Genomic DNA, 66,868 nt, shown 5'->3' on the forward strand with positions numbered 1-66,868 from the left:
CTATTTGGCTGTTTGTGATTGACTGTCCTTAGGTTTCAGTTTTCTAACCTTGAGCCATTTACAGGCTTAGATTTTGGATTGCTTACCTAAGCAACAATGCATCAAAGTTTAATTAATTTAATATAAAAAATATCATTTGAATAATAATTTGGGTCCATTTTCAAGCTTATGTTTTAACATTACATCGATATAACACTAACCTTGCAGGCTAGACACAAAACAGGGTGAGGATCTGATGAAAGTTACCTGCCACATATCTGATTTCATTTTGAGCAGAAGCCCAGCTTGGACTCATTCTCACTACTTCCAGTTAAAATTGGGTCATGGGTTGATTATAGTTCTCAGAGTAAGCAGCATAATGAGGCTACCTGATTCTCTGTCGGGCCTGAGACATGGTCAAGAAGGACAAGAGGAACAGATGGAAGAGAATATCGAAGAGGAGAAAGCAGAAAACAGAGAAGTGGAGGAGAGGGAGAAAAGAGAGATAAGTGGGAATCTGAAGACAAAGAGAGAGAGCTTTTCATTAACCATGGACTCACATGCCGAGCTCACCAACCCTCTGGCACCCATTAGGCAGCCTTCCAATTAACCTCCTGGTGGAGGACAGTGCCTGAGAATCATGGCAGAGTTTAGTTTGCAGCACTAACTGCAGAATCTATTGGTTCTCTGTTATCCTGGTGTCCTGATCACCTGAACATAAGTGATACATTAAGGAAGTCATCAAAATGTATGATGTTTGCTTGTATTCATTGACATGAAACATTTTACCATGATAATAATTGAGTGAAAAAATTACTAAATTGTGTATATAACATAATTTCTTTGGGGTTAAAAAAATTACAATTTGTCTGAGTATGTGTTTTTGAAAAAAAAGTCCGAAAAAATTTCTCCCAATATTAACAACAATGTTCTCAAGTAGTCAGATTCTATGTGATTTTTACTTTTCCTTATACTGTCCAGAATCATCTATTCTTTTAACAAAATAAATCTAACCCCCAAAGGCAATATTTATTATTAAATATATATCCTTTGCCACCAAATAAGACCATCTTCTATTAAATAAATATTGAACTTCTTTTCCAGGTGTAGATATTTTACTAACGTCTAATAAAATTACATATAAGAGAGAAAGAGGAAACACCATCCTGATTGCTACATTTCTCATCTCTGATTTTCCCCTTCTGGCCTCAGCTATCATTCCAAATCCCCACCCACACCCTCCACTTCTTCATAAACCCCCCTCACATCAGAAAAATCTGCTTTGCACCCACTCCACCTGGTCCATCGTCTCTCTCACCTCACTTCACCGGAGCTCTCTGGCTTTACTCTGCTCCCTGACTCTCTGGAGCTCACAGTAGCATCTCATCACTTCCCACCCCCACTCTGCCTTGATGACAATCTCCGACTTGAGACAGCCCTCACCTTCCTTCTCTTCTCACTGCCAGGCTGCCAAGTTCTACAAGGAAGGCACCAATCAGGCAGGCTATGCATCATCCTCTTGCTTCCTAATGTCAACCGGTCTATGAAATAATAGTTCATTTTCTCCATGTCTAATTTTCTGTGCTCAAGTGTTCTCTAACTCAAGAATGGTGGACCTACTTCTCCTCTTTGATTCGAAGCATTTTATTGGTTTCCTGTCACCTTCCCCCTTGACAGTCTCCTCTAGCCACTCCCTTCTCATCCCTGCTCACTCCAACCCCGAAAAGCTACGTAAAAAGTTCTCCAACTCTTATACCTCAAAATTATTTTCTCTCTTCATAATATTCTTCTGGCCTTCTGTTCAGAGGAAGAAATTGTCTTCCTCATGACCAGGTTTCTTCCCTGCACGTTGGATTCACCCTTCCTATTCTCTCTTAGTTACCATTGTAACTCTTGATTGCTGCCTCCTTCTGTCCTCCCTTTCTCTCATCTCCATCTACCATTCTTTTCCCACAAACCCCTTTTCCTCTCCCTGTGCCCTGAATATGCCCCCCCCCCTGAAAAATAAGTCTTGATTCAATTAACTCTTCGAATTGCAGCATACTTCTCACCTGTCTTTTGTCTCTTAACCTGCAAATGTAATCTATGATTGTTAATTCCACTTTCTCAATAACTCATTTTTTGACTCCGGCCATTTAACTTACACCACTTGCAAAAGGTCGCAATGACTGCCTTCTTAAAATCCCAAGGCATCTTAGTTCCCAATCTCCTTATGCTTGCCATTGAATTGTCCCTCTTTGTCTGACTACTTATCACTGCAACCCACTTATTTTGCCTCTTTTCTGGATGATGCTTCTACTTTTCCACTCTTCTTTCTGAGCTCCACTTGCTTACAAACCCTCCACCACAACCACTGCCACTTCTTACCTTTTCATGTTGACAGAATCTGCTCTGCACCTACAAACCTGGTTCGTCGATCTCTCTATTCTCTGCTTTTAGATGTCTTCCTTCTGCCTTCTTCACAAATATAAGCATTTCCTATAATATTCTGTTCTCTGCCTACTTCATTGATCTCCTTAAACTTTTGGATATAATATCCTCACTTCCTGAAACTTTAACTAGCACTCCTGGTTAGATAAATTTCACCTCTTCAGCTTTTATGTCCATCCCAATTTTAGAGGCACATTAAAAATAAATAAAACAAACTTCAGTCATTATCTCCCTGCAGTGACACTCTCTTGTTGAATTTTCTATTATTAAAAGTACTTCCATTGTCCCAGAAAGTTAACTTAAGTCACCAAAGTCATCTGACACGTCCTCCTCTTATACCCACAGTCTATCCGCCCTGTCAGTTCTTTGGAAATGCCTCCATTCTCTCTCCTTTCGGTGTCAGGCCAGGACCTATGTGCATGTTCTATATCTTACCTCAGCAATTGCTAATTCTTAGGTGTCTTGGCTCCAAGTGCTTTGCCCTTGTAATCTTTCTTTCATATCAATGACGTGTTTTAAAAACTATGTTTTTGTCAATTCTGGTATGTTATCCAACAAAGCCCGAACTCCTTAGTTTGGTATTTAAAGCACTTCATAATCGGCCTCCAAATTGACATTCCTCACCTTGTCTCCCAAGTCTCCTCACTGTTTCCTCTACCTTCCAGCTAATAATCTTATTTATCATTCCTGGAACATCCGTTGAAACTTAGTGCCTATACACCTGTGTTCATGTTTTACTCTAGTGGAAACATTTTTCCCCATCAATTTCTCTTATCCAAGTAGCCTCGTCCTGTAGAGCCCTTTTACATCCCTACTCTCCTATGAGGTTTTCATGAAATTTACTTGGTAACTTGAGTTGTCTGCTTTCCTTCCAGTAAGCCCATGGGTACCTCTGCCGAAGCACGTATCCCAACCTTCCTTGCTGTCATCATGTGATTGTCTCCCTTAAAAGTTTAAAAGCCTTTGAGGGCAAAAAAGTCTATATTATTGATTTTGTATTATCATGTTTATTTTATATTATTAACATAATGTAAATTTAAGAAATGAATTAATCAGAGAAGAATGTCAATAGTTTTATGAACTTCCTATAAGCTATGCAAATTTATGCTAATATTGTGCCTTCTATAACAAACAGGTGGTGCTGGAAGTGAACAGTGAATTCATTGTTGAGGTAACGTATAATTATTTGAACTATTTTACCAATTTAAAATTGAAAGAAAAACTGAATTTTGTAATGCATCATATATCAAAAATCAGAATATTTGAAAACAGCAAGAATAAAACCTATAATTTTACATTTTCATGGTTTCAAGCATGGTTTGTGATGGTTCAGTGTCATAGTAACTCCTACTTATCAAACTATACAAGTAGTTTATTTATATTTCCCAACCTAAAGCAAGCAAAAGAAATAAAGTAACACATTAGAATGGGAAGAGGATTTTTACACAGTTACGTTGGCAAGAAAGACAGTTGTATGGTCAATCAAGGAGAGAAAAATGCAAAAACCAAAAATATCTCTAATCACAATTAAATAAGACAATAGAGAATCCAGGACCATTCACAGTGGGACTCGGGAAATAAAGTTACTATCTTCTCTGGCAGGGCTTTATTTTGTTATAATAGTTAAATTTTCATTATGACAATATCAAATAATTGAAGAACATATAATCACTTTTGTAATCTCTGTTGACAAACTGAAGAATAAAGTGGCACATTTTGGAAAGTTACATCAAAATGGAGAACAATAAAAATGCTTTGGTTCTTGAAAGTATAAGTTCTATTCATATGGAACATCTTCTCCCCACAGAGTGGTAATTAAATGAAGCCTCCGCTTAGACAAACATACAATTATCTATGTCTCAACAAGTACATTAGGAGTTCAAAAAATATATATGAACATAACTTTATACGTGTATACAAATGTTTATGCATGTAGTAACAATTCTAAACTCTTTAATGGTATAACATTCTTAAACACCCTCCAACAATAGCAAACAAGACTGTAAACAGAAAAACATATAGCAAACACAGATACAAATAGAGAGCAGCACTGAGAACCCATACATATGTCCATGGGATTATGGAAGTTACCAACAACTTTGGTTAAAATATTCTTCTAATCTTGAATAATCTGTTTAGATGCATAGCCAGAGTGATGTCCTTATCAACAGGAAAGAAAAACCCTTCCCCTCTTTTAGGCTAGAACACTCACCAGCACAACTTTCCTTCTGCCTGGGATGCACTCATCTGGAACACCAGCAATCTTTTAAACTCTGGAGACCAGAATACCTGGTCAGAGCTCAGTGAAGGATGGGGTGGGCAAGGTCTCTACCTAGTGAAACATTTAGCCCTGTCCAAAATATCCACAGACACATCTGGGCCACACCAAAACATCCTTAAAATTTGGTCCTATCCAAAACATCAGTGAGCATATTTGGTCCATGCCAAATGATCTTTGATATTTTGTCTGTTCAAAACATCCAAGCTTAGAAAACATTCCGGGGTTCAAATAGCCCATAACATTTAGTTATACTTTTGGTTTACAGGATTAATACATAAAAAATATTATCATGTTTATTAGTCCAATAACTACGCTGTGGCTATATTGCCAATAATAATCCTTCTTGCCGTGGTAGCCTAGCTAGTAATGGCACATGGGGTTAGGTAGATGGGTCAGCTTAGTATCTCCATGAACATGTTTAGACAGAGCCAAATATCAAGGACCTTTTGGCATAAATCAAATGTTTCCGTGGATGTTTTGAACAGGATCAAATGTCTGCTAACTGGTGAGGACAAAGTGAAAGAAGAAAAGCTACATATACCATATAATCTAATATAACACATCATGAGCTCCACACTTTGCTAATAAAATTTGTTTCACTAGAATTATAGTGTTAGCAATAAGATGATTCCAAAAGAAGTAGCCCGTGGGGATGACCAAGCTATATCTACCTAGCATTGTATATTAGTAGAAATGTTTTGTGTTCCTCCAATTCAATACCATTGCCTTTTCTGAGTGTTAAATAAATGTCCTTACTAGGTAAAATTGTTCTAACGCTGTCTGAAATGCAGACTGTTTTTGCCTAAGGTAAAAGAATTAGACATTGACAAGGGCACTACAAAATGGCAAACTGTCAGAAGACAAAAGCGGGAGTGGATCAAGTTTGCCGCCGCGTGTCGAGAAGGAGAGGACAACTCCAAGAGGAATCCGATTGCCAGAGTAAGTGATGGCCTAACAGACGTGTCCTGTGCTGATAACCAAAAGCTTTTGAATGACAGGAAGGCCCTCAAACATTTTAAGGATTTGTTGTCTTCACTATCCCACAGTGATTTAGGAAGATAGGTGACTTGTAACCATGTTCGTGTTGCCGGGGCACCATTCTGATTATCACAGAGCAGAGGGTACTTGAGTGATCCCGGAAGAGAAACTTGGATCTCCAGCTCTCCTGGGCTTTGTCTGTCTGTCTGTCTTCTGCTTATCATCACCTGCACATTTTAGGAAATTTATGCATATACTAATATTCTTCTGACTAGCCCTAAAGTTCTCACTAGATTCCTAGATCCAGAAACTAAGAGAGCCTTAAAAGGTATTTCAAATAATGGTTCTCAAGAAAGAAGGAGTGTTAAGGGAAAAATTCATCATAAATTGATCCATGCAGGATGGGATCCACATGAACAGCTTCATTAGCTCTTTTTGGGTATCCTGGCCTTAGGCCATTATTGAAATCAAGAGTAGTGATTTGCCACAATTCCTTCTTTAAAGATTTACATTAAAAATGTAGTAAGCATCAGCAATAATATTACAGATATAATCTCAGCTCAAGAAAAGAGATTTCTTCTCTCTCAGATGTATTCAAACTTTTGGAAAGCTTTTAAATTGTTATTGCTTCCATTCAACTCACAGTTACAGCTATATATTATCCTACTGATATTGTATATTCTTTCCTTTATATTTGTATTTGAGGGATTTCCTGGATTTTTATCTATATAAATAAGATCTTTGGACTGGAGTGGAGCTCATCCAAGTTGTGTTTGTAGCTATCTCTATTTAATCATGGGTATTTGGGTAACAAATCATAGTATTTTATTGAGTGTTCTCATCTTTAATATATAGGTTAGATTTCAATTTTAAACTACTTTTGTTTAAATTCATGAGCCAAAGGTATAAAGCTATGAATACATAATCTAGATAGCAGAATATCTACCTTATAATCTATTTGGCAGATGAGTGATATGGTAGGATTTGATTTATAAAATTATTGCCAATATCTCTAAACATTGTATTTCCCTTCTGATTTTCTTAATTTAAATTATCTACCATTTTTATTAAATTTCAAATTCAAGTCTAAGCAGGATACATATCAATATGACACAATCTTCTTACAAAATAGAAAGATTCTGATTTCTTCTGTCAAACTCTTTCTCTATGTATAAAAAAAAATCAGGGACATGAACAATGTAATATTAATAATAACAAATCTAGTGTCAAGCGTGGATATGCCCTATGTCAGTCATTGAATAGGGTGTATATATGTATATGTGTTACCTCATACAATCCCCACAACAAACCTAGGATATAAGTGGTATTATCCTATTATAAGCTGGTGCTTGGCAAAGTTAAGTGAATTTCCCAAGGTCACACAGTTTTATGTCACGGTGCCGGGTTTCAATACAAGATCCATCTGGTTACAAAGCCATTCTCTTCTCATTCCACAACACTACCCTGTGAAGCTCTAAATCCTAGCCATTTTCCTCATAGATTCGATCAGACTGCGAAGTGAACCAAAAGATTACATACCGCATCTCTGGGGTAGGGATTGATCGACCGCCTTATGGAGTGTTCACTATTAATCCTCTGACAGGGGAAATTAACATCACCTCGGTGGTGGACAGAGAGATAACTCCACTCTTCTTGGTAAGTCCCAGCAGTGTATTTTGATTTGTGCATATTGTTTTTCTTCCCTTTTAAAAAAAATATCATCTCAGGACTAATGCCTACCTCCGATAAAATACAGTAGAATGAAACCAAATAAAGGTCTTGAGAAGATGGAAAGAGTTTTAAAAATGTTATGGTTCAGAATGCTCTGGTGTGTTGCATATGCCTGTGATCGAATATCTTGACAATGTTTAAATTACTAGACTGTAAGAATAGTCTGAACTTACTGGGGAAATTGTTTCTTTGCACATTTCCTTATATAGTTTCAAGCATGTTACTCAAGTTCCTTTGGTGGAGAAAGACAGTCTTTTTCCAACTTTCCACAGATCTATTGCCGGGCTCTGAATTCACGGGGTGAAGATTTAGAAAGGCCTCTTGAGCTTAGAGTCAAAGTTATGGACATAAATGATAACCCTCCAGTCTTTACACAAAATGTGTACACAGGCAACATTGAAGAAAACAGCGACGCGAGTGAGTAGAATGATTCTCCTTCTCTGCATCATACCATGTTTATGTCTCTCCATCAAAAGCTTTAGGAGATTGAAATACAAGTAATTGAAAGATCAGAAAATGTCAAACTTGTATTTTGAAGAAATCCCACAAGTTCTAACTTAAAATTGAACTAGAAAAAAAAAAATGTCTAAAATGTGAAATATCCTCTTGCTTGTGAAAGATTCTTATATAAGTGATTTAGCACCTTCCTCTGAGATTGTTACTGGGCTCATGATTAACTTACTCCAAAGGAATAAAAAGGTAAAACCGTGCATGTGAAGAAGGGCCCTGTTCTGTTCTATTCCTCAAATTCTAGGCTGAACCACACCAGATAGAGAATGAAGAAGGATACATCTGCAATGGTTCTGTTGGGGCCCCGTGTAGGCTGCCCCAAGATATTCCCAAAGATACCCTACAATGGAATTATTTTGAATTAAATTTACTTAAGAAACTGTCAGTGCAAGAAGAATATGCTGACCCCCTTCCCCCTCAATTCCTCCCCTTGAAATCAGGAAATAAATGCCCCACGAGGAAGGTGCCATCCCTTTCCTGGAGACACCCATACAGCTAGAGTTAAGGAACACAGACACAGAGCCTGTATAAACAAACCTTGTTGCCTCTTTATTAATTTTCTGCTCAAGCCCAAACTTCATTTAGATTTCTCAGTAGTGAATACCCAAACCTTGCTTAGAGTCCATTCCCTACTGAGCACTAATTTTTTTTTTTGTCCTATCAGTTCTTCAAAACTTTATTTCTATTTTCTCAGAGCATCATTTATGATTCTCCCATGTGCACATATTTAATTGAATTTTTCTTCCTGCTTATCTGGTCTTGAGTTCATTTTATTGTTAGTCCAACCTGAAAGAACTTACGGGGAATTCTCCCTCTCCCTGACAGTACCCCTCACATCATTCACAGAGGACAATCATGATCTTCACAGTCTTCACAGCAAGTTACATCATGTTCTCTCATTTGCTGCTGTTGTTTCATTTTTCCCATCCTGCTTAATTCCATCTCCAGCTCTAACCCTCTCCTCTTTTCCCCTTTCTATCACTTCTCAGGAACCTCCTTTCTGCACGTATGCTTTTCCTTCATTTCTACTTTCCTCCCTCCTCTCCCTCCTTCTTCCCTCAGTCCTCTAATATTCCTTTTCCTTTCACATCTGTAGCTGTACTTATGTCTCTAAATACATTTTTGGGAAAGAGAATAGAAAAAAGCAATTTCAGAAGAAAAGTAGATAATGCTAGAGGCAACAATAGGAAGATAAAGAATGAAAGATGGAGAGGTCGGGAGGAGAAAAGAGATAAGAAATGATGGAGGAGAAAAAGAAAGAGATAACAAAAGGTGAGGGGGATCAAGGGAAGGTGTCAGGAGAACTTCTTCAGTGGCAAAAAAAAAAAAAAAAGTGATGACGAAACAGGATGGAGGAACATTGGGAGGCAAAGGGAGGATTTTGCCTAAGAGGGGGAAAACAGAAAGAGGTCTCCGAAATTCATGCTTGTTCCCTCACCTTCTGGACAAGCTTAGTGAAGGAAGAGAAGGTAAAACCCACACCCGCCTCCACTTGACTGCTGATTAGCAGCCTTGTTATGTTTCCCCACATGAGGAGAGTTAAGCACAGGGCCAACGCATACTTCCATAAACTGAGTCCATGAAACCTGGCTCTGTGGACTCAAGGGTCCCTGGTTCCGTGCCCGAGTATCTTGAACTTTGAAGCCTGGTTGGGAAGCACAAAAACATCAGGGAACTGCCGTCTCTGGAAAGTTTGTCCTGTAGGCTGATGTCCTTTGGGACTGGCTTAGAATGTCTGTGCTTTGTCACTATGAATTATTAAGAACTTCTTATAGTCCTGTGGACAAATCTTTTTCCAATAATTATATATTTTTGACTGTTCAGTCAAGTACTATTATATTCCAAGGCAATAAATAGTAATTCTCTGCTCTCTGGGTGAGCAACAAAAAAGCATGTAAGTGCTCAATAAATAATCACAAGGTTGAATTTAAGTAAGCTATCATGTTTCTTACTTAAGCATTTCAAAATAATTTCACAAGCCCTGGACGGTTTGGCTCAGCAGTTGGAGCGTCAGCCTGCAGACCAAAGAGCTTCGGGTTTGATTCCGGTTAAGGGCACATAAAAAAAAATTTTTTAAATAATAATTTCACAAGACCGTGGCAAGAACAAATCAATAAAATCCATTTCTTCAGCATTATGACAGTTTATTGAATTTCTTATTCATACATTAAAGATCAGTATATTTTGCTACTAATTTACCATTCAATCATTTAAGGAGTGCAAATACTTTATAAACTATAAAGGGTTTCATAGAAGCAAACCAGTGTTATTTTTGTAATCAATGGTGTAGCTAAAGTTATGGTAATACAAGGTGGGGCAGAGGTAGCTTTATAGCTGTGAGTACATGAAACACAGTTTATTCTTATATTAGTATTATTAATTATTATATTGTTTTCCATATGAACAACTGTAAACCTATTTTTGTCTCACACTGTATATTCTCGAGGATAACTAGAAGAGAGAATACAGGAGAAGGCCAACCATTCTTTCTTCCTTTGCTTGATGATTTACTGAATTGATTTTAATAGAGACCCAAACATTCTCCATCTTCCTCTTCATTTGTAGACACATTGGTAGTAAAGTTAAGTGCCACAGATGCAGATGAAGACAATCATCTGAATTCTAAAATCGCCTACAAGATTATCTCCCAGGAGCCAGCAGGTGCACCGATGTTCATCCTGAACAGGTACACTGGAGAGGTCCGCACGATGTCCAGTTTCCTTGACAGAGAGGTAAAGTCTTCTATGAATGAGTAATAAGAAATAGAGAATACAATTTTGAAAATACAATGATGAAATAATCCACGTATGCCCTTCTTCCAATGTAAAGGAGAGAAGGAAACATAATCCAACTATTATTTTAAATGAAAATGATATAGAAGAAAAATGATATTAAAATATTATATAAAATTATAAAAGAATGTGTTGGATTTTATTCAAAACAAGACCTAAGTCTTAAAATTCTTTCTCATCTTGATTAAGGAACACAGTATGTACAACCTGCTGGTGCGGGGCTCAGACCGAGATGGAGCCACAGATGGCTTGTCCTCAGAGTGTGCTTGTAGAATCAGGGTTTTAGATGTCAACGATAATTTCCCCACCATGGAGAGAACCTCCGTAAGTTGTTTCTCTTATATAATCCTTTTCACATAAATGTTAATAATCTTCATTATTTGCTTTCCCACTAGTTTATGAATGTAGTTCTCTTATATGTATGGATGTACCCAGCTTTGCTGTATAAACTTTGAAATTCCTTATGTGTAATAATGTATCTTAATATCGCATATTTGCCTTTGAGTCGCTATTTCATGCAAATCATACTGTCCACTTGCAGAAGTGTGGAAGTTTATTAATATAATATTGGGAATCCAGTAACACTTTGATGTATCTTTATATGCCTGATGATTTACTGAAGTAATTCTAACAGAGTCCCCAAGAGTCTCAACTTCCACTTTTCATCGTTAGGCATGAAGAAGCATAAAATCGAAATCAACAGAGCCAAATCTGGCTTGCCACTTGTTTGGGTCATAAATATATATTATTGGACCACAGCCATGCTTATTCCTTTACATGTTGTCTGTGGCTGCTTTGATGCTACAGCAGCAAAATGAGCAGCTGCAACACTAACTCTCAGGTCCACAAAGTCTAATATATTTGCTATCTGGCCCTCTACAGAAAAGGGGAAAGTTATGGAAAATTAAAAATAAGCAAGAAAAATGAAACAGAGTTCCAGTTTAACCTTGATTTTACATAAAGCACATGAAAATCAGTTCTCTTATCATTTTATTCTTAGATTTCTGCTCAGATATATGTCATTCAATGATGATGCAAAAATCAATGACAGTTGTTGTTAGTATTTTAAATGGTAATTAATTATTATAAACTATCTTTCCTCTTGAAAATTCATTGATTATAAAATTGGTCTATGTCATTCAGTACTCAGCAAGCATTGAAGAGAATTGTTTAAATTCCGAACTGATGCGATTAAAAGCAATTGATCTTGATGAAGAAGGCACCGATAATTGGTTGGTGAAATATTTAATTCTCTCCGGAAATGAAGGGAATTGGTTTGATATTCAAACAGACCCACGAACCAATGAAGGCATTTTGAAAGTTGTCAAGGTACAGTATGGGATCTGCAACGTTTTCTTTTAGAGATTTTTTTAAATACTCTTAGAGTCAGAATCTGCTTATAAAAAGCAACCCATAACCTTGAATACTGTTTATGTGAATAAGCACCCTAAGTAAGCTTACTGTGTCAGGCAGAGACCTCCAGCCAAGCGACACAATATTTATTACCAAGGAAAATGAGAAGGCTGTTTGGTTCTCACAATGCCCAATGTCTAGTTGAGAAGTCAAGGCAAGGACCCCCAAATTAGATAATAATATGGGAGTTAAAAACATAATAAATAGTAGTACAGGTGTCATATTAAACAAAATCCATTGCAAATGGGTGAAATATGAGATAATTACTGAGATAAGAGGAGCGGTACTTTTTAGCTAGATTTATCTGAAAAATTTTTATGCAGGATGTTATAACTGAGATTGTTCATGTGGGAACTGAAATGAGCACACATACAGAAGTGAGGAAATGCAAGTTCAGGGCCCAGTGAGCATCACTGTGGAGCCGTAGCGGAGTGCTCACCGCGAAGCACTGAGGTTCCAGAATGGAGGTGCTGAGTTGGAGCTGGTCTGCTGAGACACTTGAACACCAAACTACAGGCCTTGGCTTCTTCCTATAGATTAATTGTTCTCAAACCACTGTCCGTTTTTACTCACTGGACTGAAATATAATCTAAAAATACAAATTAGATGTATGAATGACCAATGAACATAGACAACAAAGATGGGGATGGGGCGGGGGAGAAGGGGAGGAGGGTGTCAATGGGGGAAAAATGAGAAACATCTGTAACAAAAACAAATTAATAAATAAAAATTTTTTAAAATATATATAATAGTATTTTTAATGTTTTAAGGTAGCAATATTTGACAATAATTCAAAAATATAGTGAAGCACAAATTAGAATAAAACATCATCGAATCTTTCCATACTCTAGTGATGATGGCTAATTTTTTATTTTTATTTTTTTTATTATTATTATTTTTTTAATCCTCATCCGAGGACATTTTTCCATTTTTTGTACAGACAGAGTGGGAGGGAGAGAGAGGAAGAGAGAGAGAGGGAAACATCGATGTGAAAGGGACACATCGAGTGGCTGCCACCCGCACGACCAACCAGGGCCGGGGACAAACTGCAACCAAGGTACATGCCCTTAGCGGGAACCAAACCCGGGTCTCTCCAGACCGCAGGCGGACGCTCTAACCGCTGAGCCAAACCGGCCAGGGCTAATTTTTTATATATATCTTTCTAATCACCTTTCTACAGACACATACTCTATTTTTCAAAAAATAAAGAGAGATAACACTTATTTTTATTCTACTTTTCCTTTGTAACACAGTACTGTAAATACAGGTTCTGTGTCATTAAATGTGCATCTACAGCACTATCTTACAAGCACCTTTCTCCCCCGGTAGCTTTTGACACCAGACTCAATAAAATTGACTCTTAAAAAAATAAGAATAAATAAATAAATAAAAATACAAATTAGAAACAAAACTACAAACTAAGATTCAAATAAACATTGATGTAATAGGGAAAATTAAATTTTCATAAATGACATTACTAACAACATAAACAGAAAGTGTAGCTATGAAAATGCAGACACACACACATTCAGTTTGACCCATAGTGTGAACGTGATTATTCAATTCTGCCACTACTTTTCTTTGTTCTAGTTTTCAGACAGTCTATTAGGAAGCCCTTTAAACTTATTTTAATGCAAACATATTATTTACATATTGAGTTTCTCTGTTCTTTTTTAAATTTTCTGGAGCAATTAAAGTCTTTTACTTTACCACACACACACACACACACACACACACACACACACAAACAACCACTAGCACACTAGCACTGAAATCATGTAGTGTATTAATTTATAAGGTGGCCATCAAAATTATGGGGGAAATCTATACTTTTTAATCGCTTATCATTCAAATGAACACAGAAAGAGTATTAATAATTCAGTCAATGACCACCTCTGACTTATATAGTGTATCTTTAGTGAGAGCCAAAGTATTTTAAAGATGTATTTACTTTCTTGCAAAAAGAAATTGGAAATTCAATTTCATGAAAAGTTGGTCAAGGTAGTGTTAAATGTTGTGTAGACAAAATATCTATCATTTTTTCCTGGATGATGACTTCCTAAGTCTCTTAGAGAACAGAAAAATAAAAATAACATGGAGAGGCTAATCAAAATGAAATTAAAAACCTTTACATGTGTTTTAGCACATAGCCAGAAGAACTATGTGTTTAGAGAAAGAACATATGTGTAATTTTCCAAGCACTGGCATTTGGGATGGTGTCATGAACGTCCTTTCATACCCTCTTCGTTTTCACTCAAGCCCCCCTCAGTCACAGGCACTGACTGAACTTTCTACAGGCCCTTCTGAGTCTGAGGGCATTACAAATGATTTAGTTCAACCCCAGTCTGTTGAGAACTACTGTGTGTTAGGGATATGAAGGTGAATGAGTCATAGTCCCTGTTCTCAAGGAAACTGTAGTTTAAAAGGACAAAATCTTTAAGACAACAACAAAAAATCTTTCTGTCAATAACAACTTCCTTTTGCTATTTACTGATAAGTATGTATGGAAATACTAATGAACAATATAAATGTGTGTGTGTATGTGTGTGTGTGTGTATTCACTTCGACACTGAAAAGAATTTTTACTCAATATAACAAAAAATATTAATATTGGTTCTCTATTTTTATAATAATTTTAATTACTGTTTATTAAGTAATCACTAAACACCAACTATTGGGCTTCACTGTGTGCATAGAGGCGTGCACATTACCTCATTTAATCATCACAACTCTGGGAAGAAAATACTGGAATTCCTTTTTTGAAAAAAGCAAAATCAAAGAATAAAACTATCTTGGCAAATGATAGAGACAACCAGATCTCTGATTCCAAGTCATACTTCATTGCTACTCCCACACCTCACCATGTCACCTGGGGCCAGTAACACAAGTTTAGGGAAAAATCAGTGCCTTAAGGCTCTCCCCGCCAGGTCTGTTCACCTCCAAAAGCTCCTTCCCAACTGTGTGTGCCCTTGCTGGTGTCTTCCAGACACATGTGTACCGGAAAAGTTTTAATTCTTGAAAAGCAGAACACACAAGCCCGGCAGATACCTGACCATTTCTTCAGTCCCCTACCACAGAAAACTGCTTCTTCTGGTCATAGACTTCCAATCTCCTTCCTCGTTCACACTGAGTTCTCAAGTGACCCAGAGTTCCCCGAGAATTAGCAGTGTCATATTTAATTAGACTCCCCCGCTCCTCAAAAAAACCCTGGATATGAGAATCTTATAGCTTAGCTTCTGTATTAAAATTTATAGCATTTTTATACAAGAAGTTCAAAACTCCAAATTTGAGTACAATTTAAATTCACAGGCCTATTTCTTCCCGCCTCCAACTCGTTCCCTTTAAGGTTTATTAGTCTGTTCTCTGTTTCCATGTCTCTGGATCTGTTTAAGAACTTATAAGCATATATACATAACCAATAAATAATTAACAGGCTTAAATGACCTATACATCTCATTATGCTAAAAGATAAAGGGAATAATATCTGAAATACCTCATGCCATAATAAATACATTTTTATCAATTCAAAATTGGAATCGCATAGCTCCTGGACTTTATTCTGGTGTGTGTATTCTTGTCATGGCTTCTTATTCTGTCAAAAGACAGTTCTTTTGCTGTTTCAGAGTTTTTTACTTTCTATCCTTTCAGATGCTGGATTATGAACAAGTACCTAATATTTATCTTAGCATTGGAGTCAAAAACCAAGCTGAATTTCACCACTCAGTTGCTTCTCGATTCCAAATGCATTCAACCCCTGTGAGAATTCAAGTTATTAATGTGAGAGAAGGACCCACATTTGATCCACACTCTATGACTTTCAGTGTGCGAGAAGGAGTAAGAGGAGATTCCTTAAAGAATTATATTCTTGGCACATATACGGCTGTAGATATGGACACAGGAAATCCTGCAACAAATGTCAGGTACTGCAAATCCTTTGCTCATGTTAGAGTGGTAAAGCATGATTCTATCCAGTGCTAATTCATGGAGCATGTGTTAGTGCATGAGGGTTGAAATGTTTTTGGAGTTTTGCTTTTCCTTTTCATCTGTTGTTGTTATAGAACACTACTGTGGCGCTGACATTTTCTTTGAACGTTAATAGTGTTTTCTAGGCTACAAGGGCCCCAACTGGGTGTAAGAGTAATTGTGTCCAGGGAGCAATTGTAAGATCAGAGAACCTCCTTCAGTTACTTTGTGAGTCTCTTTGATCTTTTGTGGCCAGTTGCACCACCCTGGACCTGGGCTGACTAAGCCATATTGTAAACAATAAGACATCATAAAAGATGAGTCATGGCTTGTTTTCTTCAAACCTGTGTTATCTGTAACTTGGGGGCTAATATCAACCTTCTCCTTAACATTTGAAAAAAGGATAACAGAAGAAGCTAAAGATAATGTAGAGAATCTGAATTGGAAAAATAGAAAGGTAGGAGTTAGGGGCACTACATGACATAGACCTATATGATATTCTGGAAAACAATGATAGTGAAATAGATAAGCATTCTTTATATTCTTTCCTTGTCTCTCTTCTTTTCTTACCCCCAATATTCTTTGAACAAAGAGTCTGTTAACTTATAAATTACTTGGATAGGAATAACTTTAATTACTTAATCAGCTATCAAATTAAAAGACCACAAAAATTATGAAGTCTGTCAGCATGGAAGAGAGGAAAAGAATATGTCAGATAAGTGCCTTGGGAACTTAAAATTGTGCCTGGTTCAGCCAAGTACTCTGAACCATTATAGGTCACAAAACCCTTATACAAAATGAAATAAATGACACCACAACCCCAAAAGAGCCAGCAATGAGGTGCTCTGAAACTAATACTGTACACCTTAAAACTGAGTGACAACTAAGTACATCCATGTGAGATGAATAAAGGATATTCCCTTGATATTGCTATGATTTAATAAACAGACATGAAATAGACTTATACATTTATTAACAGTTAATATAAAGAGCTAGAGTAAAAATTATAAAATTTTAAAACTCTGTTGTGAACCTGTGCATTATCATGTTCAATTCTAGAATTTTATTGAGATACATATATATGTTTTATAATCCAAGCAATTATTACTGTAAGGCATGCAAATACCACAAATAAGTTTAACACATTGTATGTGACTAAAATTATTAGCTTTCACATGAGCAAGTAATTAACCTATTTATTTAAAAACAGGTATATCATAGGACATGATGCCGGCAACTGGTTAAAAGTTGACTCAAGGACTGGTGAGATACAATTTTCTAGGGAATTTGATACAAAGTCAAAATATATTACCAATGGGTTATACACAGCAGAGATCCTGGCTATAGACGGTAAGAACATTTATTTTCAATATTTTAATAAAAATGACTAGTATTGCATTAAATATAAATATTATTCTAATGTTGATAGCAGATTGACTGAAATCAAATATATCATCAAGTGGTGTCTGCAAGACTTACTGAGAGTTCTGAATACCTGAGACCCAGAACAGAATTCAGTGCACTTACAACCATTATTTATATTTGTCACAATTAATGTCACTTAGTTCTAAAAAAGAATTGTCTGTGACAGAGTGTAAAGCATGAAAGTTAAAATATATAAATAAAATTTATTTTCTGCTGATAGCCTTATCTCTTGAGGTGGTTAATCCAATATGCTCACTATGTTAGAAATGTTTACTTAAAGTGCTGCGGATGTGCCCACAGTTCATTTGGGGATGACCTCCAGGAAAGGAAGTGTCCCAAAGAGCAGAGTTATTTTAGAGACACTAAAATTGAGCTACATTGAGAGGCCTGTGTGAGTGTTGCTTGATTAGACATGTTGTTCAAAGTAAGATGTTAAGAACCAAGAAGCACAAGGTGATTCCAAATATAAGATTAAAATTAAAAGTTGTAAGCGCAGATGCACTGAATTAACTTATAACTGAACTGCTTTTCATGTGGAAAAATCTATTAGGCCTTTCTCTTGGTGAGTAGCAACAGAAATTTGTTAATGATTCTCTGGAGCCTAGGAAACAAGCTACTACAGAACAAAACAGCAGAAAAGGTCAATAACCAGGAAAGAAGGAGGGAAATAGATGTCCCAGATACATACCTAATAGAGGATAGATGCTGTAGGTTTGCATTAAGTTTATATCAGAGCTCTACAATAGCAAAGAGAAAGATAAATAGGCAGCACCAGAGTATAAAAGAAACCATGGTAATGCCCAAGCAATTACAACTCACATGTTCTAGTCTTCATCCTGTCAACGTCACTTAACATCTGGGTCAGTTATATAAATAATGTAGTCTTATTTATTATCAGTAGTCTAGAGGGCCTTTTCTAAAATGGGCTCAACATGTTGATCAGAGCCTATGTTTGTACATTAATCATATGTGAAAAAGTTCAAAAACTAGGATAAGAATTAGTCATTTTAAATAAATAAAGGGAAATAAAAATACTATCAAAATGTCTTGGCAAAAAACCAAATACATGGGCCATAGTTTATTCACCTAAGCAGAGTACATGCACTGGCACAAAGCTGCCCAAGTGGTTCAGATAAGGTTGTTCAAAGATGATGGGCCACCAGCTCTTTATATAGCAAATGACACGAGGAGTAAATGCTGTCAGCAATAACTTGAGATGTGGGTTGTCACATCAGGAGGCCCTATGAAAACTCTGGAGGATCAGAGAATGACCCAGAAAACAATCTGTGGGATAATCTGATGTCTCTCTAATGAGAGCCTAAATTTATTAAGTCCAATGCTGAATTGGGAATAAAGAACATACTGTACAAACCATGTAGGGTATGGGTAGACTTCCAATTATTATCATCTGATTAACTAAATGGGTCTACCATTTAGGCATGTAAAAATCATCTTTAAAATAAGTTTATTAACTTCTCCAAAAATGACCCAGTAAAATACCCATGAGATGATAATGTTCTAGTTTACAAGTGATAAGACTAAGTCCCTTCACAAGTTAAAAACAAAATAATTCTTTATTCATTGTGACAGAACAAAAAGTAGAAAAGTGAACTAAAACCCAGCCTACTATTTCTTGGTCCTTTGTACTTTTTAATAAACTATACTAACCCAAAATTTTGTTCCAAAGAAGTTAGGGGGTAAAAGTCTAATATTTTTATATTTGTTTTCGGGAAGTGCCTTCTCAGAGAGAAATAACATCTGATGGATGGAATTAAACAGTCAATCCGAAAGAAAATTACATATACAAACAATTATTTAATTTCAGTTGTGGTTATTTCAAAACACAGGAATCAGTAAGCATCCTGAAGTAGTGGAAGGCTCTGTGATGGTCTGGGAGCTCTCATTTATGGGGACAGGGTAGGAGTGGAAGTCAGTAAACCTTCTCTGTGGGAAGACGCTTAATTTTGCATCGTAGGATGTGTAGGAGTTAGCAGCAAAAAATGGAGGTGCAAACATTTTAGGAAGAATAAATACGATGAGAAAGAGTCCTGAGTTAGGAAGAAACTCATTCAAAGGACTAAAAAGAAGCCAGTGTGGCTGGAAGGTTGTGAGCAAAGGCAACGGTGGCTTCTGGTTGGTGATGTAGGTGGGAACCTATCATGCACCATCTCAGGAGTCATTCAGACTGCTCCTATGTGCTGTGGCATCATCATGGGACAAGAGAAAGAAATTTCTCCCTGACATCATTCACCCAAACACCCATAATGCTTTACCATTTCAGATGGCTCTGGGAAAACGGCTACGGGAACCATATGTATCGAGGTTCCTGATGTCAATGATTACTGTCCAGTCATTTTTGCTGAAAGTAACACCATCTGCATTGCCTCTCCATCAATCCTGATATCTGCAAGAGACGTTAACCATCATTATTATGGGTCTCCCTTTACCTTCTGTGTTGTTGATCAGCCACCAGGGACAGCTGACTTATGGGATATCAGATCCATAAATGGTAAGTGCAATGCAAACTTGCTCATACTTTAAAGACCAAAAGCAAAAACAGTGACCAAATAGTCAAGTCATGTAATATTTTATATTTGTTTCCATGGTTCTTGCCATATTCATGTTAAATGGAAAAATATTTTCATATACACACTTAGGCTATTTGGAAAAATTTTGAACTGAAATAAAAGTAAAACATTTTATCAATACTGAATTTACAAAGAGTAGTATATATATCAGTTTATCCATCATTTTATATATTTGATCAGTTTGAAACAAACAGAACCCTTGACGATCTCAAGAGATGTCACAATTCTTCAGCCTAAATTATTTCAGGCAAGGAACTTAAATGTCTCTGAAACTCAGGTATGCCATAAATTTACATTTACACATATTTACACATTTTCTACTCATTTAGAAGTACATAAGAACAATGAAATTGTTTTCATAAAGAGCTATGGGCTCAGATTTATTTGTAAAGATAAAAATTTAAATCCGAACTGTGCAATATTAGAACGGTTAGGCAAACTGTGGTGCATATTATTAAGTTGTAGTACTATAAAGCATTAAAATTAGAATCATGCCTGGCTAGTGTGGCTCAGTAGTTGAGCATTGACCCAGACACCAAGAGGTCACCAGTTCAATTCCCAGTCAGGGCACATGCCTAAATTGTGAGTCAAATCCCCAGTGGGGGGGTGTGCTGGAGGCGGCCAATCAATGGTCTCTCTCATCAATATTTTTATCTCTCTCTCCTTCTCTAAAATCAATAAAGAAAAAAAATTTTAATTAGAATTATGTGAAGCATTTAGATACAAAAGAATGTATCAACCAAAGTATGTAAAGTATGAAGATCCCAGAGTGTATGTGTGTTTGTGCTGTTTCTATATAAAAATGAAGGCATTGATAAAAACTGAGTAAATTTCAAGCAACATAATATTTAATATACTTAAGTTTTTTTCCTGAAATGTTAAATGTATATTAGAAAGTGAAATGCTGTAGAGGACCTCATTTGGGCCAAGATAGCTCCCTAACCTCACATCCATTCGGGAAAATGGGAATGACTTTGGGGGTGTGAAGGTGGAATGGGGGTCATATTGCAGAGCCCAATATGAGAGAAAATACTTCCCACCTTTCTGAGGCCACCAAGCTTCTCTATTCACAGGAAGAAGAAACCATAAAATAATACTGGAAAATAAGGACTTAGTCAAAAAAAGAAATGTTTTCACTATAAAACCGTTTAGCTCTTTTCCACAAAACCACTTTAATCCTTTAGAAAGCTAAGCACATTAAAACAATTCTATTAAAATCAAGCAACTCTGAATTCACCTTTCCCTATAAAGTCCAATAGCCCATTCATAAATACATCATTCAGGGCCTAAATATTATGAGCAAAAGTATTTTTAAAAAATATTCAACATAGAGGTTGATAAAGATACTCAAATGAAATTATAGATTTTATATAATGACACTAGAATAATATTCCTAGATCCCTGTTTCAATGTTGGTGTTAAAGAACAGAATAAACTTTTACCTAACAACCTGTGCCACTGCTTTATTCAGTACTTACTTTGTGCCCAGGCTGAGTTTTGGTTGAACTAGGTGGTTTATCATATAACTAACTGAAAGTAATAAACAGTAATTATCATTATTGAGTGTTATGGATTAATCAATTACTATTCATGATTTAGGTGTAAATTTAATCATCTTTAAACTTTCTTGGGTTGATAATTTCAACCAATACTTCAACAACAGTTTCTATAAAAAACTCAATAGGCAATAATAGCACAAAGAATTAGAAAAATAATAGTTATTGGAATAATTTTAAATGAAAGGGCAATGATTTTGAGTAAGAGATAAATAACAAATTTAGGGAGGATATTTGTAGATTATAATCCTAAATAGAAGACTTCCAATATTTCTTTTTAGTTCAATACTCTTCATTTATTGGACAAATGTTTATTGAGTTCATATTATAGGCCAAGTATTATTGCTCAAGAAATAAGCAGCAGGGACCCTGTCTTCTTTGTAGAAATAACAATCCAGCAGGAAGAAATCTTGAACAATTAATTATAAATGTGTTTGTTTTTTTTGTTTTTAGAGAGAGCTCTATGACTAAGGGACCAGGCCCTAAGTTAGTCTTGAGTATAAGAAAGGGTCACCCCCAAGTGATTTTAATTTGTTTTCTCTTTCCTCTCTTGTCTTTCAGCTACCTCCGCAATCCTGACGGCTAAGCAGCCTTTATTAGCTGGAACTTACCAAATCCCAATCCTAGTGAAGGACAGCTACAACAGGGCATGTGAACTGCCGCAGATGGTTACATTAAACACTTGTGATTGTGACAACAGCCACAAGTGCTTCTACTCTACCACCCCAGGCATCTTTACTGGGGATGGCAGCTCAGTTACCAATGACATATATGGGTCTGTCCCCGGCGACCGCATTGAGGGTTCAAATGTTGGTCTGGGACCAGCAGGAATTGGCATGATCATTCTGGGCCTCTTACTACTGCTTTGTAAGTACTGGGTGAGATCCCTTTTTTCAACAGTTTTTCAAAGTAAAAATGTAACCAGGCTTACCGAGAGGCTAGATTCATTTGGCCATTCCTTTTTGGTATCTATAGCAATTATTGTGGAAATCTGGAAATAAACAGTGGGACTGGGAAGGGCATGTATTTGTTCAATAATGCTAACTAAAATGGTCTAGAATGAGTGAGGGTCATAAAGATGAGAAACTCATGCAAATTCTAAGTGTAACATAGTAGAGCATAAAGTAAATCTTATAATGAAAACTTCAGCAGAGTACTTTCAGAGCAGAGAGGCAGAAGCAATGAAATCCATGTGGGAAGGTTGGGGAAGTCTTTCTGGTGGGAATGGCCTTGAGCCAGGCCCTAAAAAGCTGAGGATTTTCTTAGAAGGAGGATGGTGTATGGGGGAAATCTTAACCAAAATCTAGGACAAAGGAACAGTACAAACATCAACAGGAAGAGGGATTGAAGGGCACAGCACACTCAGAAGGTGGAGAAGCTAAAAGGTAGGCTGGGAGCCATGCAGGAACATTCATGACTGGCCAAACGTTCATGGCTGCCGTCCACAGGCAATGAGGAATCAGTGAGGACTTGTAGACTCCGGTGACCTGATCACTCCATTGTAGTAGGAAGCAGGGAGAAGAGACTAGAGAGGATAATTAGCCTCTGGGCTCTGGATGAGTGTCTAAACCAGGACCACAGTCATGGAAATGGCGAAGTCACTAAGCAAAAGTTTCAAAAAGGGTCCTCCTTCTGCCCATACCATTTCTTAAAACATATAGATCCTTAGAGGAGAAATTCGTCATGTGTTTTAAGTGGCCCTTGCAACACTTAGATTTTGTGGAGGTCAAAAATTGGATTCTAAAATTAAAGATGACTAAATTCTTCAAACTATAATATTAATATGTTTTAATGGATGAATACAAGTTAAAGCATTATTATTTTGAGGTATTAAAAATAACAACTGACTTTGGGGTAGGCTTTTTTTCTTTTTTTGTTTAATCCCCACCGAGGACATTTTTTCATTTTTTGTTCAGATAGAGTGGGAAGGAGAGAGAGAGAGAGAGACAGAGAGACAGACAGAGAGAGAGAGAAACATTGATGTGAAAGGGACACATTGAGTGGCTGCCACCCGCACGACCAACCAGGGCCGGGGACAAACTGCAACCGAGGCCTGCACCCTTAGTGGGAACTGAACCCGGGTCTCTCTGGACCAAAGGCTGATGCTCTAACCACAGAGTAAAACCGGCCAGGGTAGGCTTTTTTTCTTAATATGATCTGAATTTCAAGGCTATCCAGAAATCATGACTGAATCTCATAATAACATTAGAGACAGTTGCCCAGGATGTGACTTTACAGTAACTGAGCAGAGGTGTCTACTTACCTTTAAGCCAGTAGTTTGTTGTTGTTTTTTAATCCTCACCCAAGGATATTTTTCTGTTGATCTTTAGACAACGTGGAAGAGAGGGAGGGAGACAGAGAGAAACATCGATTTGAGAGAGACACATTGATTGGTTGCTTTTTGCACCACCCCGACCAGGAATCAAACTTGCAACCCAGGTACATGCCCTTGACCAGGAATCAAACCCAAGACCCTTCAGTCTGCAGGCTGACTCTCTAACCGCTGAGCCAAACCAGCCAGGGCAAGCCAGTAGTTCTTAACCCTAGCTGCACAGTAGAATTACTTGGAGGTCTATAAAAATCACTCATGCCCAAACGGGACTATTCAAGATGACATCCAAGTTTCACCACGTTTAAGCCCTCTAGTAGAGCTCATGTGCAGTTAGGGATTGAAACCCAAAATCAGCTGCCATTTCCAGCAGGAGGCCCAAGGTCAATTGCAGGGGGGAGGGCAAGGTAATGATGGGGGAAAGGATCCTAGCCCAAACCTTACATTACCAAACCTTACATTACATTACATTGAGTGTATTCTAGAATCTTAGCAAACTTGTGTCTTTATTTATGGACTAGAGTATAGAATTCAGGTGACTTGTTTCATTATATTTTATAGATATCTTGATAAATATAAACATCTCCATTAAGTTTAGTGGATAATATTTGATTGATTCATTTTAAGTGTAAATATAATAAGGGTTGAAGAAGGGTCCTATCTCTAGGTTCAATAACTGAATACTGTATCCAATTCTCTTGTTAACATGCATTGATGATGTGTTTAACTTTTAGGTGTGTACATGGTGTTTAGTCATATGAGTTTGTGTATATTGGTTTCCACGTGGGTACAGCAAATATATCAGTATCAACACAGATGGTCTATGTATATATATATACACACATATCTAGGAACCTGCACATATACACATGTCTGTGGAGGTACATAAATATTTATTCATGTGTGTACACATATATACATAGGCTTACAAATATATATACATACACAGATGATTATAGGTGAATCAATACACTATATATATGTGCATGCATTTATGGGGAAATAGATATCATAAAATTTGATTTGAATCCTGTATCTGCAACCATCCAGTTCAGGAATCTTGGACTAGATAAAAGACAGGACCTTGTTTTCCTGATATGTCAGTAAAGAACCCAGATTACATGACTCCAAACTCCCTTCATTACAGCTCTAATAGTCTATGTGATTTGGTGGTTTTGTAGTTATAAACACGGATATGTATAATCAATCCTTCAGGAGAAAAAATGCTTTCTTACATTTGTATTTATCCCTCTGGTTTTCTATACACCACCACATTTTCCTAAAAACAATACACTCAGTGACTTCCTAAATTGAGCAGTAGGTGTTAACTCTTCCTTTCCACTTTCCTGGGCAGTGGCACCACTCTTGCTGCTCATGTGTTGCTGCAAACGAAGGCAGCCAGAAGGCCTGGGGACACGGTTCGCTCCTGTGCCGGAGGGGGGAGAAGGAGTGATTCAGTCTTGGAGGATAGAAGGGGCCCATCCCGAGGACAGGGTGAGTGCGTTGTCACTTTCCAGAGAAGTATGGGGTCTCGATGGAAATTGAGCATGTCTTGAAAATTATACAGCTACCAAAAATAAAAAGATGTCAAATTTAAATGTTTACTCTAAAACATTTATTTTCTTTTCAGGATGTGTCAAATATATGTGTTCCAATAACAGCTTCTAATACCCAGGATCGTATGGATTCCTCTGGTCAGTGGACACCAAAATGTTTTTCTTTTTATTTATTTTCTTTTATTTTTTTTATCTTTATTGTTGAATGTATTACAGATGTTCCTCATTTTCCCCCCATTGACCCCCTCCTGCCTTTTCCCACACTGTTGTCTATGTCCATTGGTTATGCATATAAGTTCTCTGGTTTATTTCTTCCCACCCCCCAACCCCCTTCTCTTTGAGGTTGGTCAGTCTAGCAACCAATTTGTTCTTCTTAATCCCTTCACTTTTTTCACCAATTTCCCCAACCCCCCTCCCATCTGGCAACCAACAAAATGTTCTCTGTATCTATGAGAATGTTTCTGCTCTGCTTGTTCATTTTGTTTGTAGATTCCATTGTCGATAGATATGTACTCATTTCCATTTTGTTTGTTCATATATTTTATCTTTTTCTTCAAGAAGACCCTTCAACATTTCATATAATAATGGTTTGGTGGTGATAAACTCCTTTAGCTTTTCCTTATCTGGGAAACTCTTTATATGGCCATTGATTCTAAATTTCAGCTTTGCAGGATAGAGTACTCTTGGTTGTAGGTTCCTGCTTTTCATCACTCTGAATATTTCTTGCCACTCCCTTCTGGCCTGCAAAGTTTCTTTTGAGAAATCAGCTGACAGTCTTATGGGAACGCCCTTCAAGGTAACTAACTGCTTTTCTCTTGTTGCTTTTAAGATTCTCTATTTGTCTTGAACCTTTTGCATTTTGATGATGATGTGTCTTGGTGTGAGCCTCTTGGGGTTCATCTTGTTTGGGACTCTCTATGCTTCCTGGACTTGTATGTCTGTTTCCTTCACCAAGTAAGGGAAGTTTTCTGCCATTATTGTTTCAAATAGGTTTTTGATTTCTTGTTCTCTCTCTTCTCCTTCTGGCACCCCCAAGATGCGAATGTTGGCATTCTTGAAGTTGTTCCAGAGGGTCCTTACACTGTCCTCATTTTTTGGATTCTTTTTTCTTTTTGCTGTTCTGATTAGGTGTTTTTCGCTTCCTTATATTCCAAATCGATGATTTGCTTCTTGGCTTTACCTACTCTACTATTGAATCTGTGTAAATTATTCTCTATTTCAGTTAGTGCCTCCTTCATTTCTAACTGTGCATCCTTCATTTCTGACTCATTTTTTATTATGCTCTTATGGCCCTCGGTAAGTTCGCTGAGGTTCTCACTAAGTTCATTGAGCATCCTTATAAGCAGTATTTTGAACTCAGCATCTGTTAGGTTGCTTATCTCCATTTTGCTTAGTTCTTTTCCTGGAGATTTTTTCTGTTCTTTCATCTGGGACTTGTTTCTTTGTCTCCTCCTCATTATGGCTGCCTTCCTTTGTTTGTTTCTATGTATTACTTAACATGGGATATGGGGCTAGCTGAGACCAGATGCTGCTTGTTTGAAAGAATTTAGGAAAACCTGAAGTAGGATCCAAGACAGGCTAATCCTATGGTAAAACAACTGGCAACAGCTTGGGTGGGCCTGAAAGTTGGGTGGGGTGGGGCCTCAGGGAATCACAAGGGCGGGGCAACCAGTAGGAGCCAGGTATGGCAGCTGTCTGCTGCCCCAGGGAAGGGCTCACCAAAGGAACAAAGGCCTCTGACAGCACGTCTGTCCCGGAGAAAGCCCCCTCTCCAGCCCTTGCTCCAATGTCAAACAGCTCAGTTCTTCCCTGTGTGTCTCTGGCACCCCTTGAGCTTCCTCCCCTCCAAGCTTAGAGGGAGTGAGTCTAATATGTCTGTGCGCAGGCCCCTTAGAGGAGCTGCCTCGGGGTCCAGCCTCCTCAGCCTCCCTGAGCCTCAGTTCCACTGATTTTTCCAGCCAGAAGTTATGGGGACTTCTCTTCCTGGCACTGGAACCCTGAGCGGGGCACCTGGTGCCAGATTGGGACCCCCTCAGTCCTCAGAGAGGACCTTCCCAGCTGAAGTATCCTCCTGATTTTTATGCGCCACACGTGGGGGTGGGACTAACCTTTTGCACCTCCGCTCCTCCGCCTTCGCCCCTCCTACCAGTCTCAATGTGGGTGCTTTTTAATTTTGTAATTGTAGGACTTCCATTCAGCTTGATTTCAGGTGGTTTTGAATGATGGTTGTTCTGTAGTTTAGTAGTAACTTTGATATGGTTGTGGGAGGATGCGATACCGCATTTACCTACGCCGCCATCTTGACTGGAAGTCCCTTCTTTTCAAAATTTGCAAAATTATTCAACCAGATAAACCTCATGTATAAATACCTATAGAAAAACAGTATAGCCCTGGCCGGTTTTGCTCAGCAGTTAGAGCATTGACCTGCGGTCCAGAGAGACCCGGGTTCAGTTCCCGCTAAGGGCACGTACCTCGGTTGCAATTTGTCCCCGGCCCTGGTTGGTCGTGCGGGTGGCAACCACTCGATGTGTCTCTTTCATGTCGATGCTTCTCTCTCCATCCTACTCTGTCTGAATAAAATATGGAAAAAAAAAGAAAAACAGCACAGGTGTTCATCTCCTTATATGATACTACATGACAAGGAAAGTTGCATGTTAGAAGTGGCCACCTTAGTTTTCTATCTTCAGTTATAGGCAGTGAAGTATGACAGCAATTAAAGTGTAAACTTTGGAAACAGAATGCATGGGTATGATTCCCAGATCTGCCTTACAAAAATAAGTCCCTGGACAAAACATATAATCTCTCTGGGCCTCAATTTTCTTAACATTGGAATTCAGTTTTTGATAGCACCAACAAAGTTTGTTGCTGTGAGGAGTGTATATATATATATATATATATATATATATTACACATATTGTATATACATATATTACATATGTAAAATAAAATATTATATATGTGATATATGTATATATGCATGTGTGTATCATAAAATATATATTACAATAGCATCTGGTACAGAGTAAGTGCTATTGTAGCCATTATTTATAATAGAGGCTGTTAAAAAACAAAAAGAAAAAATCAGCAAATATGTTCTTTAAACTGAAGAGCTTTTCTTAAATTCACACATGCATTTGCCTCACCAGTCCTATACTCCCTAACTTACCAGGCCCATGCACACCTAAGACTACTGAAAAGGACCCAGCTATTAGGCAAAGGATTGAACAAAGTAGAGAGGTTGTCCAGTTCTAGAGCAGACATGAGATTTCTCCGAGGTGGCTCCTTAGTAACCCAATCCAGACTCTGGATCCAAAGAGCCTAGGAGAGTGTACACTCCCGTGAAAGCCAGCTCCCCATCCAGTACCACAGTGAATGAGGACCACGTGTTCCAGTTTCTGCAGACACATCACTGGCTTTGCTTTGAAAGGTTCTGGAGTGGATGCAAACCTTCTCAGATGGATCAGGGCAGCTTGCCAGAGGCAGCATTAGAAGGAACTGGTACAGGCACAGAGGCCTCACTTCTCTTGGCTAGTTCTACACTTTATAGTCTAGAGACAAGTTCTACACCTTTAAGTCTAGGGGCAAAGTCTGAGCAAATGGGAGAAGGCCCAGTCATGAACTTGGCCCCTCTGTACCTGCTTTTATCAGCAGGTCTAGAGATGGTGGTTGTGATACAAATCTCTCCTTGCCTCGTGCTGCTGTTGTGTGGGGATCATGGTGCACATCAGACAATGTTGGCAGTGGTTTACTTGGACACACAATGCAGACTACTCAAGCGCTGTTACATGAACACCCTCTCCTTACAGAAATCTACACTAACACCTACGCGGGTGGAGGTACAGTTGAAGGCGGCGTTTCAGGAGTGGAACTCAACACAGGTCTTGAAACAGCTGCTGGCACGGCAGCTGGAGCAGCAGTGGGGACACTGAGGAGGAGGAGTTCAACAATAGGAACCCAGAGGGAATATGCAGACGCCGGCGTGAACACAGCATTCTTGGACAGCTATTTCTCTGAGGTAATTCCCCTGCAGTTACACATAAAATAGTCCTGAGACTGAACCATAATAATAACAAAGGCAGTAGGCTCTTCTGAAATATGTTCAGATATTCTTAACTTTATCCCAATCCAGAATAAAATTTAAAAATGTTACTTCTCCTTAAAATGCAGAAAGTCAATTTGGGGAAGCATTTCACGTTTAAGGACGGAACATATTTAATAGCATCAGAAAGGCTAGCATCTCTCTTCTGTCTCCACTTCCCTGTTTCCACGTTTCTGTCTTCTGTTTCCTTATGGTTTTCCCAATTTGTTTCCCCTGGCAACCACAAAGCAGCAAGATCCTGATCAAGAAAAGAAAATGTGTATTTATGTCTCCTCTTTATGACCTCCTACCTGCTCTGCAGGTGCCTCCAAGAGAAAGGAGGAAAATCAATAAAAGCCAGGAATGGGGAAAGGAAAGACTGGTAACACAAGAACAGAGCATCACTGAGACTTGATAGTGGATCAGGGCTAGAACACAGGTCTCCTAATCTCTACCCAGGGCCTCACTCACCAAGTGTCCTTGACTTAGAGAAGGGATCAGGGGTCTATGAGCATTGCACAGGGTAAGCTCCTTGGACACTGGATTGGCCAACAGGGTAGCTAGCATACAGGGTAAATACATCCTCTTGTGAATTCCTATTTAGTCTGTTTATTTCACTTATTTAGCAATCCATTTTATCTCATATTTCAACTAGCCTGTTTTACTCTCCATATGATAACACATCAATTTCACCACTGCTCTTAACAAAAAATGGAAAGGGTGCTGTTGTAATTGTAAGCAATATCTTTACAAATACTATTGTTGCAGACTGTGCATGAATAGTATCAATTATTTAAATGTGTGATCTATACTACAATGTACATTCCACAAATGGGAACAGAGAAATGATATTTAACCAATCATTCATAAAAATCTTATTAACATTAAAGGAGCACCCTAGCTGGTTTGGCTCAGCAGTTAGAGCATCAACCTATGGACTGGAGGGTTGAGGGTTTGATTCCCAGTCAAGGGCACATACCTAAATTGTAGGTTCAATCCTTGGCCCTGGTCAGGGTTGATGCGCCTCTCTCACATCAATATTTCTCTCTCTCTTTCTCTCTCTTTCCCTCACTCCCTTCCACTCTATATGAAAATCAGTGGAAAAATATCCTCAGGTGAGGATTAACAAAAAGAATATATTAAAGGGACTTTACCATTAACATCAAATTGCACTGGGCATTTTTTCCTATGGTTACAATTGGTGCTTTATAGGACAAATAAAAGCAAAATGCATTCTCTTTTCTCTATGGACACTAAGATCATCCTTTCCCAAACATTTTAGCTCTACACCTAAAAAATGGCTCTAGATTTCAGAGTTCAGGAGACTTAGCCTCTCCCTCTGCCTGAAGCCTCTGAGGAGCAAAGCCAATGCTTCACTCCACCCCAACAGCACCAACCACCCAACAGCTAACTCATGCCCCATGCTACAGGAGTCTCTTCTCACCGACCTGTCATTTAAAATATTAAACAGCAAAATTTTAAGGTAATCCTACTCGCATTAGGATTGACTTCAAGACCTAAAATCATCTACCATCTATCTAATGGTAGAATTTAGACTCTGGTACAGACCAGAGGGAAAGCAGCATGATGTAGTATAAAAAGGATAGTTGGACTTGGTGTTGTAGTCTACAGTTACTTGGGTTTGGAGCATGCCATTCTCTCTCTCTGGGCCTTAGGTATCCTTGTTTATAAAATAAAGAGGGGGTCAGATTATATCAGGTGATTCAGATGGTGCTGGGCAGCCCCTATGGGATTTTATGGAACCACCAAAGGTCATAGCAGGTGAGAGAAAGGAGAAGAGAATGGCAGGTCTCTGCTCCCACCCCACCCGCTCAAACAGAAGAGTTCCACTTTCATGGATCCTACTTGTTGGGCTCCTATCTAGAATGTCACCTAAAGGGCCTGTCATTAAAAATAAAAATCACAGTAGATCACCTCATAGTGCCTTCCTCCTGCTAACCTAACTCCAGAGACACCCAGTTCTTTTTACTCAGGCCACAGAAACTTCACTGAACATTCTGATATAAGTCTCTAAAGCTTAGAGATATTTTCATCTTTATACTTGTTTTTATTCTAAGTTGATCAAATATCTCTTCTTAAATAATATTTTGAACATAACTCAATATACTTTATTATTTCTTGATCACCTCAGAAACAAGACTACATATATAAAAGGTTAACATACTCTCTTTGATTTATAACCTGAATGAAATATAGAAAAGATTACTTATTAGCTTTCAAATAGGAGAAATACACATTTATCCAAGTTGTATGCACCATTAGTGTATAGTGAATTCCTTTAAAATCCAATTATTTAGAAAGACAGCAAAGACTCACTGTTTTTCTAGGTTCGTTGCATAACATCTTCTTAAATCAGATGCCTCTAAGGCACTGATTATTTTAAGGGAAAAGAGACTTCTAATTTCCTATTTTTCTTCTAATTTTAGAAAGCATATGCTTATGCAGATGAAGATGAAGGTCGACCAGCAAACGACTGCTTGCTCATTTATGACCATGAGGGAGTAGGGTCACCTGTGGGCTCGATTGGTTGTTGCAGTTGGATTGTGGATGATTTAGATGAAAACTACATGGAAACTTTAGATCCAAAATTTAGAACTCTTGCTGAAATCTGCTTAGACACAGAAATCGAACCATTTCCTTCACACCAAACCTGTATACCTATCAGTACTGATCTTCCTTTGCTTGGGCCTAATTACTTTGTTAATGAATCTTCAGGAATGACTCTCTCAGAAGCTGAATTCCAGGCAGAAATGGCAATGCCTGAACCCATGATCCATGGAGATATTGTAGTGACTGAGACTTATACCACTACTGACCAGTGTATGCAACCCACTACAATTGTTTTTGATCCTCAGCTTGCACCCAGTGTTGTGGTAACAGAAACAGTCATGACACCTGTCTATGATGTTCAAGGGAATATTTGTGTACCTGCTGAGTTAGCCAACGCACAGAATGTGATCTACACTGAGAGAGTACTATCTAGTCCTGGTATGTCTGACATGAGGAATAGTAGCATGACTGATGGTTGCATGGGACCTGTGATGGGTGGCAGCATTTTAGTAGGGCCAGAAATTCAAATGATGAGCCCAGATATTCACATAAGCCAAACCATTGGTTCCACATCTCCGATGACATCTCGACATAGAGTAACACGATATAGTAACATACATTACTCCCAACAGTAAGTGCTTTATGGTCAGTATTCCTTGTACCTTGTAATCACCAACACAGTCATCAAAGGTGTAAAATGTACTATATTTAACATTGTCATAGTCAACAAATATTCAAATTTTTAAAATTTAATGATATTTGTTGATTATATCTATTTTGGGGGGTAAATATGGCTGAGAATTTTAGATAAGCCTTTTTTAATTCTTTCTGATTTTAAATAATATGCCAAAACAACTTGAAAAAATGTGTTATATCCTTTGATAGTATCTAATAAAGAGAACATACTTCATAAGGCAAATGTTATAGGTCTTCAGGTCTGGAGAACTGGTCATGTAAACCAAGATGCCCTTGTCCTTGGAGATTGCAAAAGAAGTCTTGTCTGCATTCACCAGACATATGTATCTTTAGAGAATTATCTCTACTAAATATTTTAATTGAAAAAGTGAATGAAATGTACATTTCTGAAGGGAAATTGAAAAGGAAGATGGAGCATTTATCAGTAGAAAAATAAAGTCATTCGTCTCTTCGAATGGTTTCTCAAGATACGAACTATTTAGGGCATATTTAATATAATGCAAGGAAAGAGTCTGCCAGTTAAAAGCATCACTAAAAATGGTCTATCAAAAAGAATCATATATATATATATATATTTATAGATATAGATATGCATCTATGTCTATATATTTATACACAAATCATTATGGGTTAGTTGTTGCACTGTATTGATTTATATCATTAACTGTAAATTAATTTAGAATAGTGAAAACAAAATAGGACAACACTACAGTAGAAACAGTTCTTAGGGGAAGTAGTAGAGTTTTTCCCCCTCACAGAGAATTTTTCCCCTACTCTTGCTATTTATGTTGAAAGACCATGCATAATATGACTTAATAAGTATCACTGACCTAAGTCATAGAGTTTTTATTTGGCAACCAGATCATCTCCAAAATCATCTCTGTAAGTATGTATATATTCAACAACATTTACTTAGAAGCTGCTATGTGGTTAGTGCTGGTCTTGGCTCTGTGAATCTATAGAAGACAGACAGACATACTTCCAGTCTTCATAGAACTTCTAGCTCATATCTAGACTTAAAATAAAACTCTGGAGATACAGGCTTGAATTCCTACCAAGAATAATTAGTAAAATATTTAGAGTATTACCAAGTTCTGTTTTTCCTTTTAACACTGTTACTTTTATTGAACGAGTGAAATGGAAATGCATGCATAGAGTGCTTATTTTCAGTGTGCTTAGAGCTGGCTTGAGAAAAAGAAACTCTAGTGGGATAGTTTTATTTAATTCTGTAAAATATGTAAACTATATAGTAGTAACTATAATACGACTCATAAGATCATGTAAATGAAATAGACCTATTTTCAGGGATTTATTCCTGAAAATAAATAATATTAGTGCTTCTTTCTTTATAAATAAAACTATTGTAGAATTTGGGATGTCTCACATATATTCTTGCCCAATTCTCTCATTATACAGAAAAGGAAATTAGAACTAGAGACATTTTAAGTGATCACAACTAGCTAGTTGTGGTACCAAACTTGAACCCATCACTCAGTTACTCTGGCCAGTGTGCCTTTTAATACTATAACTTCACCAGACATGGGGAGGATCTAATTTGGCCTGTTGTTTGGTCTTTCCTATTTTCTACTTGAAGGAAAATGTATCCCTCAAAAAAATAAAATAGGTTGTGTGAGGTTTAAGTGTAGAATGGCTAAAACAGTATAACGCCAGGAAACATGTAAATAATGTTTTCTAATCATTTCCAAATTAAATGTATTGCCAGTCATTACAGCCATTCCTTACTTGACTTATTCACAGCCAATATTCTGCTATATTTCATTACTGTGTAATTTGATGAAATCCGTAGGATAGCCACAGAGCATTGTTGCCATGTTCATTTTAACACTTGGTCATAAACCAGCCATGAAGTACCTTGTATCATTCAGTCCTGTGGCATTGCCTGGTGTGACTATTTCTTGACGTTTTCATTCTATTAGGCCAGTAAGTCCAAGAATTGTGAAACAATTAGCAAATAATTAAATGCAAGGAACTAATTGGATTAAAACTAAAAATTAGATTTGAGAAATTATGAATAAAATAGTGTTAAGCATTTAACTGACAGATTAAATTAAAATTAGGTAAAACCATTTGTGAGAAGGGCAAGAAAATTTTTCTGTGAACTTTGAATGCCTTCCTTCACACAATCCATGGAAGCAAGACCAGACCATTTTATTTTTTCTCAGCGTTATCAATGAGGAGGAACTCCTCCATCCTTCCAAGATTGTCAGTATCATTTATATGTGAGGCTAGCTGCTGAAAATGGTGTATGTTTAAAACATCATCTCAAACAAGCACAATTTCCCCTTCACTGCTTAAGAGTTAGGGTATTGATTTATGTAGGAGATAAAGGTGATATAGCACTTACATTAGAGTTTAAAAATAAACCCAGAAGCCCAGGAAATGAGATTTAATAAATAAATATAACAGAATATAGAGTCATATCTCCTGCCCTGCATATTTACTTGAGTGGATAGCATTATTAAATGAAGAAATAGGTTGTCTTAGGAAAGTTTTATCAGGTGTAGGGAAAGAAAGACTATAGGAAAACAGATATTTATAAACTTGTTTCATAAAAAAATTATTTTAAAAAATTCCATTTTCGATTAGATGTTTCTAATTGAAATGTATTACCAATGTAATAATGTTTTATATATTTCTTCAATAAAAAATATATGACCAGAAAAATATGTTTTGCTTTCTCTTTGGTCCATATACAACTGTACATTAAGAAAAATGTTCCCTACTGTGTTCTAGTGAATATCATTTTTATCATTATAAATGTATAATACAGGAGCATAGATTCATTTATAAATTAAAATTCAGAATAATTTATTTGTCAACAATAGAATTTCTCAATATAATCATTTTATTAGTAAATGCTCACTGTTAACTAACAAACCAATTGAATAATCTCCAGATACTATTCTAGATGTCATGTAAATTATAGAATTATATAACATCTCTTCTCCTTGGATTTAAATTCAACAGAATTATTACTACTGTTCCTGTATCAGAGGCACTGATTTCTGTTGAAATAATGAAAGAATAATTCATTTCAATTAAGGAAACTGAGGAAGGCTTTTGATCTGAGCTAGGCCAAATAAAACTTTGTCTAACAGGGATTCCAAGAGTTATAAAAAAAAAAAAAAAAAAAAAACTATGGGGACATATTCAGAGAATATCAAATAGTCAAATTTAATTTTTAATTAAAAATAAATATTTTTAAATGCCTGAAACGAATTAGCGATTATAAAATTATTACATAGTCATTTTATATGATGCTTACTATATTAATTACTCAAAATATATTATCCTATTGAATTCTCAAAAACACTATGTGGTATGACTTACACCAATGTTATAGAGGAAGACACTAAGGGAAATTGATATTTTTATGCTAGAGCTTGAGTAGCAGAGTTAAAATTCATACTCCAGACAGCCTAACTTCAAAAATCTTATTTCTACTTACCAAATTTTTAAAATTTAATTATGGAAGGTGTCAGAGGCAGATGGTAGAGGATCTCAAATCCCATTAGGGGTGTGAATTTAACTTGGTAGAAAATGAGGACCCAGTGAAATTTCTGTGCTAGTGAATGGCTAGGTCCTACTTCACAAAACCACACTGGGGCAGCCCTCAGGAGTCCACATGATAGTTGATGTACTGTTGACACCAGGACACAGAATCACCACCACAGCTGGTCACTAAGGCAGAAAACCCAGGATGGTGGGCAGGGCCTTCTGAAAAGCCAACATTCCACGGTGAGCTCTCTGCCCCAAAGCCTGGAAGATCCTCTAAATCACCACTGAGATGAGCAGGTCCACGTTATGTTGTCCAAAATGACTCCAATCAATCATTCTATCTGCAAAGTATTTGTACACTGAATTCCCTTGACCTTTTTTTATTACTTTAGGTAAGGTCTGTGGACTATTCACAGTTTCTAGAATAGGGCATGCTTTCTCTAACTCTGTCTCTCTGCCCTACTCTGGTTCCTTAATCTGGAACCCTCTTCACTCTTCTCATCTATTGAACTTTTTCCTGCTCATCCTTCAACACTCCCCTCAAACTTTGCCACTTCCTGGGAGCATTTCTTGATATGTTTTCCATATCCTCAACCTGCTTGCTTGGCTAGGTCTCCTTTCATCCCACTATTAACACACTATTTTAACACACCTTGACAGTCTGTGAGCATCTGAGATAAAGACAATACTTTTCTCACTTCTATATTGCCAGTGTAGTAGAGTGTCTAGAACATAGCATGTACTCTTTAATTGTAGAAGTGAAGAATATAGTCCAACTCTCTCAGGCACCTAAAAGGAAGTATCTGCAGTTCAACAGAGTTGCCTCTAGAGAGCAGCCCTTTGAACGATCCCTGAGAAGCTTGTGTAAATGCCACATTTAGCAAAATAATAATAATAATAATAATAATAATGCAAGTGCATAATTCATGGAAACGACTGCATTTCAGGAGAAATTTACCTTTTGCAAAAAAACTAATAAAACAAAATTATTAAAAACAACTTCACATCCTGTAGAAAGAAACTATAGTATAGCTAAATAAATTCTAAAATGTTACAGAGAAAGTGATTTTATGTAGAATAAATACTTTAGAAGAAAATGAAAATTTCTGAAAATTTAAGAAAGAATGCTGATAATAAGATTACCTTCTATTCTAGCCACTGATTGGTTGATAGTTTTTTATTATTTTCCAAAGCTTTTGTATTTCTTATAAATAACAAACATATCATATAGCAGGAGGCAGCCTAGAGTTTTATAGTAAGATAAAAGTTCTTTACTATTTTATAATAATATATTTCTCAAAACAACCATAAAAATCAAATAAATGAACCTTAAACATTACACTTACATGTTACATGGATAGAAAGAAATCATTCCCAGAAAGCCAACACTTTTATCACTAAATATGTTACAAATTTTACATTTTTATTGAATGTTGCATTGTGTAAATGATTTTAAACATGTACTAAATATTAAATATAAATAATCAAAATTGATTTGCTAAAACAATTTCTTTAAATTCTATTTCAGCTTATTTAAAATAACAGGAAATCTGAAGAAACTGAATTCATACTGGGAGAGAATTACTGCAGGGCATTTGCCAGTGTTTTTGTGGATTATTAAGAAAGTTAAAAACAAAACAAAAATTAAATGTCTTATCATTTTAAAAAATAATGAGAAAAAGGAAATAAAACCATTCCAATAATTATACAAATAAATTCTGTGTTACAGATAAAGATAGCAGTTGTCTTGTACTGAACTGTTGGCAGGCAGATGTCAAGTGCTAGCATGAAGTGCCTGTTCATGAGCTCAGATGTAGGCTGAATTGTGCATAAGAAAGGCAATGTAAGGGCACATATATACAATGTGAATAAAGTAAGTTGAATATAAGTGGAAAATTAAAATTAAGGACTACCTGTAGTTATTGTTATTGACATAAAAGATGAACTCTAAGCATTAAAATTGTTTTCTTAAAAAAAGGACCATACTTTGTTTGGAAAGTCATAGTTTCTCTGTGATTAGTAAGATGACTGAGTTAAAGGTAAGAAAGATGTTGAATGTACACTTAATAGGGAGGAGGTGAATATGTGTGGTGAGTGATGGTGAGGTGTTAGTACAAAAGTCACAGCATGAACATGTGATCAGCATAAATATTGGTTGACTTGGAATTTTTTGTTATGGGTTTAACAGGGAGGCACTAACTGGGTGGGGACTTTGGTATCAGTGAGGCATAAGCCACCAGGTATGGGAAACATAAAACTAGATAGGGGTAAAGAGAGAAGAATAAAAAAATACATATTATTCTGTGCCAAACATTATGTTAAGTACTTTTCAAACATTTTCTCACTTAGTCTACCTTTGGATCTTTCTTTATAGATGAAGAAGTTAGAAAAAAATGATATGATAACTACTGTGACCTAATTCTGAAGCTCATTCATGCCTTAAATATATTTTGAGCACTTCACTAGTTACTTGTGAGATAAGTGCCAGGAACAGAGAGGTGAGCAAAGGTCCTTGTCATCAAGAATCTCACATCAGATGCAGGAAGAAGTAAAGAGTTAAAATAAGTATGACAAATGGTTACATAAGGAGAATGAGAGAGAGGGCATGGGAGAAGAGAAGGAGCCTCAACCATGTGGAGTTGGAAAAGTTTTCTCAGAAGAAATGACCTTTGGCTGAGTATAGAAGGCCCACAGGAAATACACAGATGAAGAAATGAGAAGGACATTCTAGGCCAACAAAACAGAATGGGAGAAAGGAAGAGAAACAGGGAACATGGACAAAGAGATTGGATCCTTTTGAAAACTGGAAGTATCAGATTTCAAAATGGCAGCAGAGTGAATGGAAGCTACAAAGACCATGTCGCAGGACCAAACTGGAATTACAATTAAAATAAAGACAAATCGTCAGGAAAAAGCAACAGAAAAGCAGCTAGAGAGGACCCATATAACCAAGGACAGGAAAAAGAACACTGAATCAAGCCTCGTACGTCTGAGGAAGCACAAAAGGGCAGGCTGGGAACCGACAAACAGCAACTGTTTTAGCCATGAGCAACACCCTTGGGGTTAAAATTCCAAGCTTCTCCACAGCACAGAGGGCTGGGACAGAGCACTAAAGTAGCTACAGCCACTCACCTTGGGCTATGGGAGGGGGAGGGCAAACTGAACTGGAACTGTGTGGGGACACTCGGGATCCAGAAGGTGTTGAGAGTTTTTGCTAAGTCACAGCCACACAAGACAGTGTTCATCTTGCTCAGGAAGCTCTGAGGAGAAACAGCAGCCCCTCCCTCAGAGATTTAATCCCACCCAGGTGGGCCAGAGAAATGCAAATTGAGATTCATTAACAATGAGCATCTGCCCCACCCTCTGGAAATTCTCTTACACTGAACACCTGAGGGAGTTTTTCATGCAGCTGAGGGCTATAACCTGAGGCTCATCAAGTAACTGAAACTAATAGCCTCCAGGCAAAAAGCTAGAAAAATAACTAAAACTTTCCTGGTCTTGCAAATCTACCCAGGAAAGTAAGATTTGATGGTGATGTTTCATGTGGGTCCTCCCACACTCATCAAAACCCAGTAAAGTGAGCCACAAACAGCAGAATACCAACACCCATAGGGAAATTTGGCAGTCTCCAAAGCCCACTGAGATAGCCAAAATGTTGAAACAAAGTAACAAATCCAAAATAAAAGAACAAAAGACCTCTACTGAAGAAGAGATATAGGAAATGCAGTTAAACAAATTAACAGAGCTAAAATTCAGAGCCATGATCTTGAGAAAGCTCAACATCATGAATAAGGACATCAACACCATGAGTAAAAACATAGAAACATTGAAAATCAACCAAATAGAAATTAAAAACCACCAAGAAGAAATGAAGAATGACATAACAGAAATAAAGAACTCATTGGAAGGACTAAACAGCAGAGTAGAGGAAGCTGAGGACCAGATCAGTGAATTAGAAGACAGGGTAGAAAAAAATCAATCAATCAGAAAACCAAAATGAAAAAAAAAAAAAAATTAAAAAACAGGAAGACAGCTTAAGAGAACTGGGGGACAACTGGAAATGTAATAATATTTGCATGATAGGAGTCCTCAAAGAAGAAGAAAATGAGCCAGGGTTAGACAATATATTTGAAGAAATAGTGACAGAAAACTTCCCTAATTTGGTGAAGGATGAAGGCATTCAAGGTCAAGAACCAAAGAGAGCCCCAAGTAAGAAGAACCTAAACAAGCCCACACCAAGACACATAATAATTAAAATGCCAAAAATTAGAGATGCGAAAATGGCGGCACAATAAATGAAGCTACACAGACGATCTCCCAGGTCCAAAAGGGAATTACAACTAAAATAAAGACAAATCATGAAAAAAAAAAAAAAAAAACAGAAAAGCAGCGGGACGGGACCATATAACCAGGGACAATGGTAGGATCTGCGGAGGCATGAGAGGGTGACAGGCTGGGAGCCCATGGACAGCAGCAGTCTTAGCTGTGAGCAGGGCCCTCAGGGATAAAAGACCAAGCCTGCTCTACAGATCAGAGGACCAGAACAGAGCACTGGATTGGCTAAAGCCACTCACCTAGGGCTCCAGCAGAGGGAAGGCAGACTGCACTGGAACTATGTGGGGACAGCCAGGATTTGGAGGGCGCTCAGAGTTTTTGGTGAGTCACGGCCACAAAGGATGGTGGCCAGCTTGCTCCTTCCCAGAACTCTGAGGAAAAGCAGCAGACCCTCCCTCGAAGATTCAGCCCCTTATAGGTCAGGCAAAGAAATGCAAATTGAGGCTCATTAACAACAGCATCTGTCCCATGCTCTAGAAATCTTCTTACAAAAAACACCAGGGCTACATTCCAAGGTGCTGAGTAACTGAGACTAATAGCATCCAGGCAAAAAGCTAGGGGATAACTGAATGTATACTGGGCTTGTGAATTTACCCAGGGAAGTAATACTTGACAGTGGTGTTTAACATAGGCCCACCCACACTCATACAAACCCAGTAGGGGTGGCACAAACAGCAGAACACCAACACCCACAGGGAAAATCTGACAGGCTCCAAAACCCACTGAGATAGCCAAAATGATGTAACAAAGAAACAAATCCCAAATGAAAGAACAAGAGAACTCTATCGAAGATGAGATCAATGAAATGCAGTTAAGCAAATTATCAGAGGTAGAGTTCAGAGCCATGATCTTGAGGAAGCTCAACAGCATGAGTAAGGACATCAACACCATTAGTAAAGACGTAGAATATTGAAAACCAACCAAGTGGAAATGGAGAATGACAGCAGAAATAAAGACCACATTGGAAGGACTAACCAGCAGAGTAGAGAAAGCTGAAGACCAGATCAGTGAATTAGGAGACAGGGTAGAAAAATCAACCAATCAGAAAACCAAAAAGAAAAAAACAATTAAAAAACAGGAAGATAGCTTAGGAGAACTGTGGGACAGCTGGAAACGTAATAACATTCGCATCATAGGAGTCCCAAAAGAAGAAGAAAATGGGCAAGGGTTAGAGAATATATTTGAAGAAACAGTGACAGAAAACTTTCCTAACTTGGTGAAGAAAGAAGGCATTCAAGTTCAAGAAGCACAGAAAGCCCCAAGTAAAAAGAACCCAACAATCCTACACCAAGACACATATAATTAAAATGCCAAAAATTAAAGACAAAGAAAGAATCCTAAAGGCAGCAAGAGATAAGCAACAGGTTATCTACAAAGAAACCCCCATAAGGCTCTCATCTGACTTCTCAACATAAACACGGCAGCCCAGAATAAAATGGAATAAAGTAATCAAGGTCATGAAAAACAAGGATCTGAATCCAAGACTACTCTATTCAGCAAGGCTATCATTCAAAATAGAAGGTCAAATAAAGAGCTTCCCAGACAAAAAAAAAAAAAAAAAAGGCTAAGGGAATATATTAGCACCGAACAATCACTACAAGATATGTTAAAAGGACTGCTGTAAGTAGTAGAAGAAATAGGAAGAAAAATGTAGCCACACTAAACAAAAATGGCAATAAATAAATACATATCAATAATTATCTTAAATGTAAATGGTTTGATTATTTTGATAAAAAGATACAGAGTAGCTGACTGGATAAGAGTAGCATGACTCATATATATGTTGTTTACAAAAGACCCACCTCACAACAAAAGACTCACATAGGTTGAAAGTGAAGGGATGGAGAAAAATATTCCAAGCAAACAAAAAGAAAAATAAAGTTGGGGTAGCAATACTCATATCTGATAAAATAGATTAAAAAATGAAGGCCATAACTAGAGACAGAGAAGGTCACTACATAATATTGAAAGGATTTATCCAACAGGAAGATATAATCTTGGTAAACACATATGCATACAATATAGGAGCACAAAAATATATTAAAAATCTTCTGGAGGACTTCAAAGGAGAAATCAACAGCAAGACAATCATAGCAGGAGACTTCACCACCCCGCTTACATCACGGGATAGATCATCTAGACAAAAAATTAGCAAGGAAACAGACTCTAAATGAAGCACTAGACCAAAAGGATGTAATAGATATCTACAAAGAAATACAGGCCAAAATAACAGAATTCACATTCTTCTCAAGTGTACATGGGACATTCTGAAAGATAGACCACATGTTAGGACACAAACTAAGGCTCTACAAGTTCAAGAAGATTGAAATCATATCAAGCATCTTCTCAGATCACAATGGCATGAAACTAGAAATCAATTGCAACAAAAACATGCAAAGACACTGGAACACATGGAGGCTAAATAGCATGTTATTAAACAAAAATGGGATACCAAGGAGATCAAGGAAGAAATTAAAAACTTTCTGAAAACCAATGAAAATGAACATACAACAATACAAAATCTATGGGATTCAGCAAAAGCAGTCCTGAGAGCAAAGTTCATAGCATTACAGGCCTACCTCAAGAAACAAAAAAAAATTTCTAATAGCTATCTAACCTCACACCTTAAAGAACTAGAAAGCAAACAAAAAGAAAACCCCTGAGCAAGTAGAAGGAAGGAAAGAGTAAAGATTAGAATAAAAATAAATGACATAGAGACCAAAAAAAAAAAAAACAACAATTCAAAGGATCAATAAAACAAAGAGCTGGCTTTTTGAAAAGATAAACAAGATTGATGGACCCTTAGCTAGAATCACCAAGAAACAAAGATGGAGAACCCAAATACACAAAATCAGAAATGAAACAGGAGTAGTAACAACTGACACCACAGAAATACAAAGGATCGTTAACAAATACTATGAACAATTATACGGCAACAAATTCAACAATCTAAGCGAAATGGACAAAATTCTAGAAACACAGAGTCTCCCAAAACTGGACCGGGAAAAGATAGAAAACTTGAATAGACCAAAAACAATGAAAAAAATTGAAGAAGTAATCAAGGCTCTCCCATCAAACAAAAGCTCAGGCCTGGGGGGATTCACAGGGGCGTTTTACCGAACATTCAAAGAAGAAATAACACCCATTCTTCTAAAAAAATTCAAAAAGTTCAAGAAGAAAGAAGACTTCCAAACTCGTTTTATGAGGCCAGCATAATTCTAATTCCAAAACCAGAAAAAGACACTACAAAGAAAGAAAACTACAGGCCAATATCCCGATGAACATAGATGCCAAAAAATTAGCAAAGCAGAACCAGCAATATATCAAAAAAATTACTCACCATGACAAAGTGGGATTTATCCCAGGGATGCAAGGCTGGTACAATATTTGCAAATCAATAAATGTGATACACCGCATAAATAAAATGAAGACTAAAAACCACATAATCATATCAATAGATGCTGAAAAAGTGTTTCACAAAATCCAGCATCCATTTCTGATAAAAACACTCAGCAATGTGGGAATAGAGGGATCATATCTCGACATAATAAAAACCATATATGAAAGACCTACAGCCAACATCATACTCAATGGGCAGAAACTAAAAGCATTTCCCTTAAGAACAGGAACAAGACAGGGGTGCCCACTTTCAACACTCTTAATTAACATAGTAATGGAAGTCTTAGCCACAGCAAACAGACAGAAAGAAAAAAATAAGAGGGATCAAAATTGGAAAGGAGGAAGTGAAACTGTCATTATTTGCAGATGGCATAATATTAGACATAAAAAACCCTAAAGACTCCATCAAAAATCTACTAGACTTAATAAAGAAGTTTGGCAAAGTAGCAGGATACAAAATTAATGTCAAGAAATTGAAGACATTTTTATACCAATGATGAACTCACAGAAAGAGAAACTAAAAAAACAATCGCATATACCATCACAGCAAAAAAATTAAGATACCTAGGAATAAACTTAACCAAAGAAGTAAAGGACCTATTTGCTGAAAACTACAGGACATTGAAAAAAGATATAGAGAAAGATATAAAAAAGTAGAAGCACATACTTTGTTCATAGATTGGAAGAATTAACATCATTAAAAATTTCATATTACCCAAAGCAATCTATAGATTTAATGCAATCCCCATCAAAATACCAACAACATATATCACAAAACTAGAACAAATACTTCAAAAGTTCATATGGAACCAAAAAAGACCCCAAATAGCCACAGCAATCTTGAAAAAAAAGGAAAAGTCAGTGGGATCACAATACTGGATATTAGGTTATACTACAAAGCTACTGGAATCAAAATAGCATGGTACTGGAAAAAGAACAGGCATATAGACCAATGGAAAAGAACAGACAACCCATAAATGAACCCAAGACATTACGCTCAATTAATATTTGACAAAGGAGGCAAGAGCATACAATGGAGTAAAGACAGCCTCTTTAGTAAATGGTCGTGGGAAAATTGAACAGCTACATGCAAAAAAAAAATGAAACTAGACCATCAACTTACACCATACACAAAAATAAAGTCAAAATGGATAAAAGACTTAAATGTGACCCGTGAATCCATAAAAATTCTAGAAGAAAATGTAGGCAACAAAATTTCGGACATCATACTCAGCAGAATTTTCACTGATACATCACCTAAAGCAACAGAAACAAAGGAGAAAATGAACACATGGGACTACATCAAACTCAAAAGCTTCTGCACAGCAAGAGAAACAACCCATTCTATGGGAGAGCATAATTGCCAATGATGCATCAGATAAGGAGTTAATTTCGAAAATATATAGAGTGCTCATACAACTCAACAAAACGAAGACAAATAAAAAATGGGCAGAGAAACTAAATAGACACCTCTCCAAACAGGACATACAAATGGCTAAGAGACATATGAAGAAATGCTCAACATCACTAATCATCAGAGAGGTGCAAATTTAAACCACAATAAGGTATCCCTTCACACCTGTCAGAATGGCCGCCATCAACAAATCATCAAACAACAAGTGTTGGCAAGGGTGTGGAGAAAAGGGGACTCTAGTGCACTACTGGTAGGAATGCAGACTGGTGCAGCCACTATTAAAAACACTGTGGTGTTACCTCAAAAAATTTAAAAAAATTGAACTTCCATTTGACCCAGTGTTCCCACTTTTAGGAATATACCCTAAGAAGCCTGAAACACCAGTCAGAAAGAATATATGTACCCCCAGGTTCATAGCAGCACTACTTATAATAGCTAAGATCAGGAAACAGCCCAAGTGTCCATCAGCAGTTGAATGGATAAAAAAGCTGTAGTACATATACACAATGGAGTACCATGCAACTGTAAGAAAAAAAGATTTCTTATCATTTGAGACGACATGGAGGGACCTGGAAAGTATTATCCTAAGCGAAACAAGCCAAGCAGAAAAAGACAAATACCACATGATCTCACTTATTTGTGGAATATAATGAACATAACAGTCTGAGGAATAGGGTAGACCCAGAGACGTGGAAGTAGGGTACAGACTGACAACCCTCTGTAGAGGGGATGTTGGGGGGGAGGGAAGAGATAAACCACAGAACTTATATGCATGTACGCATAACCAATGGACACAGACAACAAAGCTGGGGACGGGGTTAGGGCGATGGGGAGGAGAGTGTCAATGGGAATAAAAAGGAGAAACATTTATAACAAAAATAAATTAATAAAAAAAAAAGAAAAAAAATAATAAAATAAAAATCTTCTGCAGTACTTCAAAGGAGAAATCGACAGTAATACAGTCATAGCAGGGGACTTCAACACCCCACTGACATCACTGGATAAATCCTCTTGACAAAAAATTAAAAACAGAGACTCTAAATGAGGCACTAGATCAAATGGATTTAATAGATATCTACAGAGAATTACACCCCAAAACTACAGAATCCACATTCTTCTCAAGTGTACATGGGACATTCTCAAAGATTACACCACATGTTAGGACACAAACCAAGTCTCTACAAGTTCAAGAAGATTGAAATCATATCAAGAATCTTCTCAGATCACAATGGCATGAAACTAGAAATCAATTGCAACAAGAACATGCAAAAACATTTGAACATATCTGGAGGCTAAATAGTGTGTTATTAAACAATGAATGGGTTACCAAGGAGATAAAGAAAGAAATTAAAAACTTTCTGGAAACCAATGAAAATGGACACAAAACAACACAAAATCTATGGGATGCAGCGAAATCATTCTTATACACTAATAATGAACTCACAGAAAGATAAACTTTAAAAATCCCATTTACTATTGTAGCAAAAAATTTAAGATACCTACGAGTGAACTTAAGCAAAGAAGTAAAGGACCTATTTGCTGAAAACTATAGGACATTGAAAAAAGAAATAGAGGAATATATAAAAAAAATAGAAGCACGTACCTTGTTCAAGGATTGGAAAAATTAATATCACTAAAATGTCCATACCACCCAAAGCAATCTATAGATTCAATGCAATCCCCATCAAAATACCAACAACATACTTCACAGAACTAGAACAAATACTTCAAAAGTAAATATAGGACCGATAAAGACCCTGAATAAACATAGCGATCTTGAAAAGAACGACAAAGTAGGTGGGAATCACAATATTAGATATCAGGTTATACTACAAAGCAACTATAATCAAACAGCCTGGTACTGGCACAAGAATAGGCATATAGATCAATGGAACAGAAAAAAGAACCCAGAAATGGACCCAAGACATTATGCTCAATTAATATTCGACAAAGTTGGCAAGAGCGTACAATGGAATAAAGACAGCCTCTTTAATTAATGGCATTAGGAAAATTGGACAGCTACCTGCAAAAAAAAAAAAAAAATGAAGCTAGAACACCAACTTACACCATACACAAAAATAAACTCAAAATGGATAAAAGACTTAAATGTAATTCGCGAATCCATAAAAATTCTAGGCAACAAAATCTCAGACATCATATGCTGCAGAATTTTTACTGATACAATACCTAAGGCAAAAGAAACAAAGTAAAAAATGAACACATGGAACTACATCAAACTCAAAAGCTTCTGCACAGCAAAAGAAACAACCATCAAAATGGAAAGGCAACCCCTGTATAGGGCAGCATCATTGCCAATGATACATCAGATAAGGGGTTAATTTCCAAAATATATAGAGTGTTCATACAACTCAACAAAAGGAAAACAAAGAACCCAATTAAAAAAGGGGCAGAGAAACTAAATAGACACCTCTCCAAAAAAGACATACAAATGGCTAAGAGACATATGAAGAAATGCTCAACATCACTAATCATCAGAGAAATGCAAATTTAAACAACAATGAGGTATCCCCTCACACCTGTCAGAATGGCCGCCATCAACAAATCATCAAACAACAAGTGTTGGCGAAGGTGTGGAGGAAACGGGATTCTAGTACACTGCTGGTGGAAATACAGACTGGTGCAGCCACTGTGGAAAACACTATGGCGTTACCTCAAAAAGTTAAAAATTGAATTGCCATTTGACCTAGCGATCCCACTTCTAGGAATATGCCCTAAGAAACCTGAAACATCAATCAGAAAGAATATATGTACCCCTATGTTCATAGCAGCACTACTTACAATAGCTAAGATCTGGAAACAACCCAAGTGTCCATCAGTAGATGAGTGGATTAAAAAGCTGTGGTACATGTACACAATAGAATACTATGCAGCTGCCTGCGGTCCAGAGAACACTATGCAGCCGTAAGAAAGAAAGATCTCTTATCCTATGAGATGACATGGAAGGACCTGGAGAGTATTATCCTAAGCGAAACAAGCCAAGCAGAGAAAGACAAATATCACATGATGTCACTTATTTGTGGAATATAATAAACTAAACAAACTGCTGAACAAAATTAATCCAGAGACAGCGAGGTGGGGTACAGGCTGACAAGCCTCAGAGGAGAGGGTTTTAAGGGGGAAGAGATAAACCACAGAACTTACATGCATGTATGCATGACCAATGATCATAGACAACAAAGCTGGTGATGGAGCGGGGGGGAGGGGAGGAGGGTGTCAATGGGGGAATAATGAGAAACATCTGTAACAAAAACAAATTAATAAATAAAAAATTAAAAACTAAATAAATAAAATTAAATTAAACACACACACACGCAAAGACATAACAGTAGCAAAAATACAGTTATGAAGTAGCAACTAAAATAATTTTATGGTTGGGAGTCACCACAATATAAGGAACTGTATTAAAAGGTCGTGGCATTAGGAAAGTTGAGAACCACTGTGGAGAAAAGAGGACTCTAGTACACTGCTGGTGGGAATGCAGACTGATGTAGGCACTATGGAGAACACTATGGTGTTTCCTCAAAAAATTAAAAATTGAATTGCCATTTGACCCATTGATCTCACTTCTAGGAATATATCCTAAGAAGCCTAAAACACCAATCAGAAAGAATATATGTACTTTTATGTTCATAGCAACACTATTTACAATTGCTAAGATCTAGAAACAGCCCAAGTGTCCATCAATAGATGAGTAGATAAAAAAGCTGTGGTACATATATACAATGGAATACTATGCAGCTGTAAGAAAGAAAGATCTCGCCCTGGCCGGTTTGGCTCAGTGGTTTGAGTGTCGGCCTGTGGTCCAGAGAAATCTGGGTTCAGTTCCCACTAAAGGCACGTACCTTAGTTGCAGTTTGTCCCCAGCCCTGGTTGTTGTGTGGGTGGCAGCCACTCAATGTATCCCTTTCATGTCGATGTTTCTCTCTCTCTTTCTCTCTCTCTCTCTCTCTTCCTCTCTCTCTCCCTTCCACTCAGTCTGAACAAAAAATGGAGAAATGTCCTTGGGTGAGGATAAAAAAGAGAAAAAAGAAAGAAAGATCTCTTATTCTTTGAGACAACATGGAGGGACCTTGAGAGTATTATGCTAAGCGAAATAAGCCAATCAGAGAAAGACGAATACCACATGATCTCACTTATTTGTGGAATATAATGAACAAGGTGGGATAATGAACAAAACAGACCCAGAGACATAGAAAGGAGTACAGTTCAGACTGAAAAACCTCAGAGTAGAGGGGGAGGGGATGAATGAGATGAACCAAAGAACTTACATGCATGTATGCATAACCAATGGACATAGACAACAATGCTGGGGGTGTGGGGGCTGTGGGATGGGGAGGAGGGTGTCTAGGGGGGAAAAGGAGAAACATCTGAAACAAAAATAAATTAATAAAAGTTGGAAAGAAACTGGAAGTATCATAGTTTGGAAGGCTGGAGAATAAAAGAAGGTGGTTGTATAGACAAGAAGTCAGAGACCTAAATATGTATGACCCCCCCCCCCCGAGGAATTTTTGTTGTAACCTGAAAGTTAAAGAGAACCACTGAAACACTTAAAGGAGAACAGTGAATTTGACATCACTTGTGAAGTTTGCTCTGGGACACGTTGGAGGGGCATGAGGCAGCTGACAAGGAGATCAGAGAGGACGCTGTTTCCATGAACCAAGGCAGTGAGGGAATAATATGAATCTCATCTACACGTCATAATCCATGGGATAACTGACTAATTAACAGCCCATATCACAAAGTCATATTATAATTGTGCATTTCACAATTGGCGGCAGCAATGACGCCAATGATAAAAGGCGGCAACCAGTTAGGCCAAAGATGTCACTGAAACTTAAAAACAACAAACTCAGTTAATGCTCTTGAAACAGTAGCATTTTCCCTGGAGGACGATCTGCTCAAGGAGCAGAATATGCAGACTAACCCAGCCTTTCATATCAAGAATAACAGACTTTCTACATTTATAGGGAATAAAAATAGAAATTTCGAACAAGTCAGTGTTAAGATTTTAAGGTATTTTTTGTTGCTAGTGCAGTTATTTCCTAGTATAAAACTAATGTGTATTTATTGTAGAAAATTTAGAAAATGTAAAAAATATAAAAAGAGCCCTGGCCGGTTCGGCTCAGCGGTGGGAGCATCGGCCTGCGGACCAGAGAGTCCCAGGTTCGGTTCTCACTAGGGACCATTAACAGCATGATAGTTTTTCCTCTCACTTTACGTTGTCCCAGCTTACTCTTCAGCTGACACATAACGCCTAAGAGACCCAAATTCGTGACTGTTACTGCACCTTTCTCTGCATCCTTATTTGTTGCATATCATTTTGAAGTTGAGATTATCATGTATAAAAGTCTGTGCCTACTTTTTACATTTAAAATTCTTTGTATAAGTATTTTATGGGATATTTCATGAATGGACACTAAGGTTTCTTCCACTCCTTTTATATTGTAAATAGGGGCTTTGTATGTGCTTTACATTATTTCCATTGGAACTGAAATTCCTGAATCAAAGGTTATGCATCTATTGAGAATCTGTGTATTACAACACATTATTAACATGATAGTCCCGAATGTAAGTGAAAACACCTTATACTCCAAAGTTCAATTCTTGTAGATATAATACATTTAAAATTTTTTTACAGTTCCAATTTTCCTTCCAGCTCTGAGACTGAATCTGTGAATCCAACAGATTTAATATACAATTATGAGGCTTTTATTTGTTTGTAAGGATGCCTGTATTATAGAGAAATATTTAGATAGATACTCCCAGCAATCAAGACTTAATTTTTTCAACAATTTTTTTAAAGACTTCATTTGTCCCAGGTTATTTTTTGATGGCCATAAAACATATTCATTTATTTGACTGAACACAATATAAGTTCTGCTATCTATAACATGTTCAGCCCTGATCAATGTGCAGTATAATCCTAGAACCAAAGTTATGGGCTATAATTTTCTAAGAAAGTACCAAATTATCATCCAACAATTTGAATACTGAAAGAAGATTCTCCCCTCAAAAGGCATGAGCGCATCTAAACCGCCATGCCACACTGGCATTTCCCAAAACCAACTGTAGGCTGGTTGATAGAAGCAGGTTAACTGCCTACCAAGAAAGATCCTTAGATTTAAATCTGTGCTTTGGCGTTGGGGAGGAAGGGGTGGAATATTCCCAGCAAAGAGGACATGATCTGACATGATGATGATAGGTCCCATCCTGAGATGGCACTTACTAGTTATCTTTGTTCTTAATTTCAAAAAAATTGAGATTCTCACACTGTCCAGAATACATTAAACTATGATTAATCTTTCACAATTTGTAGATTTCAAGTACCTGCCTCTTCCCTGTTATTTTCCATTTCCATTGTTTCAAACCAATGTTTCCACTCCTCACCCTGTCTCCCTTAACTTAGAGGAATTTACATTCTCTCTTTCCCCCTCAGGAGAGAAGTTACTATGACAAATGAAGATAAAAAAACTACAATAAAATGTTTTGTTTTAACCCTTGAATAGAGAAGACGGCAAACTAGACACCAGAGGGAGCATTTGGCTTACACAGTAATCACTTTCATAATAACTCCAAGTTGGGGCGCAAAATTCCCAAACAAATATCACAAGCTAATAAGACATTAATTATTTCTGATGGGTGCTATCTATTCATACAGCACCATAATCTTCACAGCATGGTTAGAGGCCAGATGCTCCCACCGACCACTGAAATCTAAAGCACTTTAGGATCAAATCACACAGCAAGCACTTCAGAAAGTTAACTGGAACCTTAGCACTTTTCACCTACTCCAATTCCAAAAGATGTATCAGTGAAAAATAATTGGTTATCTAAAGAAATGAAAAGAAAAATGTCCTCTATCATATTCTGGTAATCAACTCGTCTAAGTAGTCATTGCCCTCCTTCCTCCCTCAATCTTCAGACTTTCTGCTGCAGAGCAAAGATGAGCCTTGTTTTCTGCTGAGAGGAAGCAAGTGTAAGATCTGAAAGAGGGAGCAGCGCTCTGGCTGAAGAGGGAACATGACACCTACCCTCCATTAACTCCAGCTCTGCTCTCCCAGTCTCTCTCCAAGCCAACAGATCCTTTGGCCCTGCACCACAGGCTATCTCAGAAAGAAAAACCCAGCAGGTCAAGAGGGCAGCAGACTCCTCCCAGATTTCTACCCGACACTGTCTCCTCCCCTACAGAGCAAAATAGAGGGGAGGGGAGAAGAGACCACAGCAAATCCCAATGGTTTAAGAATATGGTTTCCATGGAGTCAAAAAGGGTGTCTTTCCTCTGAAGATCAGGGTGTGTTCAGTTCATTGCATGTTTTGACAAAGTACTTGTCAAGCACCCTCAGCAAAGGCAGAAAAGCATGTAGCTTAACAGGAAAAAGGCTGAAGTTGAAACCACTAAGCTCCATGATAGACTGATTAGCAGTGAACACTTAAAAGAGAAAGCATCCATCACTTTGGCAACTGGAAAATCTGGCCAAAATAAAAAATGCTTTATGAGTTTTGCAATTTGGAGCAATTGATGATTCATAGTGTTAAGTGCATAAGTAATAGCAAGCATGCTTCCTGGATTGCTAGAATGGACTCATAATTATTGATGGATTATTATCCCTATTCCTTTCAGTCTTAACTAGTCATCTACCTATTGACCCCTTACACACTCATCTTGTTAGACTAAGTTGAGTTTTAGAAAATACAGTCACCATTTTAGGCATTGATTAAATATTTGTCAATTTCATGTGACCAGTTAGTCATGTAAAATCCTTCACAACATAAATTAAATTAGTTCCTTTCTTTCCCTGCTTATGGACACACCCTGATCCAAGATGCCACCACTATCTCATTCATCTTTGTATCTCTAGGCCCAAACTGTGCTTGGAACATGTTAAACATTTAATAAATGCCTGCGGAATAAATACTTGTTGACTGAATTATTCTTCTCAATCACTTCTTAACATTGTTATCAAAATTATCTCCTCTACTGTCTGTAGATTATGGGAGAATCTATCTTTTTAAAGGAGAAATCATAGAGATATTAGTAATCTATCAAGAGGAAAAAATAATTAGATGCTTCAACTTCTACCTACCAAGGCTCATCACTCTGCATAACTAGACTGAGAATTATATTTAAATTTGGTTCAATTCTTGGATAAACTACTTAAATCTGCCTCCTTTACTATTTGTAAAATTATATAATTTGATTAAATTAATATTTTTCATGAACTACACCTCTCAATAATGGATCATAATCAGGGGTGGGGCATGTCCAGCCTGTGGGCCATAAAAGGCCTGCAAAATCAATACCAGCTAACACCACATGGCTCACCAAATTAGCCTGACCAAATAGAGCAGGCTAATTTTTAAGTTGATAATTTTGTATGGCCCTTGAATGATGTTATAAATATCCAAATGGCCCTTGGCAGAAAAAAAGTTTTCCTATCCCTAAAGGGATTAAATAAAATATGGCAGAAAATAGCAAAGTCCATCATATGAAGTAAGAGTATGTCTGTGTCAGTGTGTATTGGTTGGTGACAAAGTATATTTTTGACTATGTTTAAAAGAAGTTTGAACACCACTAGACTAGATCATCTTAAGTTTCCTCAAATGCTTAAATTTCATGAATAAGTTGGAAGGGAAATAGGAAGAGTTTTGGTGCTAGGAATGGGGAAACTAGGCAACATGTTGGAGCAGAGCAACAGCCATGCAGGTGACAGACATTTCGGTGCACTTAATAGTGTTCACGGCACATGAAGATAAGCATGAGGTAGATCTTTTATACAGAATACCTCTTCCTGGAAAGCTTTGGGAAAATAAGGAAGTTATCAAATCCCTGGGTACTGCAGAAGAGTTTGTAAAAAATGAGTCCTCAGTGATCCTCATCTACCACAGGCCTATTAGAATCGTTCCTAAGGAAAGCCAGTTCCTCTACAGAAAAGACAGTGGGTTCATTTCAATTGAACCTAGCAAGCCCCACTTTTGACTCTCTTTGCTTTGATCTTCAACTTTTAGAGTATGAAATAGATTGTACTTTATAGACATTGAGACATGTGTCCATGATTCCTGCTCAGTGGCAATTTGTCATATTAACTTGGACACTGGGGATGGGATTCTCGCCTAGGCTCCACCACTGATGAGCTACGCAGTCGTAGGTGAGTCTCTTACCTCTGTGGGCTTCATGGTTCTTACTTGCAAAATGTGAGTTTGGGGAACAATATATGTTCTCTGGGTATGAAAATGCACAGCTCTCACCTGCTCCTACCTAACCAAATAATCCCTGTAAGATGCTAAATCTTTCATAAAACGAGAGTTATCTGAGGCATTCCTGTTCAAAAAAGAGCCAGTTTTAGAACATCCTATTTCTGAATAAAACTCCAGGTATATCATCCCCGGGATGTTTTATGGTCAACTGAGAAAGTTGGGAATAAAACCTTTTAGAGAACAATGTCCCCTGAGGGATACTTGCTCTAAAAAGTTTCCCAGAGTTCCTTGAGATTTTGTGTTACCCCACTCTTTTCCCTGTGCTGCTCTTCCTGGTGGGCTGGGGTGAGGTGAGGTAGAGGGGGAGGTGTCAGAATCGGTCATCCCCTCTTCCCAGCCTGACCCACACACAGTAGTTTGCTTTTCTTCCAGCTCTAGCAGAGTGGGTTTTCATTGAATCTAAATGAGTATCAAGCAATTTGGGGTCTTTTTTAAAGAGTAAAAATAGTATCGGGGTGATATTTATGCTTTCTAGTGAAAATACAAAACATAAAATTTCCTATTAAGAGATTAATACAAACTTTAGGTCTACATTCTGCCCAGAGATAGTGTGAAAGAGAAGAAAGAAAAACAGAAAGTAAAGATGTATAGGCAGGCAGGGAGGGGGGAACTCCTGAAGGAGCAGGGATTGTTCCTAATTCATACTCCATTCTCATTTTTGTTGTTTCTCTCATGCTAATTCTAAACTGACTCCTAACTTTTATTCTGACTGCTTCTCCCTTCAACCTGACTTGGATTTCTGACTGCTAGCATAAAAAGAACTTTTTCAGACACTGGTACTTGCCCACTTCCTAGAGTCTGACCTGGTACCTCTGACCCTAATCTTAGATTCTCTTTCTGGTCTCCGAAACCTATTCTTTCAATGTTAGGCTCCACAGGCATGATTCCTAGTCTACAATTTGCTCAGACTTTCAATCCACTGAGTTTATTTCATTTCAACAAATATTTATTGAGCATCTGATATGAACAGGCTAGGCACTGGTGCTACCAAGGAATAAGACAAAGTTTCCTCCTTGGGGATATGCTACACTTGCAAGACGGATCAACTCTTAAGCCAACATTTCAGTCTAATCTTTAAAAAAGCACTACCCAGGTGCTGTGTATGGGCATGGTGGCACAGCACAGGCTAGTCTGGAAGATCAGAGATAAAACCTGGAAAAGATGAATCCTCAGCCTGATTAGTGTTAAGGGAGCAGCTAGCAAAGAGGTGAAGCAGGGGTGTTAGCGGGGGTGGAGGAACCCCAGCAGTCTGCAGTCTGGTGTGACTTGAGCATACAGTACATGCCAGGGAATGGTAGGCCATGAGACTTAGACATCCATTGGACCAAATCAGAGAAAACCATGTGTCCATGTTAAAATCTGGGTTTATCTTACAGGAGTTAAGGAGACACTGATGGGATCTAACCTAGGAAAACACATGCGATTTGCATTTCACATGAGGCTTCTCAGTGCTTCTGTGCTGGTGGATTCATGGATAGTAAAGCTGATGGAGCTAGCAAAGGGGCTGACCCTGCGTTCAGTTCTGTGCTCCTGTGACATCCGGTCACCAGCTGGGCATGACTTGTGGCAGTTTCACAGCCTGTTCTGTCTTTTGCCATGGAGGGATATTACCAATGAGCCCGTTAATATAGAATGCATTTTTACGACAGTTTAAATATTTTGGAACTTATTTCACAGGCTAAACAGACCATTACTTCAGTTCACTAGAATCTTCGTTGAAGTCTCCATAACCTGAATATTAGTCTACCATGTTCAAACACACAAACAAGAGGCAAGTAGGTTTCCCAGATATTCTGTTTTCTGATGAGATGCAAAATGAAATGCATAAGATGCATTCTGAACAAGATGCTTGGCAACAAATTTGACAATCTAAGAGAAATGGCCAAATTCCTAGAAACACATAGTCTCCCAAAACTGAACTGGGAAGAGATAGAAAAACTTTTAATTGTAATAAGGAAAGCACAAGGGATTGGAAATACAAGCATAGAGGTGAACCACAAGACTGATCCTACAACAGGACGTTCTGTAAGACAACTGGCTCAGTCTCTTCAACAAGTTAGTGTCATTTTTTAACAAATAAAAACACTATTAGAGTAAAATTAATTTAAGGTGGAATTGTGGTCCTGAATTAGATGCTAATTTGGACAGGACAAATCAGCTCTAAAAGCCTTTTTATTTTTCTTGTTTGAGGATATTTGAATATGAACTGAGTATATGAGAAGATAAATGGAAATTGACATGGAAAGGTGGTGATCACTCACATAAAAAAGCAAGTGACGCCTAGCCAGTGTGGCTTAGTGGTTGAGCATCGACCCATGCACCAAGAGGTCGCCGGTTTGATTCCTGGACAGGGCACATGGTTGTGGGCCAAATCCCCAATGAGGGGCATGCAGTAGGTGGCCAATCGATGTTTTCTCTAATTGATGTTTCTATCTCTCTCACCTTCTCCCTTCTTCTCTCTAGAATCAATAAAGAAAAGAAAAAAAAATTTTTTAAAGCAAGTGACAAAAAAGCATGTCCAGTAGACTCTCACTTTGGCTAAAACAAAAAGTCACATATATGTGAATGGGAAAGTAAGTGAATGAATTTCAAGCAGGAAATGGAACAGATATTTACCATTCATGTATTCAAATGTTATGCTAAGTATTTTCTTTACATCATTTATTGAATTATTTGATTCTCCCAAACACCCTGCAAAGATATATTACTTTAAAGGTGAACAGAAGTAATCTCAGAATGGTCAGAATTTGGTGACTTTCTTTTCTTTATTGCTTGTTTGTATTTTCTGTCTGTACTGCACATTCACTGTATATTTTTATTTGAAAAAAACTAAGAAGAAAATGAAAATGAAACAAGCATATACAGCACTTTTCAACTTTTGTGAACCACATCTCTTTTTGATAGATACAAAAATCTGTAGCTACTTGAAATTCCAAAAAAAATCACAATTTTTAAATCCCAAAGCAATGGGAAAAAAAGAAGTTGCTTTGCTTTAAGACTATAAACAAGCACCCTCGCAGACTAGAAACACACTCCTTGTCAAATTATGAAATGCTCCCTCATGCGGTTATGGCCCTCCTTTTAGAGCCTTTAGGATTGTGGGAAGAACATGAACTTAGAAGGCAGACAGATCTGGTTCAAATCCCAGCTTACCAATATGGTGAACTGGAAGAAATATTGAGTTTTGGTTGTCTTGTCTGAAAAATGGGGTTAATAATATCTTTCGTGCAAGGTGTTGAGGAAATTAAATAATTACATAAATTATGTAAAGAAAATGCTTAACACCACAATTAAGTACATAGAGGGTACCCAATAAGAATCAGTTCCCTTGCCTTCCTGAAATGAAAGTATGACTGGCATTCAATGAGCTTGAGGCTCTATGTGCCTTAAAGGAGCCCCACTATATGTCATCAGTTCCTCTAAAAGGTCCTGTGATACACCTCTTACTCCTAGCTTTTATTTAACTTTCCTGCTCAATCAGGAGCCCAGTTAAGAACAACAAAGCAATTCTCTTCATCTCTACCCCCTCATCCAATGATTCATCCATTCACTTATTTATTCAAGAAGTAGCCATTGAGAGCCAAGTAGTGGACCAGGTGAGAAATGGCAAAAAAGTGGGAAGGGCAGTGGGCTAAATGCAGGGTGTACAATTCATGTTCCAAAGCTCAATCAGCTGATTTGTTCTCCGTCCATAAACAGGAGCACAGGAGGGATGGAGAATGAAATCAGCTCCACTGTAGTGAAATCCCCCTCACACAGAAACAATTGCAACAAGAATGTGCAAAGACATTTGAAAACATGGAGACTAAATAGCATGTTTTTAAACAATGAATGAGTTACCATGGAGATCAAGGAAGAAATTAAAAACTTCCTGGAAACCAATGAAAATGAACACACAACAACACAAAATCTATGGGATGCAGCAAAAGCAGTCCTGAGAGCAAAGTTCATAGCACTACAGTCCTACCTCAAGAAGCAAGAAAAATTTCTAATAGACTATCTAACCTCACAATTTAAACTAGAAAGCAAACAAATTGAAAACCCCAGAGCAAGTAGAAGGAAGGAAAGAGTAAAGATCAGAACAGAAATAAATGACATGGAAACCAAAAGAACAATTCAAAGGGTCAATGAAACAAAGAGCTGGTTCTTTGAAAAGATAAGATTGGTGGAGCCTTAGCTAGACTCACAAAGAAACAGAGAGAGAGAACACAAATATACAAAATCAGAAATGAAAGAGGAGAAATAATAACTGACACCACAGAACTACAAAGGATTGTTAACAAATATTATGAACAATTATATGGCAACAAATTCGACAATCTAAGAGAAATGGACAAATTCCTAGAAACACATAGTCTCCCAAAACTGAACTGAGAAGAGACAGAAAACTTGAACAGACCAATAACAACAAAAGAAATTGAAGATGTAATCAAGACTCTCCCAGCAAACAAAACCCCAGGCCCGGACAGTTTCATGGGGGAATTTTACTGAACATTCAAAGAACTAATACCCATTCTCCTCAAACTATTTCAAAGAATTCAAGAAGAAAGAAGACTTCCAAACTTGTTTTATGAGGCCAGCATAATCCTAATTCCAAAACCAGAAAAAGACACTACAAAGAAAGAAAACTTCAGGCCAATATCCCTGATGAACATAGATGCCAAAATCCTGAACAAAATACTAGCAAATCAAATCCAGCAATACATCAAGAAAATTATTCACCATGACCAAATGGGATTCATCCCAGGGATGCAAGGCTGGTATAATATTTGCAAATCAATAAATGTGATATACCACACAAACAAAATGAAAGATAAAAATCATATGATCATATCAATAGATGCTGAAAAAGCATTCTACAAAATCCAGCACCCATTTCTGATATAAATGCTCAGCAATGTGGGAATAGAGGGATTATATCTTGACATAATAAAGGTCATACATAAAAAACCTACAGCCAATATTATACTCAACGGGCAAAAACTAAAAGCATTTCCCTTAAGAACTGGAACAAGACAAGGCTGCCCACTTTTACCACTCTTATTTAACATAGTACTGGAAGTCTTAGCCACAGCAGACAGGAAGAAAAAATAAAAGGGATCCAAATTGGAAAGGAGGAAGTGAAACAGTCATTATTTGCAGATGGCATAATATTATACATAGAAAACCCTAAAGACTCCATCAAAAATCTACTAGACTTAATAAAGGAATTTGCAATGTAGCAGGATACAAAATTAACATCAAGAAATTGACGGCATTCTTATACACCAATGATGAACTCACAGAAAGAAAAACTAAAAAAAAAATCCCATTTACCATCATGGCAAAAAAAATTAAGATACCTAGGAATAAACTTAACCAAAGAAATAAAGGACCTATTTGCAGAAAACTACAGGTCATTGAAAAAAAGGAATAGAGGAAGATATAAAAAAGTGGAAGCACATACTTTGTTCATGGATTGAAAGAATTAACATCATTAAAATGTCCATATTACCCAAAGCAATCTATAGATTCAATGCAATCCCCATCAAAATACCAACGATATACTTCACAGCACTAGAACAAATGCTTGGAACCAAAAAAGACCCCAAATAGCCACAGCAATCTTAAAAAAGAGGAACAAAGTTGGAGGGATCACATTACCAGATTTCAGGTTATACTACAAAGGCACTGTAATCAAAACATCCTGGTACTGGCACAAGAATAGGCAGATAGATCAATAGAACAGAATAAAGAACCCAGAAATGGACGCAAGATAATGTGCTCAATTAATATTTGACAAAGGGGGTAAGAGCATACAATGGAGTAAAGACAGCCTCTTTAATAAATGGTGTTGTGAAAATTGGACAGCTACGTGCAAAAAAAAAAAAAAAAATTAAACTAGACCATCAACTTACACTATACACAAGAATAAACTCAAAATGGATAAAAGACTTAAATGTGACTCATGAATCCATAAAAATCCTAGAAGAAAATGTAGGCAACAAAATTTCAGACATCATATGCAGCAGAATTTTCACTGGTACATCACCTAAGGCAACAGAAACAAAGGAGAAAATGAACACATGGGACTACATCAAACTCAAAAGCTTCTGCACAGCAAAAGAAACAACCACCAAAATGAAAAGGCAACCCACTCTATGGAAGAGCACAGTGGACAATAATACATAAGATAAGGGGTTAATTTCCAATATATATAGAGTGCTCATACAACTCAACAAAAGGAAGGAAGACAAAGAACCCAATTTAAAAAATGGGCAGAAGAACTAAATAGATACCTCTCCAAACAGGACATACAAATGGCTAAGAGACATATGAAGAAATGCTCAACATCACTAATCTTCAGAGAGGTGCAAATTTAAACAACAATGAGGTATCACCTCACACCTGTCAGAATGGCCGCCATCAACAAATCATCAAACAAGTGTTGGCGAGGGTGTGGAGAAAAGGGGACTCTAGTACACTGCTGGTGGGAATGCAGACTGGTACAGCCACTATGGAAAACAATATGGTGTTACCTCAAAAAATTAAGAATTGAACTGCCATTTGACCCAGTGATCCCACTTCTAGGAATATACCCTAAGAAGCCTGAAACACCAATCAGAAAGAATATATGTACCCCTATGTTCATAGTAGCACTACTTACAATAGCTAAGATCTGGAAACAGCCAAAGTGTCCATCAGTAGACGAATGGATAACAAAGCGGTGGTACATACACACAATGGAGTACTATGCAGCTGTAAGAAAGAAAGAGCTCTTATCCTTTGAGACGACATGGAGGGATCTGGAAAGTATTATGCTAAGCGAAACAAGGAAAGCAGAGAAAGACAAGTATCACATGATCTCACTTATTTGTGGAATATAATGAACATAACAGTCTGAGGACTGGGGTAGTCCCAGAGATGTGGAAGTGGGGTACAGATTGACAATCCCCAGGAGAGGGGGTGGGGAGGAGAGATAAACCACAGAACTTATATGCATGTATGCATGAACAATGGACATGGACAAAAAGCTGGAGACAGGGCGGGGAGGGAAGGGGAGCGGGTATCAGTGGGGGGAAAAGGAGAAACATCTATAACAAAAATAAATTAATTAAAAAATTTTTTAAAAAATTTATTTAATCCTGCTCCACTTCAATTCCTCACACAGACTATGGGTCAAGTCTGAGAACTGCATTAAGATGTTTTTCCTTTGAGGAATTGACATTATAATATAATGGAAATTCTTCTCATCCAGGAACATAATAACATCTTTTCATTTTCTTAGATCTTGTGTTATGTCCTTTATTAATATTCTATACATTCTTGAGGAAGTTACTTCTCAATATTTTACAGTTTTTAACTAATACTGTGAAAAGAATTTTTTTTTTTCATTTTACTTTCTGGATTTTTATTAATAGGGTAAAGAAAAACTACTGAATTAGTCTATAAAAATCTACCTTAAAATTTCTTTTAGAAAATGTTATGTGCAAATGTGTGATGATAAATTTGAAAGCACTGAAAGAGACACAGAATTTCCTCTCAAAATATAAATTATCAAAATGTAGTCCCCCAAAATGGAAAACCTTCAGTTTGGTGAAGCTTGGAATAACTGGAGATAAATTTCATAAGCACTTCCTATAAGTGCAGGCTGACCAACCCAAATTAGTATAAGTTACATCACCTCAAAGTCTAAAGTAATTAGAGGGTGTTCTGAGAATCTGTCAATCCTGACATCATATGAAGAACTGAAGATTAACAGTAAGTCACCATGTTGCACAAGTCAATCAACATGTGCACACATCCATAAAATTGTCCTCATGTCTAATGCATCGAAAATGAAGCCCACACTGACTCATGACCATGCTGCGCCAAAAAGGAAGAACAGAGGAAGAGTTTTCTCTACCTGTAATCTCTCTCTAGGTGTAGCCTTCCAGAAATAAGCCTAATATGTTTGAGCTGAGCCAGCAGTGGATCAAAGAATATACATTCACATGGCAAAGATTGTACTTTGAGAACCATTTAGGTTTTAATGCACCCACAGGAATCTTCAGAAGTTTCAAAAAAGGAAAGTAAATTGAAATGATGTTCAAAAAATTTAATGAATGAGAAGCCAGTTAGGAGGGAGGGAGAGAAACTAAGTGAAGAACTGAGGCAGAGAAAGGGCTTAGGGTTTTTGAAGAACAAAAGAAGGTGCATGTGAAAAGGAAGTATTGTGTGATGTGGTTGGAGAGGAGCACAGGAATGGATGGGGTTAGCTCCCTGTAAGCCATGACAGGCAGTTTTGATTCTGTTCCAAGTACATTGGAAGGCATATCCTTTAAAAATAGCACTGAGTAGGTTGCTGAGTAAGGGGTTGGATTGGGTGAGGCGAGAAAGAAACAGAAACTCAGTCATAGACACATTGCCTGAGCCACATAATATATGTCAGAAATTCGGCTAGTGTAGAGAACGCCTAGAGAAAGAGGGAACTAGATGGATTCTAAATACATTTTGCCAGTAGAATCCACCTTGTCAATTTTATCTGCAACAAACCAAAAGAACCAAAGAAAAACTTTTCCTAAGAAACACTTTGTTGAATGAGATGCCTTTGAAAAATTCTTCCTTTGCACTGTTTTTTACCTTACAAAACTATTCCCACAAATAAGCAATTGCTTAGTCAAACCAAGTCAAAGCAAAAAAATATTTTACAATGGCATAGGTAAAAGTTTTTTTAAATGTGCATGCACCCATATTTACCATTCTGAAGTTTGGGTTTGATTCAATATATGATTAAAATTACACAAAAATTTTTTAAGGAAATAATTTCGGGAATCACAGAAGCATGATGAATCATTTACATACCATATTTCAATGGGAAACTAGATTACCAGCTCCATTTTCACTAATTATTAAAGTGCTCACTATTCTCTTCAGATGCACAATTATATTCTCTGACATTTCTAGATGTCTTCAGGTGATGATCCTAATGCACGAAATGTATGACTTCCATTACCCTGAAAAACAAAAAGTGGTGATCACACCTCTGCAGGCCATTTCAGGATACGTGTACAATTTTGTTAATGCATAATTTGTGAGACCAATATTTTGATTCATCAATGTGTAGACATTCAAAAACAATTAAATGCCAAAAGTAGTACTGTCCGACATATAAAACATATTAAATATATGCTTCCAGTCAAAACAAACGAAGACCTGTGAAGGCTTGCCGGTGAAAGCGAAGTCTCACTAACATTCTCTACTTGATGAATAATAGAACTGTTGTTGATAATGAGCATTAGAAACATCATGGAAACCTCTGAAGCCACTGTGTGCTTGAATAAATTTTCATTTTTATTGCTTCACCCCATATGCCATGGTACAAATTCCTGCAAACTGAAGAATGGTTTCTTCGGCTTTTTAAACCTGCAATATGTTGTATCTACTGTCCAATTTTTATACCTTCAATATGGTGCATCAGGCAACGTACAATATACACATTCGATGAAGCTCCCTTTTAATGATTATGATCATTATTGTTATGATCCTCATTATTATTTTAGCCTCTTGAGTAAAAGCCAGTTTCAAGTTGGGCTTAGGTTTCCAAAGCTATTATCCAGCGCATAATAAGATAACTACTCAACAGAAACTACTAAAAAATCCTCCCTTCTTTCCTTTTCACAAACAAACAAATAGCAAGTGAAAACACTGCTTAGTCCAGAGGCACTAGGCAGATTACCTTCCTATCACCATGTAAATGTGGCCTCAGCACCAGGTGCTTTATTACCTCACCAAGGTCCCCAATTCTCCAAGGAAAAGGAAGTGTTGGCTTAAAGCACTGTCAAGAGCACACAGAAAAGCAGAGAGCCCTGTCTGCCTGTGGAGCACACGATGAGATTTGTCATCGTGCTCTACAATCCTTGACTGGGACAAGTGGCTTAAGCCAGCCTGCATCAGACCAAGAATGGTATATTGATCTCCTACAGAGGTGCCCCATCCTTTATATAGCATCCAACCAAAAATTCTTAGATGGTATTTCAAAATACAAAAGTGAAATGCCAGTTAAATCCTTAACCTATGTTCAGGTAAGGAAAGAGTAAAATGACAATTAACATTTTTAAGCCTTAATTAATTAAAATTGTCAAAGAACTGGAGTTTCAGGGAAGGCAAATCAGAACAAAGTAAGCCATATCTAGAATTTAGTCCACAGTGCCACGTATAGGTATGCCTAGGGATATAATAATACACTGCGGGTTTTGGGGTTTTTTTTTAATTTCTTTTGTCTTTAGCACAACAAAACTTTGAAGAATTGCAAGTTTTTTATAATGAAAAAGGAAGGAATTGAAAGTTTCTTACACTTTTCTCTTCTTCCCTGACCCAAAGTTTATATTATTCATAAAGCGTTGCTGTACTCACATCATCATTGTTATTACTTTTTTAATCCTCATAGAGGATATATTTTTTACTGATTTATTTTTTTGAATGAGAGAGAGAAACATCTATGTATGAGAGAAACACCAAGTGGTTGCCTCCCATACATGCCCCCACCGAAGATCGAACCCACAACCTAAGTATGTGCCCTGACTGGAAATTGAACCAGCAACATTTCAGTGCATGGGGTGATACTCCAACCAACCAAGCCACACTGGCCAGGGTACATTATTTTTTTAATCACTTTTTAAATTATAAAACTAATACATTCTCATTACAAAAAAAAAAAAAATCAGAAAATACATACAGGCATAATGGAGAAAATAAATTAAGTGCATCTATTGGAGAAAAGCCCTGAAAGTCTAAATTCAGAATCAGTTCCAAAGAACTGACACGTAGCCTTAATCAAATTCATAAGAGCTTAAATAGGAGAAACTTACACACATGGGCAGAGCAGCTGCTCCCAGTGGTGGTGGGCCAGGAAGAATCCATACCCCTTCCAGGACAGGGTCTCTTTCTAAAGGTGCTTAATAGTAAAACCATATGGTGGATAGTCACATAGAACAATAAATTCCTAAATGAACAGATAACATCAGGCAGTTATTACACTCTATACATTCATTAACCTCCTTCCTGGGGGCCCAATCTTTGTCTTTGGTTGGCAATCTGGTTTTCTGCACAGTCAACCAAGGTTACAGAGAGTCAAACAGAAAAGAGACTAAACAGTTACAGAAAGTTCAACATTTCCCCGATGCCTTTGGTGCTAGAGCCATATTGCATCTCTAAAGTGAGTGCCTCTGCAACATCCATAATCCCTCATTCAAAAAATTAAGTCCTAGTATGTTATGGTGGGATCTTCTAGCCTTTTTCTATGCATATGTATTTCCTCTGATTATGATATAAGAAAAAAGCCCAAATATGTAAACATATAAACCCCCAAATCTCACTACTGTTAAACAAATTCAAAAACTAAATTCAGAAGGTAACCAACATTTTGATCACTGAATTCTGAATTACACAAATCACTAATAAATTTAATAATGCTCATCTAGCTTCTCTCCCCTCATATTTGTTAATTAGTCCAGTCACAGATAAACCACTTCCTAATTCAGAAAAGAGCTTTCCCTGTGCTTCTGTCTTTCCATGTTGGAAAGGATTCAGTAGTTGTTCACTTTCTGATTCTAATAAAAAGTGCATTAAAAAATGCATTATAGAATTTCGAAAAAATGAAAGAACTCTTAAAAAAAAATAAACCTGATCTGTAGAAATTTTCTTTCCAAGTGAAAGCAGATTTAAAATATTTACTAATTATTTCTCTGTTGCAGTCAACACCATCAGATTTGTCACAGATGATATTAAGGCATATGATGTCAACATTTTCTGAAAGTAATAAAGCAAACATTTTCTATAAGTTAGTAAATATTTTTGGCTTTGTGACCATACCGTCTCTGTTCAACTACTCAGCTCTGCTCAGCTTTCTCTTACACCATAAAAGCAGCCATTCACAATATATTATATGAACAAATGGGCATGTCTGTGTTCCAATAAAACTTTATTTACAAAAACAACATTTTTCTGGAGACAGATGATGGTAATGATTTCACAACAATGTGAATGTATTTATCGCCACTCAGCTGTATACTTCAAAATAGTTAAAGTA

General features: G+C 37.2%; 1 protein-coding gene across 1 annotated transcript; it reads left to right on the plus strand.

Moving 5' to 3' along the window:
• The first annotated feature begins 358 nt into the window (after nt 1-358).
• Nucleotides 359-32,815, plus strand: DSG4 (desmoglein 4). The gene is made up of 16 exons (XM_036245958.1): nt 359-445; nt 3,545-3,580; nt 5,498-5,629; nt 7,169-7,324; nt 7,672-7,816; nt 10,475-10,641; nt 10,891-11,025; nt 11,845-12,030; nt 15,763-16,034; nt 17,288-17,427; nt 19,784-20,011; nt 22,208-22,513; nt 25,330-25,469; nt 25,606-25,669; nt 29,338-29,546; nt 32,057-32,815. The coding sequence occupies exons 1-16, from the start codon at nt 359-361 to the stop codon at nt 32,813-32,815; spliced, it is 3,162 nt and encodes a 1,053-aa protein (XP_036101851.1).
• The last annotated feature ends 34,053 nt before the right edge of the window (nt 32,816-66,868 follow it).

The sequence above is a fragment of the Molossus molossus genome, unplaced genomic scaffold, assembly GCF_014108415.1.
Source record: "Molossus molossus isolate mMolMol1 unplaced genomic scaffold, mMolMol1.p scaffold_m16_p_6, whole genome shotgun sequence".
Taxonomy (NCBI): domain Eukaryota; kingdom Metazoa; phylum Chordata; class Mammalia; order Chiroptera; family Molossidae; genus Molossus; species Molossus molossus.

Bases quoted from the DNA above. Each gene is read 5' to 3' on its own strand.
- DSG4 (XM_036245958.1), top strand. From the start codon at position 359: ATGAGGCTACCTGATTCTCTGTCGGGCCTGAGACATGGTCAAGAAGGA. The intron at 16,035-17,287 runs GTACTGCAAATC...ATTTAAAAACAG, and splicing joins AATCCTGCAACAAATGTCAG to GTATATCATAGGACATGATG. The intron at 29,547-32,056 runs GTAATTCCCCTG...TTCTAATTTTAG, and splicing joins TGGACAGCTATTTCTCTGAG to AAAGCATATGCTTATGCAGA.